The 69304-nt window shown below is 39.9% G+C and overlaps 2 protein-coding genes across 2 annotated transcripts; one reads left to right on the plus strand and one right to left on the minus strand.

Annotated features, from left to right (window-relative positions):
- Positions 1–31871: 31871 nt before the first annotated feature.
- Positions 31872–41429, minus strand: LOC149284009 (vacuolar protein sorting-associated protein 18 homolog). The gene is made up of 5 exons (XM_089497265.1): positions 41342–41429; positions 39943–40084; positions 38842–38933; positions 36589–38444; positions 31872–32600 (listed from the first exon to the last, which is right to left on the minus strand). The coding sequence occupies exons 1-5, from the start codon at positions 41427–41429 to the stop codon at positions 31872–31874; spliced, it is 2907 nt and encodes a 968-aa protein (XP_089353391.1).
- Positions 41430–48873: 7444 nt separating this feature from the next.
- On the plus strand, positions 48874–54190 carry LOC149284010 (rho-related GTP-binding protein RhoV-like). The gene is made up of 3 exons (XM_089497178.1): positions 48874–49102; positions 52870–52928; positions 53750–54190. The coding sequence occupies exons 1-3, from the start codon at positions 48874–48876 to the stop codon at positions 54188–54190; spliced, it is 729 nt and encodes a 242-aa protein (XP_089353304.1).
- The last annotated feature ends 15114 nt before the right edge of the window (positions 54191–69304 follow it).

Consider the following 69304-nt stretch of genomic DNA (forward strand, 5'->3'; position numbering starts at 1 on the left):
AAATCATCAGTAAAGTTTTGGCCATTATTCAGACGGGGTCTGCTACAATAAGAGCTTCACCTTCGCTGGTTCAGATACCTGCTGCTCAAGGTGGCAATAGTTAAAGGACTACAGCATATTGGAGATGAGATACTGTAAAAGAGTTCACTATGGAGATGGACACCAGAGCCAGCCTTAAGTGTTCTGGCACCCTGTGCGGACTACTCCTCTGGCGCCCCCCCGTCCCAAAAAATAGAAAGGAAAAAAGCTCCCCTCTCTGCCCCTTCTCACTATCTACCCCCTCTGCCCCTTCTCACTATCTACCCCCTCTCCCTACTTCTCATTATCCTTACTTACCTGCGGTGGGAGCGGGAGGCGTCTGTCTTTCCGCTCTGCCTCGGTTGCTTAAAACTTCATGAGCGACCGCTCGGTGCCCCTGCCCGGGACTTAAATTAAAACACCGGGTTTTTTTTACTTCAACATCCTCCGTGTTAAATAAAGTTAAAAAACAAAACAAAAAAACCCCGATGTTTTAATTTAAGTTCCGGGCAGGCGCCCCTGTTGCCATGGCGCCCTGTGCACAGGTCGCACACCTCTAATGGCGGCCCTGATGGACACTGAATATCAAGAATCTAAAAACCTGTCTCAGACAGAAAAAGAAGGTAAAAGGGAAAATAATATAAAGGACACAGTGAAACTTAAAGATAAAAATATATCTGAACTTCAGTGTTATGTACAAGACAGGGAAGAACTCCCTAGACAGTCGAAACGTATGCATATTATTACAGAAAAAATGGTGTAAGAAAGAAAGAAAGGCTAAATACTTTGTATGGAAAATAGATGTTCGTAAAGCAAGACATGACTTAAAATCAAACATCTGATAAGCAGCTCACTGAAAATGCCGACTCTGGAAAATAAAATTCACTGTATTATGAAAATCTTTAGTGAAATAAGGCAACATATCACACCTGTGTCTGATTTAAGACGTAAAATTGATGCATGTAAAGCTGTGACCAATGACATTGTCAAAATTGTGTTAGAAAGATTAACCATGTGAGACGATGAGTTTAATGTAGAAAGGGAAAGGAGCCGTCTGTGAACTTTCAGCTCATAGCTTTGTTTGCTCTATATATGATTCTAGTGCTTCACAAGCGTCAGCAGCTATTCTAGATCTTGTGCAGCAAGCAAACGAGCAGATGCTGTGGCAGAGCTAGCTGCGATAAAGACTGAATTTAAGATGATGCATTCAGAAAGACAACAAAAGGAGAAAATAACTAGCAACTCAAAAATAAGCTAGAAATTCAAGTTTGAATTAGAACGAATGCAGTTGGAAAAGGACTTCGAAGTTGCACGTGCCAGAGTAAAATCGAAAGGTCAGTTGAACTTGATACAAAATTAACATGAAAGTGAGAGAAACAAAGTCTCTCCTATAACACATCCACAATACAATGTTGTTCATTCAACAACTCTCAGTGAAGTATCTCACCTTGCTCAGAAGTCCAGGACAGCATTGCCATCAACAGGTTACCCTCACCTGAGCCTACAGTGTTCAACGGAGACCCAATTCAGTGTGTGAACTGGAAAGCATAATTTATGTCACTTATTGATAGAAAGGGCATCTCTGCAGCTGACAAACCTTATTTGAAAAGGTTATGTGAACTCAGCACACAGATGTCCTGAAACCTACAAAGATGCTTGGAACAAGCTTAACCAAAGATACAGGCAGCCCTTTATTATTCAAAGAGCATTATGGGAGAAGTTGTCAAAGTGGCCTAGATGCAGAAGGTTGAGAGCATTTCAGACTTCTCAAATGCATGCCTGCAAGCCATACCTCATGTTAAAGGCCTAGAAATATTAAACCACTGTGAAGAAAACCAAAAGCTGGTACAGAAACTTCCTGACTGGGCAGCCTCCAGGGGAAACCGCCGGGTCGTGACATCTATGATAGTACCTGTACAGAGGTCATCTGTTAAAAATCCATCTGATGAACAGCTTGTCTGTGCTTTGTTAGACGCTCAGAGTGTCTAACAAAGAAGAAATAAATAACATACTGTAACGATTGGATGAGGAGGACCCCGGATGGCGGAGTGAGCCAGGCAAACAGGAACCAGGAGTAGCCAGGAGAGCTGGAACCTAGAATCAGGTCTGGTAACCGGTAAAGCAGGAAGCCGAATCAAATCCAGAAGAGTAGTCACACAAGCCAAGTCAGTACAAACAATCAGAGAACAGGAGCCAAATCAGAAAACAGGAGCAAAGTCAGCAAGCCGGGTCAAACGAAGAAATAGTCAGAGCAAGTCGCACAAGAAAACCACATTATACACCAACCAAGGGTGACCCAGAAGAAGTCCAGGTTTAAATAGGGACAGGTGGAGGTGGAGGCTAAACTACAAAGTGCTAGATCCCAGACAAGTCATACTAGGTAAGAAAGATTAACCTTATGCATCAATGTATCATCAACAGATCATCCACAAAGGAGATACCAGCTTTGACGCCTGTGGATGCAATCCGTATACTAGAGTCAGACTTTAAGAAAGTCACAGCAGATGACCAGACAATCTCGCAAGATGATATTGCGGTCCTAGACAAACTCAAGGGCAGCGTAAAGAAAAATGTTTAAGGACATTATGAAATGCCCCTTTCATTTAAACAATGTCCATACTTACCTGACAACAGAGAACTTCTTAAAGTTAGACTGAATCATAAAACGAAAAACACAAGACAGACGGAGATCATTGAAAGAGGTGATGTAGAAACAGTGAATGAACAATAAATGGGTTAATCTCATCTAACTGGTTTTCTGGTTGCTCATTCTTGTGGAAAAGGGAAATACCAACCTCAAATGTTGTATTGGAACTCCAAGTAGGAGACCCAGAAGTAAGAAAAATTCAGACATTATAAACAAAGACCACAGCAAGTAAAGATCTTGTAGACCATTTGTCCAAATTTTCATCTTGGTCTAAGGCTGTCAAGGCTGTTGCACGCCTTCTGAGACGGATGAAGAAAGAAAACCAATTCACCTGTATTTGTAAGTGAACAAGAATGAAGATATGATATTTCAAATATATCAGAAAGAAATAGATGTTCTGAGTCAAGGAAAACCACAAGATCATCACGTAACAAAGTTGATAATTGCACAGGAAAGTGTAAAGCATCTCAGAAGACTGAGAAAATTTGTTGAAGTGAAGGGCAGAAGATGAGTGATCTCCCTACAGAACCTGTAGAGCCTTCTCCACCGTTTCTGTATTGCGGTCTGGATTGCTTTGGTCCTTTCATGACTAGAGAAGGAAGCAAACAGCACAAAAGGTATGGTCTGCTTCTAAATTACTTTTGTTCATTTGATTCATATATAAATGCTAGAAGATATGTCCACGGATGTGTTTATCAACAGTGTTCGGTGCTTTATTGCAATTCGAGGCACAGCACGGAAAATCCAATGTGCCAAGGTTACAATTTCGTGGGCGCAAAGAACTAACTTAGCATTACGGGAGCTTGACTCCAAGGCTCACTGCTCTTATTGCAGATAAACAGTGTGATTTTGTTTTGAATGCCCCTCATTCCAGTCATGCAGGTGGTGTACGGGAGCGTCAAATCAAAACTATACGGAGTGTTATTAACGCTACAGTTTCCTTCTCATCAAGCAGACTCAACGATGCTTTACTATGCACTTTGTTTTATGAAGCCATGGCTATAGTCAATAGTCGCCCCCTTGCAGTGAACAACCTGAATGACCCTAAGAACTATGAAATCCACCACAGCCCTGCCACCACCAAGAGAGTTCATAAGAGAAGATTTGTATGAGGAAAAAGAGATGGAGACAAATACAATTTTGCCTCTTTTTAAATCAATGGTAAGACCACACCTTGAATATGCTGTGCAATTTTGGGCACCTATTCTAAAAAACATATGATAGCATTGGAGAGGGTTCAGAAGCTGGCTACAAAATTTATAAAAGGAATGGAACACTTTAGTTATAAAGGGTTAACACATTTAAATCTGTTTAATTTAGAAAAATGGCACCTCAGAAAGGATATGATAGCATTACATAACAGCGGCATCGGCAGAGGGGGTTCCAGAGGGGGCCATGGGGCAGCCAGCCACCAACAGATGCCGGAAGCTCCATTACTGGCGTGGGAGTTGAGGGGATGAGTCTAGGGATCCCGCTACGAGTGAGCAATCTGCTACCTGTCCTCGCAGGGATGCCCAAGAGAGGAGACTTACCTTTCTTCCCAGCGTTGGTAGCAGGAGCACAGAGGGTGCAGCTAAGGCGCGGAAATTAAAATTATAGACTGATCAGGTCTTTGTCAGTGGGCAAACATACAAAATCAGCATAATTTTTTTCCTTCACTGTGTGCGTTAAGCAACATCTCCTGGATACAGTGAAATATAGTATAACAGTATACAGTATAACTCTTTCCACACACTAATTCTACTATCAGCCTTTGTCAAACTTTAGTAGTAGTAATTTATTTTTTTTACCGCTCTTGGTATATGTCACAGACAAACAACACCCCAATATGTGTTCAGCAACATCTCATGAGTACAGTGATACCACCCATGAATAAGTTCCTCTGGTTGTTTGGGGGCTAAAAGGTCACATTTGGGTGGTGCACATTATTTTCTCTCTTTTCATTTTGACATCTGATCAGTGCCCATCTCCTATTTGGGACATCTTTGAACCCAGCCAATTCAATTTAGCCAATCAAACGATACATTTTTAAACTACACACTCTGATTAGAAAACTGGGCTCCATTGACTTGCATGATATAATACAGTACCTGTAGTCAACCTGCAGGAGGAACCCAGGATTCTCTTGACGGTCTGGAGAGAACTAGCTCTATGACAGGGGCGTCCAACATGCGGAACCTCAAGGTGCGGCCCGCGTGAGATCGGCAGCCAGGATCACAAGAGCCCTGCTGCTTACTTGTGGGAGGGTCTATTCTCTGCTCCAGTCCTGCCTCTTCTGTGGGGAGAACGAGGGAGGCCACGCCCCCTGCTGAAGTCTGTGAGCGACATCGAGAGCTGTAGAGCAGGTAAGGGGGTGGGGTAGGTTGTGTGAATGAGTAAGTCTGATTAAGGGAATGATTCTGTGAATGAATGAATTTGTGTGTGTGTGATAGCATGGATGTGCTGGAACCTAGGCACGATGGGACTGTGATTGCTGTTAGCAATCGCACTCCTATCATGCCAAGTCAGCCAGTACATGCTGAAAGCTGGCTAGCTGCCCCCCTTGTGTATTGATGCTGCCAGCAGAATGGGGTCTGCACTTACAGCCACCCTGTACCAGCATGTATTGGCTGACTTGGGATGATAGGAGTGTGATTGCTAACAGCTAACAGCAATCACAGTCCCATCATGCCTAGGTTCCAGCATTCACTGGTTGCCTGGGTATAAAAAGAGTGTGTTTGCTGTTAGCAATCACACTCCTATCATGCCAAGTCATATTGTTGATTTTTTTTGTCCAATTGTGGTGTGTTACTTTTAATAAAAGTGTGGTTACACACTAAAATTGGACAAAAAATACAATGCCCAGCCAACCAGTACATGCTGGAATCTGGGTATGCCCGAGATTGCTGTTAATCATAATATATAATTTTTTTGTACAATTTTGGTGTGTAACTTACCTTTATTAAAAGTGTGTGAGGGGGTCACTTACAGTTTCGGCTAAGTGAACCCTGAATTTTTGGTTTTGGTCCAGAATTTTCATTTTAGTGTATCCCTAAAATAAATAGAACTATTTTATTTTTACTTATCGAGAATCCTGAATTTGTAGGCCCAGAAATCCGTGAGAGGAAAAGTAAAGGTTTTGTGTCATTTACTTTATTTTAATCTGCATATTTTATTAAAGCACAAAAACAGAGATCCAAATTCCACGTGTGAAGTGTAAATAACAATAATTAAATGAATACTCCCCAAGATTGCAGCTTCCAAAAACACTCTTCCTCAAGGTGTTCAACGATACAACAAAACAACCAAGGAGCGCATATACATGAGGAGAAAAACAAAAACAACACAAATAGTGTAATATGTATGTAAAAATGAAAAGTAAAAAAAGGGTGTAAGATCCACTCACAAACTTGCTGAATAAGTCAGGCTCATCAGTGTTCAATAGTAGCAGAATTTTTATATCTTCTAAAACTCTATAGAAATAGAAAAAAAAACAACACAAATGGTGCAGTATCTAAAACAAATCCGCAGAGAGGAAGGTCTGGATACACTTACAATTATTGCAGGCACAACTATATCGTAGTGTGCAAAAACGCATATAGAATGAAGTCCCAGATCCTCTGTATAAAATGCTCTTTGAACTTTCGAACTTTTCTCCTGAGGAAGCCAGTATAGCACTGGCGAAACGCGTCGAGAGAGAGCTGACATAACCCCGAGAGAGCATTTTATACAGAGGATCTGGGACTTCATTCTATATGCGTTTTTGCACACTACGATATAGTTGTGCCTGCAATAATTGTAAGTGTATCCAGACCTTCCTCTCTGCGGATTTGTTTTAGATACTGCACCATTTGTGGTTTTTTTTTTCTATTTCTATAGAGTTTTAGAAGATATAAAAATTCTGCTACTATTGAACCCTGATGAGCCTGACTTATTCAGCAAGTTTGTGAGTGGATCTTACACCCTTTTTTTACTTTTCATTTTTACATACATATTACACTATTTGTGTTGTTTTTGTTTTTCTCCTCATGTATATGCGCTCCTTGGTTGTTTTGTTATATTTTATTGAAGGCCATATTTTCTCTCAGTGAAAAATGAGTGCGGCCCTCGCACGTATACAATTCTGATGAAGTGGCCCACTGCAGAAAAAACTTGGGACACCCCTGCTCTATGAGAACACATCTACGGTCATAGATCATCAATTATGACTGCATATTAGTATGATAAATCATCAGTTTCATCAGGGATTGCCCCCGTTTTCGGAGATTCGTACGAATGTGCAAAACAGCCAATTTTCATTGAAAACCACGATCATAATTTTTTATATATATATATATATATATATATATATATATATATATATATATATATATATGTTGCTCCTCCAACAAAAAAAAAATCCTGAAAAATTGATTAGCTAGTTAACATTTTGAATGATGGAATAAGCATGCTTATTTGTTTGACAAATTAGCACATTGAGGTAAATCAAGGAATATTTGTTACATGAATACCTATTGATGGTTAAAAAGGCAGATGTGCTAAAACAGACTGTTTTTGAAAAGATGTATATGCCATCCAAATAGCAGATATAATTCTGCTGTGCTCATATGAGCGATTAAATATCCATCATCTGTAAGCTTAATATTGGTCCAGTGATCCTGGTAGGAGACATGTTTTACATATTTATTTTCTAAATCAATTTAGTATAAATGGCTTCATTTCAAGGCATCTCTCTGTGTTTTCTCCATCAGTAGATGGCTTCATACCACCAGGAGACAGTCATGCAATTCTGTGTTTTTGGAGATTAAGGGAGAGCCAGGTGCTGGCAAAATGTGATAAACCCATCACCACACCAAGACTAAGCCTAGGGGATACTAATGTGTACAAAGTATTGTGTTTAGAATAAATGGCCTGGAAACACAGCACTTACCAGGCTGTTGTACATGTGCAAATTACATAGGGAAAAATTAGAAATGTACTTTTTTTAAACATTTATACCTACTGAGTTTCAATTTGGCATTAGCACACAGAAAAGTAATACAGTTTATAGTTACACAGTCATATTAATACAGTCATATTGTTTCATCAACTTCAACAATTAATGTGCTTTACCTACAAGAATGCATTGACTAGGTTTAGTAACAAATGTCCTGTAAAGCAAATAAGAAAGTGTGCAGCATTAACTATTTCAGTTGTTGCAAAGAACCATATCCTATCACAAAACAAATTTCCAAGCATAGAAAAATGATATCTAGACCCATCTAGTGGTTGCAAATTCATAGCTGGAGATTTTGGAGAAGTAATGTTACATCAATGTATTTGACTCACTGTTGGTTTCCAAAACATTTGAAAACTCAGGACCGAAACCATGAGCATACAATACAACTTTTGTAATTAGCTTAAACATTATTTACTCCAGAACTGATTTTCTACATGCTGCATATGCTTAGGTCAATTGCTTGTTCACAGGGGCAGTCTGGCCAAAGTTCTTCAAAAACATTGAAAAAACACCAGTGATAAAAGGGGTACTCCCTACAACTATGTTATCTTTGGCTTTATGGGATTAAACCTCTCACAAATTACTAGTTTTAAAATCCTTTTTCCTGGGTTAATCTGATGCAAAAAAAATATGCAATGCAGCCCCACTGATTCAGCTCCATGGTAAGCAATATAGTCATCAGAAATGAGATAGGATTCACCAAACTTGGGGGATTTTGAAACATAGAGGGAAATGGGATAGAAGGGACACAATCTGAGGAGTGGAAAAAGGCTGGTCGATGTGAGTTGCCAAGAGTACAAATATACACTTTGGGTTTTATTTTGTTGCGTTATTATTTGCCAATTTATCAATGTGTATAGATATTTGCTTCCTTTCATCATACAAATACTAAAGCTGTAATAATGTGTTAATCAGCTGATGTTAGACAATGCAAGTTGTAGATGAGGCATACTAAGGAGGGGTACATCATACAAGCTCAGACCCAGGAAGGTATGTGGGACATGTATAAGTAGTATGCATTTTGTATTTACAAAGACCATTTATTGCAAATTACAAGATAAAAGGGCTGATATGTACTTGATTATATTTGGGGTTTTTATTAAGTCTTTTTTCTTTTCCATTTGGCTTTCTTGTCTTTATTCTTTGTAAAATCAGTAAAAAAAAATAATAGATGAGTCTTTGCATGCTAAAATTTTTTCTATGCTTCAAAGAAGTCAAATGATTCATGGCTTGAAAAATGCTTATCAAAAGGTACATGAATAAAATCTGGATTTACTCACAGAACAAGCCAAGAAAACTAATTAAAGTTTGGAGATGAATCTGAAACTTTTGAGAAGAGAGAACAAAAAGTCAAAAGAGTGAATCTTTATACTGGTATAAATCTTAGAGGAAAAGCATTAAATGGTAGACAGGAGATATGATACATTCAATGCCGTTTCTACATATTTTGAATTTATTTCTGTAGCTAACCTATCAACAATCTGGATCTCAAAAAACACAGAAAAACTGAAAGTGAAAGCTTTATTTTTTAATTTACTCAAAAACATAAGAAGTTATACATAACAAAGAAAAATACAAAACAAAATAATCAATATAAAACATTTTCACTGCACATTAGAGTAGACAGCAAACAGGAAAGATAAAAAGAAAAAAGGTATGTAATGCAGTGCAGTTGCTAGTTGGGAAGATATATACTTTCTATCTTGAATATTCTATGTTTCAGTTGGCAAGAAGCCAATTGAAACATAGGTGTACCAGGTTATTCCTTTCTCCGTCCTAAATTGTGTTTTTTAACTGTGAAATCCCCTATTTTGTTTCCATCCTTCGCAACTAACTTTTTTTTTTTACAGCTTCAAAACAGTGAATAATGAATACATATGTCAGGGGTGTTCAAGTTTTTCCTGCAACAGGCCACTTCATCAGAAATGTATATACCGTATGTTCATGGGCCGCACTCATTTTTCACTGAGAGAAAAAACGGCCTTTAATCCTTTACAATGCCTCTCACTGATTTCTGGGCCTAGAACGTTTTGTCCTCTGACGTGACTACAAATTCAGGAGGGCATTTTATCTCTGGATACATAAAAATTAAATAGTTCTATTTATTCTAGAGATGCACCAAAAAGAAAATTCTGGATCGAAACAAACAGAAAAATGACCCCCCCATCTTTAAAAAATAAATAAATAAAAAACACTTAAAAGTAACACACCAAAATTGTACAAACAAATTAAATAATATTAATATATATATATATATATATATATAAATATGATTGTTAAAAGCACACACAAATTCCAACATGTACTGGTTGCATAACTTCTGCAGTGAGCGCCATGGTGTTAGCGATCATGGCACATGTACTCGTTCATTCACAGATTCATTCCCTCCATCATGCATGCAACCCCACCCTCGTACCCGCACTGCAGATCTCTCACTCGCAGACTTATGCAGAGGTTGCTGCTTCTCACCGTGCAGCTCGCGAGCAGCTTCTCTTGTGCCGAACAGCGGAAGCAGGAATGGAGCGGAGTCATGTGATGAGACTGAGGCCTTGTGCTCCCACCGCATGACCTCTATAAGGTAAGTGAACTTCAAAGGGGGGAGAGGGGGTAGATAGTGAGAAGGGAGGGAGAGGGGTAGATATTGGGGTTGATAGAGAGAAGTGGGAGAGAATGTGTGGATGAATTGTGTGAATGAGTGAGAAAATTAAATAATATGTGGATGAATTGTGTGAATGTGTAGGAGTATGAGTGAGTATGAATAAATGAATTTGTGAGAATGCATTAATGAATGTGTAAATGATTTGTGTGAATGAGGAGGTGAGCTCAAGACTGGATCGGGGTGAATCGCTGGATGTCGTATATCTTGATTTTTCCAAAGCATTTGATACGGTGCCACATAAAAGGCTCGTACATAAAATGAGAATGCTTGGGCTGGGGGAGAATGTGTGTATGTGGGTAAGTAACTGGCTCAGTGATAGGAAACAGAGGGTGGTTATTAATGGTACATACTCTGAGTGGGTTACTGTTGCTAGTGGGGTACCACAGGGGTCAGTTTTGGGTCCTATTCTTTTTAATATAGTTATTAATGACCTTGTAGAGGGATTGCATAGTAAAGTATCAATCTTTGCAGACGATACTAAGCTCTGTAACGTGGTTAACACAATAGAGGACAGCGCACGATTACAAATGGATCTGCATAGGTTGGAGGCTTGGGCTGGGATGTGGCAGATGAGGTTCAACACAGATAAATGTAAGGTTATGCACATGGGGAAGAAAAATCCAGGCTGGGAATATGTATTAAATGGGAAAACACTGGGGACGACTGACATGGAAAAGGACTTAGGAGTTTTAGTTAACAGTAAATTTACCTGTAGCGACCAGTGTCAGGCAGCTGCTGCTAAGGCAAATAAAATCATGGGGTGCATCAAAAGGGGCATAGATGCCCACGACAAGGAAATAATTCTACCCCTGTACAAGTCACTAGTCAGACCACACATGGAATACTGTGTACAGTACTGGGCACCAGTGTACAAGAAAGATATAGTGGAGCTGGAGAGGGTTCAAAGACGGGCAACCAGAGTAATAAGGGGAATGGGAGGACTACAGTACCCAGAAAGATTATCAGAATTGGGGTTATTTAGTTTGGAAAAAAGACGGCTTAGGGGGGACTTAATAACTATGTATAAATATATAAGGGGACAGTACAGAGATCACTCCCAGGACCTATTTATACCCAGGACTGTATCTATAACAAGGGGACATCCTCTACGGCTGGAGGAAAGAAGGTTTCTACACCAGCACAGACGGGGGTTCTTTACAGTAAGAGCGGTGAGATTATGGAACTCTCTGCCAGAGGAAGTGGTGATGGTAAACTCAATAAAAGAGTTCAAAAGGAGCCTGGACGTGTTTCTTGAAAGCAATAATATTACAAGTTATGGATATTAGATTAATAGGGACAGAACGTTGATCCAGGGATTTATTCTGATTGCCATATTTGGAGTCGGGAAGGAATTTTCCCCCTGGTATGGGGCAATTGGCATCTGCTTCATAAGGGTTTTTTGCCTTCCTCTGGATCAACACAGTAGGGACACAATATGTATATAGGTTGAACTTGATGGACTTTGGTCTTTTTTCAACCTTATGAACTATGTTACTATGTTACTATGTTACTATGTTACTAATAAGAAAATTGTGTGAATGAATTATGTGCATGAAAGTGTGAATTAGTGAGAGACTGTAAAAGTGTTTGTGTGTATCAGATGTATAATTGATTTGTGGAAAGGTAAAGATGGTACAAGCAGAGTTTTTGAGCCTTGGGGACCAAGTTGGCACAGGCAGGGTGTTTGCGGGACAAAGATGGCAAATCTTATACGTGTAATTTGGGTGCTGGTCAGGATCTATGTGGAGAGTGTGGATGCCAGGGCTGGCTTTGGGGTGTGCGACGTGTGATCTATGCCAGTAATTTAGGGGTTTTATATATACCTTTAATACTGAGTTTCCAATTGATCTATACCTGCAAAGCTGGGTTTTTGTGTTATTCTGTTGATCCATATCTGCTATGCTATGTTTCTATTCAATATTGATGTATAAAAAACACAGGGTCTGTATGTCTTATTCAGTTGATCAATTCCTGCAACGCTGTTTCCCTGTGTTTATTAAATCACATGCTGAGTTTGCATGCGATTTCCAGTTTATCTATACCTGCAATTGGCTGCCAGTTCAGCTGTTATTTTGAAATCATATTTCAATCACAGTCTTTACTTCAAAGAGATAAGTACATGTTATGTAGTTAAAAATCCAAAGCAAGTGTCCCTCAGACTAAGAAGCAATCCCACCAATCTCACAGAGCTGGATAGTCCGACCAACAATCTCCGCTGACTTGTGCTCCCTTAGCCTGGGACAACTCACTCTTTCCCCAGTTTCCCAGTCACTAGTCGAGGCTCAGTGTAGGGTATAACCAAAATGAAGACTGATTTATTTTTCACACACATGGCTGGATATAGAAAGCAAATCACACATTAACATAACATTAAGATATTGGGATAAAAACCGCCCCATTAACCTGCCTCCCAGAGGCTATACGCTTCTCATTAAAATGATTCAGGGACCTGTTTCATAGCAAAGTCTATGAATGTTCTATGTATTAAAACTCAGTAGGTGGGAAGACCTACTTGTAGAAATTGTTTATTCAAGATTTCCCATGATGACTATGAACTCAGTCCTGGCACCTCATATTATTCAGAGTTTGTTTACACAGATTCAAAGAAAGGGGAAGTCATTATTACAAATCTGACACTTATATGTTGAATTATATTCTAGAGAGATAATTTCCCAAAACATTATTTATCACAAAAGTCAAATCAACCAGAAGTTCCCACAGGTGTTTTCATGGCAGCATCGTAAAACTAGGGAGCAAAGTATGATTTAACTGCTTTTGTTCCCAGACTAACTAGCTAGAGACAGGAGTCCCCCAGAGAGCCTGGAAACAGTATTGTTTATTTTTTATATTACACCACACTACATTAGGTTGTTTTAATATTATATATCTTACCAGCATATACAGTTTAGCCATCTATAAAAAGTCATGTAAATGCTGGAGACAATTCATGAAAAACATGATGAGTAGATATAAGTTTCTGGTATTGTCCCAGGTAGCAAAGGCTGATGCAAGGTCTTTTGCCACCTCCATCCCTTGTGCCCTTCCCATGGGGACAGGATGACATGCCTCCCATGTGTTAACAGTGCCCTTTGTCCTTTCCTTCACTGTGCTATACCTATTCCCCATGTAGTTCAGGTATAGATCACAAACGCCACAGACAAACACAGCATTCCATGTACAGATAAACTGAAAAATCATAACCAAACTCAGCAGTGAAGGTATAAAGCAAATAAACCCTAAACTGGATGCATTTCACAAGTTGCACACACCAAAGGCCCTAACTTTGATTACACACACAAGACTCGGTCAGCCCCCATAGTGCACAAATATGACTTGCACCCAGATACGGGACATGCCTAGATTGCACCCACAGGCTTTTCCCAGCACCCAGATTACACCCTCCTCGGGTCTCTTCTCAGTCAAGTAACTCTAGGTCAGACTAACCTTTATTCATTCCACACCGCTACTGTTCTCTATGTCCATCCTCCTCTTTCTCTTTTTCTATCACCTTTTTCCTATCTCTCTCCCATCTCTTTACTTATCTTTTTCTTTACCTCATCCTTTTTCATCCTCATCCTTTTCACCCCCGTTTATTTTGCCTCCTTTTTCTTTAGATCTTTCTTTTTCTCCCTACCTCACTTCTGTCTCTTCTATCTCATCTCTCCTTTTATTTCACTTCATATCTCCACTTTTGCTTTATCTCTCTCCTTTCTTCGAATCCCTCTTCTTTCTCCCCATTACTCACCATCTCTCTCCTTATTCATTATCAATACCCTTTTCCACATCCCTTTTCTTTCTCATTCTCTCCACTTTTCTTACTATCTCTCCCTTTTCTTCGCTTTCACAAAGGAGGTGCCCCATACTATCTGCTCTTTAAGCTGGCTGTCACACAGCTGTATCCATGAACCTGTCCAGCCACATCCTCACCCTGAGAGTTACCCAATGGGGAGAGCCCAAAGAGACAAACGGGGCAGGAGAAACACCAGGCAGAAGGAAGGCAGGGTTTATGCGATATAATAGTCTGAGTAGAAAAATGGCAATAACGTGGACAATCATAGTAGGGCTGGATATTCTAACTGAGGAGTCAGAGGAAAGCCAAAATTTGGTACACGTAGGAGGTAGTCTTAATAGCCAGGTCGATACTGGGAGAAGGTAGGTCGTACTAGCCGAGATCCAAAGACGTACAGGGAAGTCACAGCAAGCCAAAGTCGGTACACAGAAATTCACATTATAGGAAAGATTAGCCAATACTTCTGAACACAAATACCACACTAGGGTAAGTGATGGCAGGAATTCTGGACTTTAAATCAGGCACCACATGAAGCCACACCCCCAGAGTGGGACTCAGATTCGCCCTACAGTAATAAATAGGGACGTCCTCTGTCAGACCAAGTTTAATTTGCAGTTGACCAAAAGGTAAAATCATTCCTTGATCTAGAATATCTGAAAAACTAATATGTAATGGGTTTTTCAACTGTGGGCATTATATATATTAGTAGTTGGGCTAAAGGGCAACCTTGCTTAGTTCCATTCTTTATAGGAAACCATCTAGATTAAAGCATATGGCGCAACACTGTTGCACAAAGGAAAGAGTATTAGGCCATAATTTTTTCCTTAAATGGGCCTCCAATACTGAACTTCTCCAATGCTGCCTCCAGAAACCTGCAGTTGTCAAATCACTTCCTATAACAAATCCACTTTGGTCTTGATACATGTCTGGAATTACATGTTTTAATTTATCTGCAAGGATTCGTGAGTAAATTTTCGTGTCTAAATTGATAAGTGATATAGGCCTATAATTGAAGACGGAGGACGTCAACACATAGGGTATAAGCGGAAGGCCCAGAGATGGACAGCAACACCATAACATCAAGAAGCCGACTTTATGAAAACTGCACAAATTCTTTGTGCGAACAAGGTGTAAATTTAATGTATATGCCTAGTATAGGAGCAGATCGATATTCAAGCTGTGAAGATGTTAAAAAGTACAATCTGCCCCGAAACTATTAGGATTCTACAGATGTCCAACTACCCATGAAGGAAATTATGAATCCTCGTTGAGAACAGATAAGTGGTATCAGTTTGGATATAAGGAAGCCAAACGATGAGATATCTCTGAGATATATCTATATATTACGCAATTCTAAATTAAAAGGCTAAAAAAAACCAAAAACCTTTATTCTAAGGGCTTAAAAGGACATATATGCTCCACCTACATATCTGAGACATCTCGCACTTTGAGGGATGTTAGATACATGGCATACTAGGTAAATCATTTACAAGTTTTTTTGGTTTGTTTTTTAATACCGGTATTAACACCTGAAAGTTACTGTACCCACATGTACTGAATCCCCTTTTACTGAAATTACACTAGCGATGATTAAAGAAAGGATCTCTACCAGCGTTGATCAATCACAAATATAATTACTGATCAATTAACTAAATATAATGTTAACCAACAAATAAGTGGCACTGCAAAATAAAGCAATAATGTGAAATACTCCAATATCTATTGCAATATATTTAAATAGAATCAACAAATAAATGTAGGACATTCAAAGAACTATCCTTATGTCATGTGGCTAAGTATATGGATTGATAGACAAAATAAACCCCAAGCCTCTTTTCTTAAACCTGTGCTACATCCTCAGGTTTTCATTTTTTTTTTTTATCTCTCCCTCTCTGTGGTTATAATAAAGCAATAAGCAGATGAAAATCTGCTGAAAACGTCAATACCTATAGCAATACAGCCTATATAGGATGATATACGGCTTTTGGGGATATTTCATCCCAATATATAGGAAATATAACAATCCAAAATATAATATAGATAGAGGAAAGAAGGAAAAAAAGGTTTTATCTGTCCAACTATTAAAGCAACTACTGGAAAATCCTAATGTTTATAGAAATATAGCTTATACACAGCAATTGCTGAAAATGCTAAAACTCATCCTCCGTAACGTCATAACGTCTAATTTAAGTATGAAATTCTAGCAATACGAGATAAGATTTATAACCATATGTGTGTGGTATATACATCATCTGTCACACATTAAAAGGAACCTAGTAACAATATATAAATCACCGATATTTAGATATATGAGTAACGAATACTGCCTCTAACTGAGTGAAGAATAAGTAGTATAGAAACTAAACTCAGGAAACAAAGGGGAAAGAGAAGGAGAAAATATGGCAACTAAAATGAATATGGCTCTAACAAAAGTCTCCAATGACTTGCTCTCTGCCAAAGCAAAATGTCACTTCTCCATTGTAATACTATCGGATCTCTCTGCCGCTTTTGATATTGTTGATCACCACCTTCTTCTAGACTCACTTGCTTCTATAGGCATTCGAGATGCAGCTCTCTCCTGGATCTCCTCATATCTGTCTAACCGTTCCTTCTCTGTCAAGACATCATCATCCCTTCCACTTTCGGTTGGTTTCCCCCAAGGTTCAGTCCTTGGGCCTCTGCTGTTCTCTCTTTATACTTCATCTCTTGGCAAACTAATCAACTCATTTGGCCTCCAGTATCCTCTATATGCAGATGATACCCAAATCTACGTGTCTTCTCTTGATCTCTCTCCATCTCTCATGTCCCGTATTACCATTTGCTTGTCTGCTATTTCTTCATGGATGTCACAACCCTACCTGAAACTTAATCTTTCTAAAACTGAACTAATTATCTTCCCTCCTTCCACCTCTCTCCTTCTAACCAGGCCCGATGCCTTGGGGTCATCCTTGACTCTAACCTTTCCTTCATCCCTCACATTCAGACCCTCGCCAGATCCTGCCGCTTGCACATAAAAAAAATCTCTCGTATCCGCCCATTCCACACCCAAGAATCTCTGGTTCATTCACTTATTTCCCGTCTTTACTGCAACACTCTTTTGATTGGCATTCCACTGTCTCCCAATTACCTTTAGAATTAAATTTAAAATCCTGGTACTAACATATAAGGCCCTCCATAATACTGCTCCTCCATCTATCTCTGCCCTCATAAGCAAATCATCTCCTACTCTCTCCCTACATTCTTCCCATGGGCTAAGGCTCTCCTCCTCACTTATCACCTCTTCCTTTTCCCGTCTACAAGATTTCACTCGAGCTGCCCCATATCTCTGGAATCTATTCCACCGAACCTTCAGCATTCACCCTCCCTCCAAACATTCAAGAAACATCTCAAAACCCACTTCTTCAGAGAAGCCGCACCATCTTAGCTGCTAGAACTTCCTTGTCATTGATACAACCACCACACTACCTCTCACCCTTTCTCTGTGCCTTATGTTTGTTACCCCACTCCCTCAAGATTGTAAACTTGCAGGCAGGGCTCTCTCCACCTAATGTATCGGTTGTCTTAGTCTGTTAATTCTCGTTTTGTCATACCCCTTGAATATGGAAACAAAACGGGAAAAAGTTTTAATTTATAATGATGTGAGAATTATTCAAGACCCATCAAGATATACAAGAATACAAAGTATAAAATTAAGCGATGTGAAAGAAAATGTAACAAAAAATAATATTAAATTTATGTGGGGCTACCCATCAACAAGGAATATCTTTTGTGGCTTAAGTCTTCCTCCCAAACTTGAATTATGTAAACAAAAGAAATAGGTATGATATAAGGAGAAATAAAGGCATAAAATAAGTATAAAAGGGGAAAAAAAGGAAAATATGGAGAAAATTATTAAAAAAAAACCCCAAAAACAAACAATTATCTTTATTTACGGGAAATTTTGAATGTGTCCATATTAGGGCTGTACCGCTTTCTAGATATGACTGTGGTGTGTGTTTCAAAACCTCGGGAGGGGGGTATGAGCTTTACTCATTGACTGTGGTTAAAATATGCACAGTAAATTTTCAGGGTCTCAACTCCACTTTCAAGCGAAAAGTATTATTGGATATAATATTTAGAGATAAGTTAGATATCACAATGGTACACGAATCACATCGGGTTAAAAATCAAAGGAAATTAATCTTCAATAAAAAAAATAACGCACATTTTTTCATCAAGTTTTGATAAAAGGAAGAAAAAAAGAGGAGTGGTGATCTTGATTAGAGACACAATAGTATTTGATTTGATTCACCAAGAATAGGACACTAAAGGAAGGTATATAATATTGGTATGCAAAATTAACAATGCTGTATGCACTTTAATAAATATACATGCACCAAATGAAAATTCTTTAGTTTTTTTTTTTTTTTTACACAAAGTTATGAATATGATTGAAAGAGTGGGATAAGGGCATTCAATAATGGCAGGTGATTTTTAACTCTGTAAAGGATGTAGACCTTGATAAAAAAATAAATAGGTAAAAATTCTAACTCTAAACAAAAACAATATGCAAAGAAGAATGACCATTTTTGCAAAAAAAAAAAAAAAAAAATCTGGATAAAACATATTTCCCTAAGATAGAGAAGGAGGAAGAATGCACCCTTTAGTATGAATGAGATAAATCATATAATTGATACCCCTAAGAGAAATAAATCTACGAAACCAGATGGATTTCCATTTTTTTTTAATAAAATCTTTCAAGATCTGGTCCCATATTTAAAATAAATAAATTTCCATGTTTCAGCGAGGATGGGGAGGCAAGCACAGATGTGCATAACTGGGGTCAGTTTGGCAAATAAAAAGGAAATAAAAACAAAAATACATTTTTAATCTCTTCAAACCCCTTCAATTTTTGGTACCTCAAAGCCCAGAGCAATTTTGCCATTTTTGCGCTATGTCGGTTCAGAGATTATTCTCTTTTCCTGTGAATAGTGTACCCATGTAAACTATATATTGTTTTTTTCAAGGAGAGATAGAGCTTTCTTTTGATACCATAGTTGGATGATTAGTAGAAAATTTAGAATGAGAAATTTAGCAAAAACTAGAGAAAATTAGAAAAAAAAAATTTTTTTACATTTTCCCTCTGAATCCTCACAAAATTAGGTAAAGTGATGGAAAATCCCCTCCAAGTGTCACGTACAAGTAGTTAGGAGACACCGTGGTCAGGTAGGACTCCAGGACAGAACAGGTATAACAAGCCGAGGTCAGGATTCCGGAGAGCAGGATAGTCGTATAACAGAGCCGAGGTCAGGATTCAGGAAAACAGGATAAACGTGAACGTAGCCGAGGTCAGGAATCAGGAAATCAACGAAGTTAGACAAGCCAGGATCATACACAGGAATACGGAATCAGGAAACACTATCTGGGCACTAGCACAAGGCATAGACAACCAACAGAAGGCAAGGTCAGATAGAACTGAAGAGGTTTAAATAGAAACCACAGAGGAAGTTCAAATCTCCCGCCAAACCTCATGACGTCACTTCCAATGTCCGGGAATCACCACCATGATGAGTGTGGCGCAATCTCCCTTCATATATGCCTGCAGTTCGGGAGTTCACCACCAGAGGGCGCGCGAGTGCCGAAACCGGACGCCGTGTTCCAGGAGGTCTGCCTCTCCTGCGCGGCAGTCCTGTAGAAGACGGCGGAGGCGGCACTGTGTTGGAGGGAGGTCTCCCTCTCCTCCGTGCCGGCTCCGGTGGCCGCGTATTGGAGGGGGGTCTCCCTCTCCTCCGTGCCAGCTCCGGTGGCCGCGTATTGGAGGGGGGTCTCCCTCTCCTCCGTGGCGGCTCCGGAGGTCGTGCGTTGGAGGGGGGTCTCCCTCTCCTCCGTGCTGGCTCCGGTGGCCGCGTATTGGAGGGGGGTCTCCCTCTCCTCCGTGGCGGCAACGTGGGAGCCGGGGGCAGGTAAGTAACACCAAGTTTATCAATTCAGGTGTCCTGATTTCAGAAATACCTAATTTATATAGATTTTCCATACTTTCCCAGCACCAGGGAGCATACTATAAGGTGTACATTTTTTATAATTTTTGTATAATTTTTATGCCTATGGCTTAACGGGTTTGGGGGTTGTGAACGGGAGCAGGAGGGTTATACTGGATAGATGTTATGCTAGGGCAATGGGATGTAAGGTTTCATAATTTTTTTTTTTTATTATATTTTTTTTATATTTTATTTTTGTATTTTATATATATATATATATATATATATATATATATATATATATATTTATTTATTATTTTTTTTTTACACAAAATGGTTAGCGGTCCTCTTAGGGACCTCCTGAACATGCCAGTGATGTCACAATGACATCACAGCTCACATTATTATTTTTTTATTATTATTTATATTATTATTTTAATGATTTTTTTATTATTTTTTAAATGAATTAACAGCTTTTTTTTTTTTTCTTCGCTGTTTCAGGACGGGAGGGGGAGTGAGAGACATGGGGATATCGTGTCCTCCGACGACCTTCCGGGTTACGTCAGCAGTGACGCAACACGGAAGGGAACGCCTTGGCCGATTGGGCAGTCTGAAACATAACAGCTTTCCGGCTTTCATGCCGGAAGCTGTTACAGCAGATCGGACAGCAGAAAGCTGGCGATGCTGGCTTCTGCTGTCAGTGGGGAGTCCAGGCTGTCAAACGACAGCCTGATCTCCCGTGCAGCGGCAGGGATGTGTCCCCGACGGTGCAAGAAGGGCTGGACGTACCGGGACGTCCATAGGGGATTGAAGGGGTTAATTATAAAAAAAATCGTTTACATGTGAATATTTACTAGTATAGGGTTGTCTTATATTCAGGCTTTTTTTCCTAAATAAATATCCAAATTTTGTGGGGTCAGCTTATAATCGAGCAAATACGGTATATATAAAGTTTATTTTTATGAGCAAATCCTAAAATGAAAGCTATATCTGCACAAAAATCCTCACGTGGACGAGTTAAAATACTGGCATTTTGAATGCTCATGGGGTGTCTACTTTAAAAAAAAAAAAAAAAAAAAAAAAGGTATGTATAGGTTACACCTACCTTGCCTGCTGGGGTCCCACGGATTGCCTCCTCCGTGTAGCGCTCGCTGTGTCACACGCAGTGATGCTGCACGTCCACGATGTTTGCCTGATGAAACGCGCAATGGTGCTTTACGTCCGTGACACTCGCGTGATGTGCACGACGATGCTATATGTCTGAGACACTCGCATTATAACTTGCGCAATAATGCTACGCGTCTGCAACGCTCGCAATGACGTCATCCCTCGCTTCTTTTGTTTTATTGCTTCTATACTGTTTCCCCCCCCCTTGTTGCTATTTAAACCCTGAGTTCCACTTTTTCAGTGCCAGATTAAATAATTTTACTAAAGTTTACTCCGGGTATTTGCGTCTTCTCGTTTTTTGCTGTTTCTGTGTCTACCGACCTCAATCCTGTGCTGCCAGCCCTGACCTTGGAAACCCTCGACTTTGCATCTGTGCCACCTGCCCCGACCTCGGACTTCCTTATACGACTTTGGCCTGATAGAACACCACCACTTGTTGGTATTAATATACCAGCTCTCCATCATGGGTCCAGTTCTCCTGTTCTCACCAGGGCCCTGCATAACAATGATTTGACGGATAAATTGAATTGGCTGGGTTCGAAGATGTCCCAAATACGACATTGGTGCAGGATGACCATATTTGAAACAAAAATGGTTTTAAAATAGCAATATTTGATACAGTCCTAACCTCAACATCTGAGGGAAGGGATTTAAGCGTAATAATCATAGAGGACAATAAAGTAGGTAGACAATTTAATAGAGCAGCAGGAAATGTAAGCAGAATGCTTGGTTGTCTAGGAGAGGAATTAGCAGTGGAAAGAGGGCAGTGCTTATGCTGTTGTACAGCGCACTGGAATATTCTGTATAGTGCTGGAGACTGTATCTCAGGATATAGATATTCTGGAGAAGGACTACTAAAACAGTTCATGGATTACAGGATAAAATTTACCAGTAATATCTTAGCACATATAGCCTGGAAGAAAGATGTGATGGAGGATATGAGAAAAAAACATTTAAATACTTAAAGGGAATCAACATGATAAAGGAAGAGTTTATTTAAAATAATACTACATAAATAAGAGGACATTGTCTTAAGCTAGAGAGGCAAAGGTTTAAAAGTAACATCAGGAAATATTACTGTACTGAAAGGGTAGTGGATGCATGAAATGGCCTTCCAGGCCAGGGACTAAGGAAAGCATTCAGAAGTTGGGCAGACAAGATGTCAGGGGGTCAACTTCAATATCGGACAAATTTGTACAAATCCGAATGCACAAGTCTACTGGACATATTGTTTGATTAGAACATGAATAAGATTGAAGGATTGTAAGACACACCATGAACACACCCAAAGCCCTTACATAACTGCTCCAATTTTACTAGGAATCATTTTGTCTGATATAAATATAAATCATTTTTAATACAAGCTGCTCCATGTCAACATTTATTGAACTCCACATCCTTCAGAGGTTACTAACTATAATGCTTTGTGAGATACTTGAAGTGCAAACTTTGGAAAACAGCAACCAATAGGTTGTTTTTGGGCCATCTTATTGATTGTTGTGGTAAGACCACTTTTCAAACTTTGTACCAGAATCACTTTTTAAAACACACTTTTTAAGCCCCAATATTTGTTTCAATCCAAAAATCGTATTTGTTATCGCTACCTGAAAAGGAAAAACGATGCATATGCACAAGCCTGCAATTATCCTGTCATCTGCATTGAAGCGTACTGATTTTTCCCACCTGGGAGGTATCCTTAACATGTAACGTTAGAGCTTTTAACTTGATGCTTCCCAATGACTGATGAGCTATGGAAGTGCTGTGTGTGTGTATGTGTATATGTGTGTGTGTGTGTGTTTCTGGCAGCTAACAACTTATTCTAATATATAATTCCCCCCCTAGGTTAACAGTTTTCTCCCCTCTTGTAAAACTTGTAAAAGTTCTGTTTGCCCCCCCCCCCCATTAGGTGCTACATTGGTCATTACAAAAATGACACGTAAAGCCACATCTGTGCATGGATCCAGCAGCTTAATGTAGTTACCGGATGCCATAGTAACAAGTGTTTGTAAAATAAAGATCAGCTTGGAATTTTTTTTAAATGGGTTGATGACCTCTTGCGGATTCTTGTCTCCCGTGTATGAAGGTGGTGGGGACCGTGCTAAGCTCAAAATAACCTGTTACCCCCCCATAACAAGGAACCCACCAATCAAACACGCCACAACTTCTTGGACATAATCAGGCCACAGCTTTATTAAACCATAAACATAAGTTCTGTGCACTGTGTTAGCCTATATCTTTAATATGCACAACCTTTTATCAAACAACCAAAACAAAACACGATTAATAAATTACAAATAAATATAAACAAAACACATTCCAAGTAATAATAACTTGCCTAACACAGTACAACTAACATCGTCCTTGCTGGCCCATCCTGATTCCGGTTACCACCAACACAAGAAGAGGGAACTAACCTCTCCACTCGTCCAACAATACTGACAGCTCCCTCTGCTGCCCCAATCATGCTAACCACCAGCTGACTTTAAGCTCAGTGGGCACGAACAAGGTCATTGACCATACCGTACCAGAGGTCAGGGAGGATTGAGCCCAACTTGCCTTCCTTCACACCAGCACAATAACCATAACTTAGAAACACTATCTTACCGGCAAGGACACACCAACCCCGCTGTTTGACCCCTCAAATCAGTGGGGTTCCCTACACACCATAGCCAAGGCCTGCTCCACAGCTTCCTGCAACGCCAAATTAAAAAGATCGTAGCCAACTTCATTTAAATGCACCCCATGACTACAGAAAAGGTTGGCCACAAAAACTCTCTAAAACAAACCTAAAAATCCACCGGTTCTTCACATTTGAACTCTCCAACACCTGCTGCAAATAAATACGCCTGCCGCAAATAATTCCGTGCTATCACCTCCGATCACACAATCCGAGCCCCATATGATTTCCCCCTAGATGCACAACCAAAACCGACAGGGGACCCAACAACCTAGACAAATGAACCAACTGGTGAAGCTGCACCCAGCGTATTTCATGCTTCCCGAGCCAGCAAACCGTGGCTGTCAACGGAGAAAAACCCAGGCGTTCACAAACCTAAGTGCCAGCTACTTCTCAACCCAGAAAACATTGGAATGGCCCACAAGCCACACCTGAGGTAAAGCAGGTCCTGAAACAAAAAAACATCAATAAACAGCCTTTGGACGAACATACAGCTGACTGCCAGCGTCCGATATGCCACACTGACACAGCCGACAAGCCAACCCTAGCCGCCTCCATTGCTGCTGCTATCCTAAACCAATCCCACCCCCCCCGATACTCCCCACTCAGTGCCCCAACATCTCCAAAAAGACTTCTTAAAACACCCTGATGAACTGAAAAGAAGACAAGATCTGCCCATTCCAATGTACCAACAATGGGCCCGCTAACCTGGGGCGAACAACACAAAAACACCCTTGACGCTCACACCTGGGAAATAACTGTACCCTCAACCGCCCCTTAACCGAACCCATACTCTCTTAAACACCTTGGTCTTGGAACAACAAAACTTATTCTGCACACCTGGAATAACGTCCTCCTACATACCACCCCCAATTTGCATGGCCCCAATAGATGCCAACAAAAACCTCAAACAAAATAGACAAACCTCAAAGTCCGAGGTACAAACCGCTGCAAAACAACCGTACCAGCAGCTAAGCGGTTACAGGCCTCCTACGGTCGACCTTTTACCCCTCCTCCAACCCTTCATCACTTGCTGGATTGCAAATTCTTTAGAACAGTCCGGAATACCTGACAACTTTAACAGAAAACTAAGGCCTGAAAACCCAGATGATGATGATGAAGGAAAAACTCCTACTGTCTCCCACGTGCAAATCAGGGACAACAAACCCCACAGCCAACCTCAACAGTCGCAAAAACCTACACACTCTCGTTCAAACAACGCCCACTCATCCCATACTTGAGGGATATATGCCCCAGAAAAACCTCCGCATGTGCCATGGTCCCAACCATCCAAAAACCCCTTAAGAACCTGCAATAACTCCTCCATCCCTGGAGCACTGGGTAATAGGGAATTAGGAAATTCATTTTTAACACTTTTTATTGCTTTTTTTGCCCAGCTTCCAAGGGAGGTAATTTTCTAGACCACTGTCAAAGGGTTAAACTGTGTACTGTTTCGTGAAACAGTCTCTCCTCTCTGGAAAATGCAAACCTGACACTTGAAGATCCCATGCTAGGTTGGACATATGGGCAAGCATTAATGTAAACTTTTATCTTTTCCAGAAGTATCATATAGAAAACATGTCCTATCATCTTTCTCCAGACTGTCCCAAGATTCATACAGTGTTTTGTACTAAATTGCTCAGACTTGTTTCTTGTTCCTATCCATTTGTTCTACCTCTGACTTTAGTTACTAAAAGCCAAGCGTGTTTGGGGTCACTTATACAGTTTACATAAAAAGTAATTAGCAAAGGAAGCAAATGTTTGGCTGGATTGTTCTTGGGACAACTCATACTTTTTTTATTATTATCAATCCCATCTGTAATGAAGAATTTATTTTATAAGATTAGTTGTTCACTTAGTTGCAACCTTATATGCCTGCTGAAGTTTCTTAGTTTCCTGTTAACATTGATCTTACAGATATTTCCCCACAGTTTTTCCTCCTATATTGCTAGACAGTTCTATCAATAAACTACAACATGGATAGGCAAGTTGCTACATCCCTGCTTAAATATGATGCTATTGAGTATGAACACAAATATATAAATCATTTATAATTAATATATCTGTCCATAAAATATTCAGCCTAAATAACGTATTTTAAAAAAGGTAATGGAAATTGGGTGATTGGTAATTATTAATAAAGCCACATGATGAAGACAGGAAAATAGGGCATTTCTGTCACCCGCCTGCATCAACATAACCAGCAGCCACCACAACGGAGAGGGAGCCCCCACTCCGTCAGCCAGCAGGAGCCACCATGGAGGAGTGAGACCCCGCTCCATAAGCAGCCACGGAGGAGAGGGAGACCTCCATCTGCTTTCATTTGCACTCTGGTGGGGGGCATGTTTTCTATACCTATTGACTACGGTCATGACGCATACATTCTCTGAACAGGAAGTGACTTCAGGCTTTTCAAATATTTTGCACCAAAGCCCCAAATTGATGCCTAGTAACTCCCAATCCTTTATAGCTCCTTGGAAGACATCAGACCTTGCCCTCTGATCATCCTGTCTATGTTTATAGTGCCTATTCCTCAGTGCGCATTCTGATTACAGTCTCCAGTTTTTGACCTTGGCTTGATCTTGTTTAATCTGACCTCTGGACTCCTGACTTTGGCTTCTTCGTTGTTTCCCAATTTCTCTACTTCCTGACCTTGGCTCGTCCTTGACCTTGTTATAGCCCACTCCTTGTGGTCCTACCCAGCACCCGTGTGCAGGTGTACTTCATTGGTTGATGGAGGCCCCTGCAGGCGACCAACACAGTTGCTTGCACAGACTTTTAAAATCCTGGTGCCAAAGCTGCTGCGTAGTCCGTGTCGCGTTAACCCCATATTAACCCCTTCTACTAAACACGGAAAAAACTAAAGAAAAAAAATGAACATGAAAAACGTACACAAATATTCGTCGGAACCGAACACAGGAACGGACGAATATTCGCGGAATACGAAGATTTCCCCCCACGAAGTCCAAGTCTAGTATATATAGTACTAAAACTAATCTTACCAAATAAATGTCATCTCGTAGGGCAAAAAAAAACTACATTGTTCAATCTTTGTTCAACTTTCTAAAGCACCATCCTCCTACTATCAAAAGTTTTGCTATCACTACAACCAAATAATTAATGCAAGATTTAAGAGAACATTGGGCTTATTAATGGATGTTTTCTTGTTAGTTGAAAAAACTTACAATTGCCAGTAAGAATACACAGAATGGAAATAATGCCAGTACACAGAGAGAAGGCACACTAGAGCAATGTAATGTAATTAACAACACAACGGGGATTTTTTTTTTTTTTTTACTCTCTGTGGGAGCGTTACAAGGTGTGAATTTACTCTGGTTTGCCTGTGACGTGCACTGCAACACTTCCTTAATTATACTAGAATTTGTGCTTCCATTTCTGTTAATATGCGATTCACAAGCCAATTCTTGAAAACATACAGATCTTATTAAACAGGAATAATTATGATGAAATTGTTTAAAAGGAAAACTGTTAAACAATGCCATCTAGTGTTCCAAAGGACACATTTTCTACTTTACAACCCTGTAGCCTGTATCTGTATTGATACACACATCATAACCTCGTGTAGACTTCAGCCACAATGGCGTAGCCTCTGGTGACATCTCCAGAGAGAACGAAAATGAGAGTGTAAGTGAGTAAAAGTAAATGTTGGTGTCACCTATATTCATCCAAAAAAGGCAGGAACCCAATTTCTACAGTTGCCAACTTCCAGTCTTTTGAAACTACTACTGCCATCAGTGACTGTGTAAGGACACAGGCCAGGGAGTCAAGGAGTAACCCAGATGCAGGAGATCTGGTGGTCTCTGTCTGTAGCCCACGATGCATAGTGATGGGTAGGTAGGTACAGACAGACACACAGGGCTGGATGTATATAAAACAGTCTATAGGATTCGGCTTATGATTATAAAATATATATTATTTCTTCATGATTAATGCAATATATAATAATCTATTAAGATTTAGTGTACTCACCCTTTCATTTATAATATTGTAAGTATACTAGTAGATATCAGGCAGCTATGAAATATGATGGTTAACTGTGTTTGAGCTTTGTTTTTGTATAAAGTACGTGTCAGGAAGGGTGGCCACTACCGGCTGCAGGTAGGCATGATGGTAGGTATAATTATCACATGGGCCAAACTGACAGGGTGGAATTCTGACAGACTCGTTAAATAAGTCTGCTAGCGGCTTTGCCAGGTCACAAGTTTTTTCCATAATTTTGGGCGTATCCCTTTAGGTCCCATATATTTGTCTGTTTTTACTTTGGAGACTTCAAGTAGAACTAAAGTAGAATTACATTTAAAGTCCTTGTACTAATATATAAGGCTTCATAACACTGCTCCTCCATGCATTTCTGCTCACATAAAAAAAAAATATTCCCCTTTCTTCACATGGGCTAAGATTTTTCTTTCTTACTTATAATCTCTTCCTATTCCCATCTAAAAAGATTTCACTCTTGCTGCCCTATTCCTCTTGAACACACCCGAGCCTTCACCCTCCCTCCCAACATTGAAGACAAATCTCAAAACACACTTCTTCAGAGAAGCCGTGCCATCTCAGTAGCTAGAACTTGGCAATAACACTACCTCTCTCTCACGTTTATCCTTACTCCATTCCATCTAGATTGTAAGCTTGTGAGCAGGGCAGTCTATGCCTAACGTATCAGTTTGTCCGAGTCTGTCTATTCTAGTCTTGTCATATATCCTGAATATATGTATCGTCAGAAGAGCTGCCTTAATCGTTGTCGGTATATAAAGGATAATTATGGTTTGTGTCTTCATTCATACGCCAGGTACACGTTCCAGGTCAGCAAGGATGGAGCATCCATTCTCAAATATGAAACGTGAAAATTGAGGGCAAAAATAAGTTTTTGGGACTCATGCTTGCTGTGAGAAACTTCAAGTGAGGGTAAGTATAAGATCTCAAAGTAGTGTACTTTTGAAGCAAAATATAGTTTGTAGAGGCATTGTGGTGTCTGGGTATTAATCCCCAAATAACAGGGGGCACATTTTTGGTTTAAAAAATGAAATTTAAGACAGCTTTTTTAGTTGAAAAAATGGGGCTTGTTCTACAATAATAGCTTGGATGGCCATGTATAACAAAATCACAGCACTATGCAGGACCAGCTAAGTCCTTTTAGAAGCATTTGGCTCTAAGGGCCCACTTAAGCAGATTCGGAAACCACAGCTCACGTCAAAACCTCCAGACACCTCCTGTTTTACAGAATAGACCACAGCTCAATCACCCACTTAGTATATCAAATAGATCATGTTTAGATACCTTAAATTATATTTTATATATACATTGTTTTTTACCCTGCGTTCCTGCAGCTTTTACAGCGAACAGAACAGAAAGCACAAAAACTAACATACGAGAAAAGAATACACTTTAATTTGTAGTCACTATTTAGCTGTTATAAGATCAACCTGACTGTATACGTCCAAAGAATCACGTGGAACACAATTATTAAAGGTCAAATGAATGAAAACATTGTGCCGACAAGTCAAAACTACGAACTGGTACACCATCATTTTAGTTCAGCACGCGGAAATACTCAAAGTATCTCATTAGAAAGAGTAGTTATCTTTCCAGTAGTTAAATGGTATTTGGCTGGAAGAAACTGATGACATTGGATTCTAAATACATAGAAATTAATGACTTTTGACCCCCCTCTTTGCAGCTATAACACCTTCCACTCAGTCGGGAAGGCTTTCCACAAAATTATGGAGTGTTTGTCGGACTTTTTGCCTGTCCATCCAGTAGAGTATTTGTGAAGTCAGGCATTGATGTTGGACGAGAAGGCCTGGCTCGGAATCTCTGTTACAGTCCATCTCAAAAGTGTAATGGTCAGGTATGCCAATACTGTCGTCCATACGGTATATTTTATATGTAACTATAAACGGAGAAGTAAACAAAAACACATCCAGGTAGAAAAGGACAAAAAAAGTTTTCAGTGTACAATGGTCACAAAGCCACTGACCTCTCAATTGTATTTGAAAACAATTAGCAACCGAGCACTTGCCGTTTTACTTTGAATAAAATTAAGCTTTATTATGCAAGCTAAATTAGGGATGTTATAATTGGCAATATGTACATTTGGTGCAAATCAACCTCCACTGCAACCAATTTGACTTGCATGATTTAAATATTTACCCTATTTAAGTTCTTAATAGAAAAACATTAAAGCAATTAAATGCGCTGTCCCACCCTTTCAACATAAGCTGATCTATTATTTCATTCTTTCCACTTAACATTTAATCACATAAACCCATAATTTAAGAAGTGTTTTTCAGTGTCTAACACAACATATAGTGCCCTCCAATAATATTGGCATCCAGCAAAGAATGCTGTGAAAGATTGACATTGTTGCTTAACCCTTTAAACAAACTGCAAACACAGGTTTATCCAAAAGAAAGTTTAAAAATCCCAAATATGTTTGGCATAATCATTTGCACCCTTATGAATATGAGAAACAGATATGAAGTGTATCCCCTCTGATATGATACCTTTTTTAGTACACCTAAGTGACTAGGAACTGGAAATGCTCTACCATAGCTTCCTATTTCACAGGGGTGTAAATATTATTGGGCAACATATGCCAAATTCCCTTAGTCATTCCTCACAATGGGTAAGACCAAGGAATATAGCCGTGATGTGCAGCAAAAGGTTGTTGAGCTTCACAAAATAGGAAGTGATTAGAAGAAAATAGACAAAACCACCGAAAACGCCCCTTTTCACCACGAGTGCAATAAATTAAGACGTTCCAGTCAACTGGAAATGTTACGAATCAACCTAGAAGAGGACGTGTGTCTATATTGCCTCAACACACTATGAACATAGTTTGAGTGGCCAAAAAAATATGAGGATCACAGCTGGGGAATTGCTGAAGTTAGTTGCATCTTGGGGTCAGAAAGTCTACAAAATGACTGAGGTGTTTAGAAGGATTTCAAGAAAAACGGTCTTCGGTTTACCAGACATAAGTGGAACGTCCAATGGGTTCGGGTTATATGGTCAGATGAAACCAAAATAGACCTCTTTTGAAATAGGCACCAAAAGGAAGGGTTTGGCGCACACAGAGGTGTAGCCATATGGAAAAGTACCTCATGCCCGCGAGTAAATATTATGGTGGCTCTTCAATGTTTTGGGGCTGTTTTTTGCCAGAGGATCTGGGCATTTTGTTAGGATACACAGCCTTAGGGCAAAATAACAGATATTAAATGAATACCTGACCGGCTCTGCCAGAAAGCTTAAAGTGGGACATGGAAAGGTCCTACCATGGTCATCCCAGTCCCCTGACTTGATCCCCATAGAAAACCTGTGGGGTGCACTGAAAAGGAGAGTCCACCAGCGTCAACCTCAAAACGTGAAGGAGCTGGGGTGATTCTGTATAGAGGAATGGTCTCAGATCCCTTGCCATGTATTCTCCAACCTCATCAGGCATTATAGGCGAAGACTCAGAGCCGTTAGAGGCAAAAGGGAGGTAGCAAACAGTATTAACTAAGAGTGACACATATTTAACCTTTTTTTTTGGATAGACATGGGTTGTGGTTGCAATGGTTTGATAGCCATGAGATTTTTTTGCAAATTTTTGAATAAGAGATCGTTCTTTTCTCATATTTACCAAGGGTGCCAAAATTAGTGGATGACACTGAATTAGGTCTTGTAAAAATAAAGCATAGGTAAATATTTATTTGAAGGGTTTAGGCATTCAATAGCACTTGGAAATGTGGCATTTAATAACAAAATTGCACCTTTAACATGCAAGCATTCAAATGTCAGTAGGTAAAATTTGTTAATAAATGTATAATCAAAATTGGTGACTTGACAAACAGATTTTTTAACAGTATCCCATGAGACTTCAGTCCCTAGAAGTTTACATTTTATTAATGTAGAATTGGACATTGTTTTAGCCCTGGTCTTTAATTCTTGAAAACATTAATAGTAATTGTAGTTTTTACTCCTACAGCCAACTTAACATTTCCTCCTTATACTTTTGAGGGTCTATAAAAGGTTTGTCAATTGAACGTATTATGAGTTCACCACAGCAGGCACACTCTGCTGCGACAATATCATCAATGTCAGCCTTTATCTGTTCACTAGATTGCTGTCCTTTTCCCAGGCTTATTGAATCCTCATCTTTTGTGTGGGAGTGACTCTTCGAATGCTGAGCTGCAGTTACCATCTTCTTTTGTAGGTCATCCAGCTTGATCTGCTTATAGGCAGGGAGATTGGGTACAACCACCTGAATAAGGCAGTCATAGTGGAACATGTGCCCACAAAGGAAGAGATAAAATGGTTGATTTAACAATGGAAAGTCACAGACTGTGCATTTGTCTTGAGGATCTACTGAGCCATACTTGTTCCTCATCTCCTGCATGTCTTCCCGTATGCGTTTTGCACTCTGCGTGGCATCCTCCATCTCTCGCTTCAGCTCTTCAATATGCTGATTGTAGTCTTGCAGGGAACTACAGATTGCTTCTTTGAAATGGTCAATGGTCACAAAATCGGGAAAGAATGGCAAAATGTCCTCAATTTTAAGAAGGTTACAACTAGAAAGGCAAACCATGGCTTTCTTGACATCCTTTTCTTCCTGCACCACATGACGAGCTATTTTCAGCCACAATTTCTTCTTTAGCTCCTCATCCTCGGTCGGTAAATCTGCACATGACTTCGCTAAATCCACACTCACCTATGAATTAAATAAATAAAGTGTAATTCGAAAGATAAACATTTTAAACAAATACATTGGAAGAAGATTTTATTTTACTAAAATGTGAACCCTTAAGTAGACATTCGAGAAGGAAAAAAATTATTTTTTTTTTAACTAACAAATGATACAGGGTCCGTGCAGATGAATAAAAAGGCATTTTATTTCTGGTTTCTACCCATGAAGCAGAGAGACATTGAGCACTGCTAACAGCAATATTGACAGACATTGTAGTTGGGAAAATGCACGTGATTGGGTCCTTGAGTCATCGCATGCACAGAAGTGGATCCCAATGGCGGATCCCAATGGCGGATCCCAATGGCGGATCCCAATGGCGGATCCCAATGGCGGATCCTGCTGGTCTGTCTAGGTCACTGGGCAGCCAGCAGCAGTCCTGCAGTTAACCAGCAGCGGAGGGCATAATAATACATCCTCGGCCTGAAAGTCCAGTTTTGCAGGGGAAAAATCTTACATCCTTGAGCGATTAAATGAAAATTAAAGGATTTGAAGATGTACTCTACAGTGATGGCAACAGTAACTGGCCTTTGTTTGCGTTACCAGATAAATATTTCCTATGCTTTACATAAACTGGTATGGGCAGTTGGCTCTTAAAGTGGACTTCAAAAGGTTGGGACATGGTGACAATTTAAACATATACACATGTAAAAAAATGTCTACAGATTAAAATAAAGATAAAAATGTGTTCTTTATCCACCTGGGGTGGTTAACATAGGACCTATATATTAAGCAATCTTAACTTAGTTTGCATGATTATGCTGGACATTTCTCTCAAATATCTCCATAACAATTACACTGACTTGCAAAGAAAAAAAGACATATTCTACATAGATGATGCATTTATAAAAGCAAAGATACTAACAAAATCGCAAAAATGGGCAATTAGATTTCTATAAAAATACATCAACATTGGAACATGAATCTTGTAGGTTGGTTAGAGACAATCAGGAGAAGCCAGGTTGGCCCATTAATGCTATAAAACACTTGCTTACAAGAAAAAAAAAAAAAAAAAATGACTATGTGACAGCTGCTTTATAGCTTGCCTTAAAGAAAGTCCCCAATTGAGAGCATCTCAAATTTTAGAATGGCACAAGAGAGCTTATATTAGAGATGCTCCCAAGCAGGGACCCACTGGTATAAAACACTTTCAGCAAACGTGATCATCTCAAATAGGACAAGGTTTAAAAACTACCAAGTAAATATCCAAAAAACAGAAGGCATACAACCTTGAAAAATTAAGGAACTAATGAGAAGTTAGGGAAATATACAGTTTTTGATCTTTAAGGATTCTCTCAAGTAAATGGTGGCAGAAGACCGGCATAAAGCTTAAGTTTAAAATAAATTTAAGCCAGGTACTTAGTTTATCTGACATAGTTACATAAGGTTGAAAAAAAGACAAGTCCATCAACCCTTCTACCTAACCTTCCTAATTGATACAAAAGAAGGCAAGAAAACCCAAACTACGCTACTTTAAATTATGCCATCAGGCGGAAAAATTCCTTCTTGACTCCAAAAGGTAATCCTTGGAGCAAAAAGCTCTAAAATATTAATGCCTGTCATGCCTTTCAAAAAATAAAAAAGACCCCTTTTGAAGGCATCTAATGTATTTGATAACACCACCTCCCTTGGCAGTGAATTCCACACCTTTATTGTCCTCACTGTAAAGAAGCCCTTCCTTTGTCGTCTATGAAATCTCCGCTCTTCCAGTCTCGGAGGGTGACCTCTTGTTCTTTGTACATTTCTGTTAACGAACAGGTCACTGAAGAGTTCGTTATATTGGCCCTGCATATATTTATATCATGTTATCATATCCCCTCTAAGACGCAGTTTTTCTAGTGTATAAAATTTTTACTTTTTTTACTCTCTCTTCATAACTAATATCTTCTAATCCCCTTAATTTTGTAGCCCTCCTTTGCACTTTTTTTAGTTCCATAATGTCCTTTTTAAGTACAGTGCCCAGAATTGTACCATATATTCAAAGGTCTTACCATTGACCTGTAAAGAGGCGAGATGATGTCCTCCCATGAATGCGTTTTATGCATACCAAATTCTCATTGGCCCTTGCTTGCTGGCATTGCGCACTGTTGTCAGCTCTGTTATCTACTATTATTCCTAAATCCTTCTCATTGGCAGTTTTCCCCAGGAATATTCCATTCATAGTATAGGTTGCATTATTATTTTTACCATAATTTTGCATTTATCTATGTTGAACCTCATCTGCCACTTGCCTGCCCAGATTACCCTGCATAATTTGGTGTCATCAAACACCGTGATATTGCTCAATGCAGCTTGGGAGACCTTTTTAATTTGTTTATAAATGAAGAGGACCCAGGACAGACCCCTGAGGCACTCTACTTAATACCCGAGTACAGTCTGAGAAACATCCGTTCACAACAACTCTGCATTATATCTTTTAGCCAATTTTTGATCCAAGTCCAATATCTAAAAATTCACTTGGATCATAGATATCAATTTACTTGCTAGAATATGCTCTTCATGTATACTTTGAAAAGTCGAGGGAATATCAAGGAAAATCAACGGCCCTTACTAACAAAGTTTTTGACACATTACAGATCCTAGCGCAACTTTTGGAAGAACAGGAGGAAAGTTATCTGCAAGCAAAAAAAGAGGGACACGGATGGAGATATAGTGTTAATGGACAAGGAAAAATACCTAGAGATGTTCCATGAACATCTTAACACAGAAGTCTAGACTATTCTCCCCAGCGATCCCACCAAACAATACTTGGAATGATAGAGTGATCTTATTGGAATCTTTCGGTGAGGTATTATATATATTGAGTACAAACTTGTTTTACTAGTCTCACCCATAATAGCCACTTTTTACTGTTTACCTAAAATCTAAAAGAATTCCACCTGGACACCCTATTGTATCAGGCAATAATTCCATCTGTGAGATGGTCAGTACTTCACCCGTTGGTGGTACAGTTACCTTTTTATGCAAGAGACACCATACATGCTTTAAAAAAATGCTTAATTACTGAAATAAGGGTATCACCCAAAACCAAGTTGGCTAGTTTAGACATCGAGTTATTGTACAGTAACATTCCTCATATAACATCTTGCAATACCCTCCACAATTTGTGTCATTCATTGTGCAATTATAGGCTTTTGTGTTGAAGCACAACTATTTTCTATTCAATAGGAAATGTTAGGCATATTTTAGAAACAGCTCATCTGGAGATCGAACCAAGAACATTTCCAGGAGTTTGATGGACGGTTAAATAATAATGCCAACAACTTAAAATTGACTTAAGTGTTGGTCCGTGAGAGTTTAATATATTGGTTACTACCATTAATAAGACCCCAGAAGGATTAACGGTTACCTCTTGTAAGAAATCATTCTCTTGCTGTTATTCAGTTCTACACACATACACACTTTATGCCTGAATGCTAGGAATATATGTTCTCAAATATGTGATGTAGCCATTAGAGGGTCTTCTGTGGGATGCCAGCGTATCCTATGAGATTGCTAAAATTCACTTATTGCCTATTTATATATAATAAAGAACTTATACCCCAACTGTGAATGTACGACTGTACGAAAGGATTAGAGAATATGCTGTGAGACTTGAAGGCGTTTTCACATAAAGCAGTAAAATGCAATGGCAGATACGTGGAATTTGCTAGGCACAGAAATTGAACATAAATCAAACTGAAGAACAAACAGGGATATAAATATTAAAAAATTACACGAATCACAGTAATTATAGCCTACTGACTGAGGCAACTCTTAATTGCTTCTTCATTCTTGATAAATGATTGAGCTTGATTGACTTTTTGTTTTTTATCAACCTAAATTAACTACGTTACAGGAAGATTTTAGGGTCTTTATAATAAAAAAAATTCTAAATAAATGAACACACTTGAGATTCAGTGTACAATGCAGTTAATAACAGGTGTTTGTTCTTGGCTAAGGGATAAGAAAGTACCTTTAACGCTAGATCCACAGCTTCTTCATACATCTCCATTACCCGGTAGACATGGACACATGCATGGTGGTGTTCGTGCTCTGCGCAAAGTCGAAGTGCATACTTGAGGTCATAGTGAATTCTACTCGGGTTCGTGCCAGCCCTTTCTAGGTAGGAAAGAAGGGAATTTGGGCGGAATTGTGCATAAAGAGAAAGAAGATAATTATGAATAGCTTGTTCAGTTTCTTTGAGCTCTTCCACACAGAACTCCATGTATCTTATAGCTTCATTGATCTGTGTTCCAGCACTCTGGCTGTAGTTAACAAGCGCTGGAATGAGGTTTTTTGGATCTAATCTTTTTCCCATGGTGATCCAAGAGTCTACCACTTTCTCAGGAATATGCTGCATAAGTACAGGCGAAAACTTGTAAAAAAGTTTCTCATCTCTGTGCTTTGTTAAAACATTGAGGGCCTCATCATAATCATCATGCTGGCAATGATGCGAAACCACCCTCTCATAGTCTTGCATTAGCACGGCAAAGTAAACCATGTGTTCCGTATCCCCATGACTGGCTAACAGATCATGTATGGAGGCACGATTATTAAAGAGACATTCTTTGTTTCTCTGGCTGCTGAGGAAAGAACGGAACTCATCCCGAGTTTTCAGATATTGACTTTTTTTAGACGCATCATTTCCAAGCACTCCAAGACGATTCAAATATAGCTCTGTCAACCAAGTGGTCAGTAGAGTGACTTGTATTTTCTCAGACAGCTTCAAGTTAGCCAGTTTTCTGAGTAAAAACTCCATCAGCGCATCCTCTTGTTTGGCTTCAATAAATTTGAGAGCTATTTCTTCAAAGTAGTTTTGTGTGAGGGCATAACATTTGGCACTTTCTTTGTACTTCTTGTTCTGAAAGCAATGTTCAGCCTCTTTTGCAAGCACAATATCCATACAATCAGGCCGATCCCTGCAAAACTCTTTAGCCAGATCAAACTTTTCCATGTTCATGTACATTTTCCAGACATCCCTTGTTTCTCGTTCCACATGGTATCGGAATACCGCCCTTTCTGTATGAATCCAAATCTGGCCTAACATGGGGTCTTTCACCATCCTTCTTAGAGGGCCAAATTTCTCTGTAAAAATGTCTTCGAAAACAACCTGTCCATTTAACGTGCAAATAGCTTTTACCCGATCAGGCATCAGGAGTAGAAAGTGAAACTGAGTGAGAACAATAGACATCGGCTTCTCATTATTGGAAGAATATTCCCAAACCTGGACATCAGTTAATACCGAGTCCGGCCTAGAAAAATCTAAGTTGCCATAAAGAACTCCATTTCCCATCATCCAAGCAAAAGAACCCGGGAAGGAGCGAAGTTTCGGAGTATAGAAAGCTATTTCACTATAGCCAAGGCTTCCAGGGAACTCCTGGATGCTGGGAAGGTCATCCGCAGGTTGACTAAAAAGGGATGAAAATCCTTGTGGCTCAGTTCCCTCTGGTATTTTAGCAGCAAACTGGAAAAGTCTTTTTGCAGTGGTCGAAATGACACAAAAACGGTTTTCAAAGCCACGGTTAATTTCCAAACAGCAAACTGCAGCAGGTCCCATCTCTTCTTCCAGAGTGTGAATATGTCGAAAATATTGATCGGGATTTGTACTGAAAAGACCTCCTTCACTGGCCGATATTTCCGCCTCATAAATTTGTCCCTGTATTGTCCCCACTAGAATGGGGCCTGTGCTTGTTTCGTTGCCCAAAAACCTGTTCCATCCAACACATTCAATCAAGTGGCCCTTCCACCTAGAAAGAGCCCTCGCTTTTTGTGCATTGCGATTCAGATAAAGGCATTCGTTCGTGTTAAGAGCAATCAGGAGATGAGAACCTGCAAAATAAAATATAAATGCATCAATGCAACAGTGACTGTTCAATGCACACGTTTTGCTTTTAAACAGTAAGTTAACAAAATAGGAAGAGGCCAATTCTTGCATTTCCGAAGTGAGTTAACGGTTTCAGGGGAGTGGTTGCGGCTCCTTTACTGTATTATACCTTATGAAGGTCCAACCCCAGAAAGCTTCTTCATGGTATAATGTATAGCTAAGATCAATGAGCCTACCTGTGCAGCAGTTGCTAAAATTGATTAAAGTTCTGGCTAACCAAATTTCATGCATTTCCTGTGAGCATAGCTAATTTAAATCATTGGTCTTTAAATTAGCTTCTCTAATTAATACATTAGGATGACCTTTCGTATTCAGATCACAAACAGTCAACTCCCATCATACCTGTGGGATCCAAAAAGATTTTATGCACTCTGGTTTCATCTTTGCGCCCCAACTCTACTTGATTGGGTTGGTCTGCCTTCACCAAGTCTATTCTAGAAAAACAAAAGCAACAAAAATTAAACACACATGTGCAGAGGCCGCCATCTTGCTTTTGTGGCAAACCTAGACTGGGTTTCAAATAAAGCGTTGCAAATTGTTTAAGAAAGTCACCTTGATCTCATCTATGTGGTCCCAGAAAACGTGATGAAGTTGGGAAACGAAATTTTTTGTGTTTTTAGAATTTGTGTATTTGCTTTGTTGTCCATAGAAACCAAAAAAGCAGGAAGCAAAACGGAAGATGAACTAAAAGCTCTGACACACAGCTTAAATAAACGCAGAGTAGCTAAATAATATAGTTCAATTGCAGTCTTAGGATGTGGAGTATTGGGAAACTTTTTTTTATTTTATGCAAGGTCTGCTTATGAAATAAACCGTGGTGTTTCTAGCTATATGAATAAAAAAACGGTTATGCGTGCCATCCTGTATCAGTACAGAATATCCTAGTACAAGGTAACGTACTAACAACTTCGCTTCTCTCTGTAATAAGTTAAAGTATAGCTACCTTGACCCAAATATTACTAAATTATCCAAAAAATTGTATGCATAATATTTTTTTCCCCTACTTATTTAGATTAACCCCTTCACGACAAAGAATTGTCATGAGTTGAAGGACAACCCTTTTAAGCACATACATCTACAAAGTCCTTAATCTCTTGTCCTTTTTGGTGCTTTTGTAGGAGGTCATCTTTTTGTTGTTTGTTTAGGCAAAGTGAGAGGGCAGGATAGGAAGCGGTGGTACACTCAGGACACCCAACTGTTTAGTTGGGTGTCATCTACAAATATGTGGCCGACAGGGTCATCTGCATGCACATTGGATATTTATATATACATATTGCAAGCAAATGTTTGGATAAAAAGCTAAACTTAGCTGATTGATGTCTGCACTGATGCCTGGTCCTGTCCAATAAAGCTGTCCAGGACAGACATCTTCACGTGCAGCCCCTTGACTTAAGAGTTACACACACCACAGGAGAAGAAGGGATTTCAAACAACGCTGTTTACCTGAGAATTGTTTCTCTTCCCAAGCTCATGCATAGTTGGTTACTGCACACGACAAGGCTGTTAATGTTTTCCGGTGGTGTAAAATTGATCCTCTGCTTATTGAAGATAGGCGTTTCTTTTTCTAGACGAGCATTAATGTAGCCTAAAATAATAAAATGAACATTGATTACGGAAAACAGACATTGTTAAAGACTAGCTCACTTTTAAAACAACTGATACACATATATATATATATATATATATATATATATATATTACGGTATTCTGACACTTTAAGGACCACCTCTCGATTTCTCGAACCTCCCTTGAAGGTTGGTGAAAGTCATCAAGAGTTGTTAGGACCGACAACATATGTCAGTGAAGTGGCAGTATACTTCTGTCTTATACATGTTTAATATTCCAGTTTCCTTGTCATTCTGTTTATGAATTAAAACCTGCTTTAAGAACAGTGAAGGAAACGGTAAGGAGAACATTACACCCAAAGAAAGGGGTTATAAGAAAATATTACTACTGGAACAGGGTTAGCTAAAGCCCATCTAGTAGCTGTGGAGCTCCAAATCGCATAGACACCTGGAATATCCCACCCATTAAAATAACGTCCTACACATACAATACGTCTCTTAACTGAAATACGCTTATCTAGTAAATGTATGAATAACTCAATGGTACACGTGATACACACAAGTTTAAAAAAAACAACACAATCTACTATATTAACCCCTTCTGGGCAGTCCATAAACCCATTGTAAACAATGCATTTTGAGCCCATACATGTACGGGCTGGCTTTGTCATTAAGGGGTTAACACAACGGTCACAGTCTCGGCTCAATGCTCTCTAAAGTATGCAAAGCCTCCTGCACTTAAACTGTTTCATGCTCATTCCAAACGGGTACCGCAATATGAAATCATACACAAGATTTTTATATATATATATATATATATATATATATATATATATATATATATATATATTTATATATTTTTTTTTTAATCATTTCCACTTTTTTTATCAGCAGGCCTGATGAGTTATATAGAACATCTTTTTTAGATTACTAACACTATACTGAACATTTTGGGCATTAAAACAGTCTGCAGATCTGCAGCAGAGTATTCATTGTTTTTAATAAGCTTGGCTATAGTTTATCATCAGCAGTCAGCGTGAGCAATTGATCCTCAGCGGAACACAGTAGTCTTCACACCCTCATACAGACACCCCTGCTATGCAACATCGGTCATGCACCGCGACTCCTTAATTAAAACATTTCATTTTTTATTTTGGTTTTGTTATATTACACAAAATAACCCTTAGCGAATTTGTGACGAATACTGCCGTACGTCATGTCGCCTATCTTTGCTTTCGTAACGAAATGTTTCTAATTAATTGTCGGATAAGCCTCACCGGAGTGCCGTATGTCCGAGGTTCTGGCCGTGTTCGGAAAGTATGCCCGAGATAAGGAATCCTCATACTCTTCCAGGATGGAGGCCATGACCAACAACCCCGAAGCCCGACCATCAACCAAGCTGTCAGCTGATCTGCCTAACTTCCTGTCTACGCCTAAGTCACATGACATGACATTGCCTATTACGGCGCCTCTGGCGTCACGTGAGCCCTGGGTTGGTCAATTCGTTTTTACTGTCTCACTGACGTTCGGAACTGTTTGCCGAGTGCCGCTTACCCGCCTAATGGCATCGAGTGACGCCGAAGTGGGATCGTCGTAGTTGGCACATTTATTTTTCTAGTGTTGCGTATGAAAGGTAACAGGGTTGCCTAAATAAACGTAAATCACACAAGTGTGTTTTGTTAGAGAAGATATTTAGAGAATAAAACAGAACAGTTTGTGAGATCTGTCTTGCGTGTTCATAAGTTGCCATGTTCTGTACTACCCCTCGCCATAGCTCAACAAGATTATTAAAGGCGAGCCAATCGACAACAGGTACCAAATCTGATGTTTCAAGATCATTGGTGTGATCCCGGTAGAAGAAAGAAGGCAGAACCGCTCAGGCCCGCATCTCTGAGGGTGGTGGTACCCTGAAGCTGGTGGGAGGAGCCTATAGCCCTATATAAATATAACTGCTGCTCTCACTGTCACTGCAGACTGTGCTTGCATGGTGTGAAGCTGTCACCATCTCCCCTTATGTAGCAGGTTTCTTTCTGTGCCTCTCCCAGCTTCTGACTCCTGGCTTCCGCTTTGGATTAGCTGGTACCTGGACCCTCTAGACTTTTAGTCTTCTGCCCCGGTTTTGGCATTTGTGATTACCGTACTCTCGGTACTTGTGCTCACGCTGCATATTCTGCCTCCGTGCTAATTGTTTCCTTGACAGGCACATTCCCCGCAAAAGGATGAGGTGTGACTTCATGGTCCAACTGTAAAAATAAGGTCAAACCGCTTTGCACTCTCAGGTTTTGGGGATCTTCTGTGTCTGTGTAAGTCTGATATACAAGTATGTGGTAGCGATGTACTCAGGAGAAGAAAGTGAATCATATTTGGTGTTTTCTTTCTTGTCCCTTCCCAAAACATGTCTGAAGTGAAAAGGTAGAGCACAAACTCTTAAAAACACCCGTGTTCCTGCTAGATTTGTGGTTGCAGTGGGTCACATTAAAATGGTAAGTAGGGTGTCTGCAATCTTAAAAGGGTGTACTTTTAGGGAATGTTCACTGCTAGAAGAGCAGCAGTGCAGGAACTTGATTGTGACCACCAGAGAATACAGACGGCAGGAACACAAGGCTGAAAGAAGCTGGAACATTTAAACGTGCAGTTGGCTTGGTCAGTACATGGAGCTGAGGTCTGGGATAGGCGAGGACAGAATAACCAAATAACTAGACCGGTCAAACGCAAGAGACAGACCGGAATGTCAAACAAGCCAGGGTCGGAACCAAAAGATCAATAAATAAATTATACACAGCCAAATGTAAAAGACACTCACAGACACGGACATGGCATAACAATCAGGTTTAAATGGTCCTTCAACAGAATCTCCTGCCCAGGATTCAAAATGAAGACTTGGAATGCATAAGGGTCATGTCCCTTTAATGGGCTGTACGGATCCTGGAGAAGACGCTATTACGTACAACCACACGGGCTCACGTGCGACTGTTAAATTGCTGAAAAAGTTCATGCTGGTTCTGATAGAAAGGTGTCGGAACACAATACATTGCAGTTTGTTGCGTGTGGGGCTGCGTAGCCACAGACCAGTCAGGGTGTTCGTGCTGACACCTGTCCACTGTTGAAATCACCTACAATGGGCATGTGAGCATAGGAACTGGACCACGTTTTCTTTTACATCATGTGGGTGGCGGGAAGTGTTGCTTACCTGGTGTAAACATGGCACCAGGATGTCTCCATGGAGGCCCCACCTCACATGACTTAAATGATCTGCTACTAATCTCTTGGTGCCAAATAACAGCACATCTTCAGTGGCCTAGTGGCAGGGGAGGGCTGGCAGCCTAAGGCCTGGGGGGCAAGTCCAGTCAAGCGGCCCATTGGAGGCCCCTCCACTGGCGCCTAATGAAATTAAAGCGGCTGGCGTGCACACACCACGCCACCCAATGGCCGTGCCTCAGCTCTTCATTCCACCCCTTTTAAGATGTGGGACGAAGAGCTGAGGCATGGCCATTGGGCCTGACTGCCGCACGATGCAGGGGGGTACCTAGAGTATTTGGCACCTGTGGCAGATCCTGTATGTGGCACCCCCCCCCACACACACACACACACACACACACACACACTTTAAAACTGCAGAGTTTCTATAGTTAGGCAAACATTGACGGGGATACAGCATAACTGTTATCATTATATACTGAGGCACACATTGAGGGTGGTACAGCATAACTGCTATCATTATATACTTAGGGATTATGCTGTACCACCGTCAATGTGTGCCTATACATTGAGCCAGACACTGACAATACTGCAGTACAACGTCAGTGACTGGCTTAGTATATAGTATGGATGCGCCGGAATGAAAATTCTGGACCAAAACTGAAAATTCAGCATTCACTTGGCCAAAACCGAAAAAAAACAAACCAAAATACTTTATTAAAAGTAACACACCAAAATTAGACAAAAAAATAATAACACTATTAATATATATATATATATATATATATATAATTAATAGCAATCACAATCCTATCATGCCCAGGTTCTAGCATGTGCTGGCTGACTTAGTATGATAGGAGTGTGATTGCTGTTTGCAATCATATATATATATATATATATATATATATTTATAGTGTTATTGAATTTTTCTGTCCAATTTTGGTGTGTAATTTACTTTTAATAAAAAAGTGTTAACACACCAAAGTTGGACAAAAAAAATAACTGATAACAGCAATCACACTCCTATCATGCCTAGGCAGCCAGTACATGCTAGAATCTGGGCATGATAAGAATGTCCTTATGTCATGCTATCCCCCCACACTTACACATCCATGCTATCTGAAACTCTCATTCACAAACATTCAGCATAACACCCATCACTCTCAGACACTTACTAATCCGCTATTTTCCTACCTTTCCTCTGTCACTGTCACTTTTCCTCCTCCTCTTCGTCCTTCCGCCTCTTCTTCTTCTGTGTCCTGTCCTTCCGGTGCAGTGAGCGCGGAAGTCGGTGGGCGTGGCTTCAGTGTTGTGCGCCAGGATTTGACATCAAGTCCCGACGCACAGCCACAGTTGCCACGCGCATAATTTTTGGAGGCGTGCCAGCACCCCTCAGTGAGCGGCACCCCGGGCGGACTGCTCGCAGCCGCTTAGTTTTGAACTTTGCGGCTACCTTGAATGTTCGTCTGCCCGCCGGCCCGGAGTCCATGCCTCGACAGGTCAGGGCTGTTTTCGGACAAATGGGGGACCTACATGATATTAGGCAGGTGGTCATAATGTTATGGATGATCGGTATATATATATATACACACACACACACACACTATATGGACAAAAGTATATATATATATAGGTTAAGCTACAACAATAAAAAAAAAAAAAGTTATTTATGCCACCAGCCTGCCCCTCGCTTTAGTATTGATTTATGTAATGGCCCCAGCTGCTCCCCTTGTGTATTGATGCCATCAGCACAGATAAAATGCTGCCCTTCAATATGGGGGGTGTATATCTGACAAGTTGGTTCCTTTCATGAGTCTATACATTCCCCATACTGCAGGGCAGCATTTTATCTGGGCTGGTCTGTAAAAGTTGTACGTATCCTGGAAAACAAAGCCCCCAGCTTTAGTATTGATTTAGGTGATGCCCCCAGCCAGCAACCCCTTGTGAATTAATGTTCCCACACCCTTGCATATTGCCCCCCCCCCCATTTAGTATTATATCAGCCCTGGCACCCCGATCAGCCCTGTGGCATCCTATCTTTAAACAGCCTCCTTTCCCCCCACTTACACATCCATGCTATCACACACATATTCATTGATTTACTCATATACTCATTCACAGATACTCATCCATTCACGGATACCATTCCCTCATTCACAGATACTCATTCATTCTCGTTTTAGGGCGGCCTGGGGCACAATTTCTCCCCGGCCCAGCCCACCCATGCAAATAATCAAGATACTACAAATGGCGTTCATTGTGGCAATAGACCATAGGCTTGATGTGTTGTAAAAAAAAACAAAAAAACCCCATCAAACTCAAAAAGGTATTAAATCAAATATACTTTATTAAATCAAATATACTTTATTCTACAAAACTACACTCCTGGTCATGTAATAGAAAGATGGGCCCGGAACACACTTAACCCCTTCAGCCCTCAGGATTTTCATAACCAAAGGACCAAAATATTTTTGGTACATTTTTTACCATGTGTTTGTTAAAGCATGATTCCCATTTTCCATATTTGAGAAACCTGCACAAATTATAAATCATTTTGTTCAGGAAAAGTAGAGACTTCTTTTAAAATAGAAATACATAAAACATAAAATGATTAGCGAAAATACATAAAAAAACCCTATACTAATTTTTATTTTATTTTTTAAATGTACAACCTTGCTGAAGGTGTGTAAGCACCACAGCTGAACAATAAACCAATTTATATTCAGCAGCATCTCCTGATTACAGTCATGCCCCAGATATTGTTTTATGTAGCAGAGAGCCACATCCATGCTTTACATATTACCCTACATTACATTTTTACAAAAATACTAGTGACTTCATTTTTTTATTATTTTATTTATATTTCATTTTTCCCTTTTTTAATGTTTTTTTGTAAGAAGGAGAATCTATTTCCTCCTGATCTGATTGTATTGATTAGAATGTGATTAGGAAGCAGGGCTCCATAGCACTGCATTGCAGATTACAATAATTGTAATCAGCCAGCCCCCCTGTCTGTGTCAGTAGTGAAACCTACCCAAATGGATGCCCTATCTCAAGAGCGCCATTACACAGCAGCAGCACTGGCTCCAGCCATCAGGGCGCCAGAACACCTAAGGCCGGCTCTGGCTCCACTAAGCCCTGATCTCCTATCTCCCCTATAAACAGTATATTTAACTCATTTTTTCATCTTCCCACTCCAGTGGTCTCTTGCTTTATGTAGAAGTGTAATTACACTTCAAGCCATCTACCTGTAGAGGGCAGTATCCTCTAACCTCTCACTCCCCACCATGCTCATTCGGACTTCTTCCAACACTACTTATCAGGACACTTCATGTTTCTATCCAACACTACAGCCAAAGTCATTCAAGTATGAAGCCCACATGTTCTTGCTTTCTCTTTTACTAATTCTTATTTCTAGTAACAACTCTCCTAAACCTAGCCCTCTGCATACTTCTACCCCAACTCCATTAACCTTTCATATCATGTCTGCCATTAACACAACTTCCACTACCTGACACTCTTTCGCTATACCTTGTGTATTTCTACACACTATCTCCTCTAGATTATAAGATTTCAAGCAGGGCCCTCTGTGTCTTATACGGCAACTACCAGTGTTATGGCTTTATCATACCCTTTAATTTTATGTATTGTGACAAGCTCTGCATATTTGTTGGCGCTATATAAATACAAGATAATAATGATAATAGCATCCCAACATTTGAAAAGTTGAAAGAGGGACACGTTTTGTGTGGCTATGGCTGCACCATTACCAAGACTTTCTGTATTAATTTGTGACCCATTGATAACTACTTATGAAACTGCAGGACATTTAAGAGATATATAATTTATTTTATCAATGAATTTTATTTCAATGAACTAGAAATTTTAGAACATTAGGTCACAGTCCAAAACTAGATGGTCAACCTCTTAAATGTCATGTAATAAAGTTTTACTAAGCATTAGCTCGCCCCAATTCTTCCTAGGCAGTTGCTATGGCCAAATTTCACTAAATGTTGATGCTACATAGATACATGCAAATATATGCATGAATGTATAATCCTATACATCACAGACTATATTTAAGTGTATCCGTATAATTTACTGTCTAACAGGGATATTTTTTCCTAACTTAATCAAATTAGCTATTACGGTTTACTGTGACATTGTTCGCACTGACAAAACCAACTCAGGAATGTATCAAAAACATTAATAATAGATATACTGTCCACTCTCATTCATCAGCATTTAAACACACAAAAGGGGCATCCCACAGAGCAGGCAGCCTATGCCTTGTGTGACCCCGCACAGGAAGTGCTTCCTGCTCACACTCTAGACAGGAACCACTTAAAGTAGGAGAAGGTGGAATCTATTTTTCTCAGCTTTAACTTAATCTGCTTTTAGTCACACCTATAGAACGAAAGTGTATTGGCCCTGGAGTATGTTTGGCGTTTGTTCAGTTGTGCCTTTTTGCCTTGTGGTAAAGATGTATGAATGGTAATTCATTCGTATAATTTTGGCACAAGGACTTTTTTCTTTTTTTTACATATTGTGTAAATTGTTAATCATCCCAGCAGTATTTACAAGCATTCTTTGTGCCCCACCACATGTTCCCGCAAATAAAACATATTCAGGGTTAACTTTTTGATCACTTCTTTCAAATGTTAAATCCCAGCAGAAGTGGTAGAGGCTAATATAGTAAGAGAATTGAAATGCATGAGATAGGCATGAAGCTATCCTGAATCTTAGACTACTAGACCAAGGACTGATCAAGGGCTAAGTCTTTACATCAGTAAAAATGGGCAGACTAGATGGGATCTGTCATCAAATTCCTATATTTATGTGCATTCTTCTTTTGTGAGGCTGTCGGGAACAAAAAACATACAAGCTCAGCAACTCAATCTAAGAGCATTTCTGTATTTGGGCTTGTTAATTTGCTAAATGGCATGTGGGGCAGAATTTTACTAAACACAAAAATAATACTCTAAAGGAGGGCCTCAGATGTTTGAGAAAGGAAGAAAAAAAATTAGAATAAAAATATTCATGACGAACACAATGCAGAAAAGTTGAAAAAATATTAAACATTTTTAAAAGAAAAAAAAACAAAAAAAAAAAACAGCATTATTTTGCTGGGCCAGTATCTGTATCTCTTACTAATTATGAAGGCAGTTAAATATATCATTAAAAAACAGGTTGGTGGCAGACATGAAATTATTTCTAATATGAATGAATTTGTTGTTGTTTTTTAGGATGTGGTTTTGTGTACATGTTTTGTTTCAACATTGATTATTTCCAAAACACACCTTAAGCATATTACAGATCCCATCACAGAGCCTTGTGGGTGCATTTGCATTGTTGTCTGTGACAAAAGCAGTATCCGATTACAATACTGGGAGGGAAGGTATAAGTCCCAGTGACCGTGGGAGAGTCAAACCAGACTGAGAGCGGACTATGACTAATCAGCACCTGTTCTGATGAAGAACCGGGGTGTACTGGAGTTTTGAGAAATGCCTTCAAGTAAAGATTATTTGAGGTGCTAGTTACTTATGATTAAATCTGGAATTAACTGCCAGATTGCGAAAAGGGCACGGGACTGGCCCCTGAGAGGCTAAAAATGCCACCGCAGATGATGCTTGATTGCTCTGAAGGCAAAAGACTGAGTTCACCGCTTGGATCAGAGTCATCTGGGAAACATCCATCTTCCAGACCTTGCAGCCAGGAACTTGGCATTAAATGTGTCCTTGTGGGCGATGGGGCAGTTGGCAAGACAAGCCTGGTGATTAGCTACACTGTAAACGGTTACCCCACAGAATACCAACCGACAGCTTTGGACACGTTTTCAGGTAAGGGCATGTTATTTGGCTACTGATTGTCAGTAAACCTACTTGGTGTATAACCTTCAAACAACAAGCTCAGTAATGTTACTTTGTTTTGTAGATTAATGAAACACACAGCAGCACAATCTCGATAGCAGTGTGAATGTATTAAAGACATACTGGGGGGTTCTCACTTGATAAGTTTCACTCTCCAGGAGGGTCTGTTTCTGTAAAAGACAGGACTTTAATAAATTCACACTGCTATGGAGATGGTGCTGCCATGGTTTCATTCTTTTAGATGTTCTGTTGTGGTTTGTAGTCTCCACTAACGCTTGTATGGAGGACCGGTTTCAATTCCTTCTGCTCCCCGAGTAATCCCCATGGCTTGATTTGGTGTATGTGTAGCTAAATTTACATCTTAATTCCTGTTCTTGTTGTTCAAAAGTCTTATATAGTTTGTATGTGCTTTCTTTTAAACTTGGAAGTGTTTGCCTCGTGTACCATGGCTATTCTTGGAGTCCACAGAGATAAAACAATGGTGTGCTTTTGTTGGGGTGAGAACAGTCCCAAACATTTAGTAGGATAATAACAAAACTGTTTCAGATAATAAATTCAATAAATCACAAGCCTTTATAGGATAAACCTTTGTAACTAAGTAATCTTATTACATATTCTTTAACAGTGTTAGGATGGCTCCCAGATAGTTGGGAGGATGTGACTTTTAGGTGTCAAGCTTTGGTGGAGAAGTGTGACTAAGGGGTGGAAGTGTGATTGGGGGTTGTCTATATATCTGACAACAATACAATTATCTAGGAAAGCATAATTGCATTTGTATAACTTGAATATACCCTACTGAGTTGGCAGAGCATGTAGAAAAAGTAAGCACAACTTCACAGTCTTTTTTTTTTTATTTTTTTCTCCAGATTGTCTATGATCACCATTGCTTGATTGAATTAGAGTTTTTATATTCTTAGCATTGGTTTTCTTTCTTTTGGCCCAAAGTTTACAATTAATTTAGGGTTAACCTTGTCCCACCTATGTTCTTGCAGTGTAACTTTGATGTTAAAAACCGATCACAATCCATAATCCTGTGGTTACTATAAATATAATATATTGAACAAACGTTGGCATCAATGTTATTTTTCCTAACAATAATATGTTCCCTATGAGATCTGCTATTTAAGGTAACAGAGTTTTTGATGTATGGTCACATTTTTTTGTGTATACATAAATTGTATGGCTATACTGTACTGACAAATCTTTAAATTATTAAGGAAATTATTCAGTTCTGACCATATTTAATGTAGAAAAGTCTGTAGGTTACTTAATCTTAAGAGGAAGTGTCACTGTCCCCAGGTTTAAGCACAACTTATTTTATTTCTGAAATCTACAATTGTTCTGAAGATTTTATCAATACAATTTATTTAAAAATAAGGGACTGTTTAAATGCAAATGAGTGATCTGTCACAAAACCAACATATGTAATCACTACCCCTGGGAAAAGTGGTAGACCATTTTTACTCCAGCAAATGTACCAGTAAATTTGTGGGACTGAAACACAGCTCTTATACACCCAATGCATAACCATAGGGGATCCATTGCATTTAAGCATATTCTGCCATAAATTGCCCTGCTAATTATGACAAACACCCCAATATAGCAAATATTGTTAAGTGTCTGCTATACTTTGTATCTTTTAAGTATACATCAAACAACATGTTATTTTAACACTTAAAACATCCGCAGGTACACACAGAGATATAGGGTTAATTTCGGAAACTAACTTGGCAGCCAGTGTATGGCAAGTATCGGTTGAAGATACCTTCCTGTTTAACAGGCTTATCTAGTTCTGTCAACCCTGGAGGTTGTGATTTCCTTTTTCTTTACACTTACCAGGCATGAGAAGCGATGCAGTAAATTTTGTGCTTAGAAATCACACCCCACAGTCTCTCTAATGATAATACGTGCAGAAAAGTATTCCCATATTCTCTATGTGGTTTAAATTCTCTTTACGAGACGTTATCCGCTTTAAACATGTTATAAATTCACAAATAGTACATTTTATATAAGTGGACTATTTTGAGTTAAGCACTTAGCAGTCTACAAGGCGCCCATTAAAAAAAAAATAGATACAAATAATCAAAGATGAAAGTTAGGTAACCTGCCATGCTTCGCCGCTTACTCCTAGTAATTTTAGAAATATGTGCATTTAAGAAACCCAAATTTGATATATTTTCAATTAAATGATAACAGAGAACAATTGTATTGTATTGGAAAATTGAGACCATAAACCTATACATTGCTTATCCTTGTTCTGCCGTAGTTTAGATACAAGCAGTTTCACGAGAAGGTACGGTTTTTAAATCCCATTAGTAATGTCTATTCTTATTCTGATTACCTATTGTCTGGTTTTGTGGACAATTACAATATCACCGTTTCTCTCTTTTGGGTATTAACAGTTTTACATTCTTCTGTGACTCTCAGTGGGGTGTTTGTCACCCTGTTGTTTCTTAGCTTTTGTTTAGCTTTCCCGTGCCCTCAAGACGGTTTGAACTTTATTTAGTATAAATAAACATAACACAGTAAGTTAGTAAGTAAGTTTGAACCAAGTAGGCTATTCCCCAATTTTATACAATATAGGCCCTTGTTTTATCTATCCACCGAGCTTTGTTTACTTATTATAATGTGTAAACATAATCACTTCTATATATGCAATGTTTTGTAAAAAAAAAAATGTTTTTGATTGTTTTGGGGTTATAATGCATAACTACTTGTAATGTCTCCAGTCACTAACACTGTTATCAATAATAGTTTAGAGTCCGATAGACCAAGCTAGACTATTTAGAGTAGAGTGAATTCATTAATGAGTAAATTGTGGGGAGGGGGAAAAGCCTGTGAAAAGAACAAAATTGGGGCAATCAGATATGATATTTATTTTTTTTCTAACCAGCATCTTAGTTTATACTCCCGCAATGTAAACACGTTACTAATGTACGCACCTTTATGCGTCAAACAGACATGTTATAAACTACAATAAATATACCAATATCACTTGATGCTCTCTTTATACTCAAAATGTAGGTGGTTCATAGGGATTTGTCTTAAACAATACAAGGAACACTCCCCAAATACACTGTCTTTCTCTGTTATATTTAGGATTAGGTGCTTCTATTCATTCTATTCAGAATGTCACATAATATATTGATAGTTAAGTTCTATTTAACCTGTAGTCAGTCTGTTTGAAATATGAACTTTACATTGTATGCCTTGTAATCTAACGTTAGCCAAATGTTAAACCAAATACAAGTGGCAGGCTTGCTGTCCTTTGGTCATTTCATTCAGCTAACTGATGTGATAAGATTGTCATGGGCCAGGAAGGTTATCCTTGAACATAAAAATGGATAGGACAATGACATTTGTTTGTGGGTGTAATTCTTAAGTTGGATAAAATGGTACTTTTTCCTTTTAATGCGATCTTTTTCAAGCTGGTCTACTAAAAATCATGTGGCCTGGGTTTGTTCCTAAAAACCAAAGTTGCAACCAAAAAGCATATTAAAGGAGGCTGTTGCTTGTTGAAAAAGTAGTCCATATTTATTACTGGGCAAAAGTGGCTTCTACATAGGAGTCATCTTAGGAGTCCATCCACAAATCCCCCTTTCCCTCTGTCTTTCAATGCCTTGTCAGACCCCATAGTGACTGGGTGTCATCAGATGCATAGGAAGTAAAGAGAAAGTAAATGAGGTTAAGACATTCAACCACCACTACTTTTGATGTTTTGTGGTTTTGTTTTTCAGTTCAAGTATTGGTGGACGGAGCGCCTGTAAAAATCCAGCTGTGCGACACTGCGGGGCAGGTATGAGAACATTTCAACGCTTCTTCTTTTTGACTGATCGGATTAGGTTTAAATACAGAGTAGCAGTGTCTTCTATGAATTGCAAAATTATTAGAAATAGTTTTTCTTAAAAATATACTTACCCACAATGCATTTTCTTCACGTCATTCAACACTTAATGTAGATTGTAAATACAGATGAAAGGTGACTTTTATAGTGAAACAGCTGGACAAGGTGCAAAGGATCAGTAATTAGCCACCCATTTGTGTTTTAAAGGATAAATGAAGTGTGATCAGTCCAGGATCTTTCCTTAAATACGACACATCATTTTATTTCAGTTGGCCTTTTTAGAGTTTTACTCATGATTTAGTAACTTGGTTAGGTTATTGACTTTTAGCTAGAAGAGTGATAATCGACTTATTTTAGTATTGGAAATCCTGTTTCTTTAATTGAGGCTGTTAGATGCCTTTTTCAGAATCCTAAGGTTTTTTTTATGACAGCGTTCAACGAAAGGGCAAACCAACTGATGACATTTTTTAATGTCTTTCCCTGATCCTGTGTTTTGTGGGACCCCGTTGTCACATTGCTGAATGGGCTGGTTACAAAGAAGATCTTTGATCTCCTCAACCGGTCCTTTTACACTATGGAGGCTGTCCCAGCCCCAACCCTTTTAATTTGAAGGTCTGCCTTCTATGACATACAGTATAAATGCCTTAGAAAATCTAAGTAGACCATATCTACAGCTCTGGCCAGATCTTAAGTATATGAGTATGTGTTTACTTTCTGCCCGTGTAATATGAGTTTCAATTGCTGTACAGTAATTATGTCTGTGTCTTATGCAGGAGGATTTTGACCATCTTCGTTCCCTGTGTTACCCCGACACCGATGTTTTCCTGGTATGTTTCAGCGTGGTAAATCCAAGCTCCTTTCAGAATGTTACAGAGAAATGGATTCCTGAAATCCGCGCACACCATCCTCACACTCCGGTGGTACTGGTTGGAACGCAGACGGATCTTAGAGATGATGTGAATGTACTGATCAAGCTGAGCCATTGCCACGTTAGACCAGTTAGTGAATCTCAAGCAGTGGGAGTCGCACAAAAAATTCGAGCTCAGACTTACATAGAATGTTCTGCTTTGACTCAGAAGAACCTCAAAGAGGTATTTGACACTGCTATTCTTAGTGCCATTGAACACAAGGCAAGACTGGAGAAAAAGCTGACCACAAAGGGATTTAAAAGACTTTCAAAGTGTCGGTGGAAGAAATACTTCTGTTTTGTCTGAACTTGCTTAAGAGAAGATATATACTGGGCACCCCATTCTGTAATCGGACTTAAAAAAAATTGGATTATATTAATGGCCTGGAAGAAGATCACCAAACAATGTTTTATTTAGGCCAGCATCCTACTGTTGACACGTTGTATTCTACAATGACTATTAAATGATTCTGTGTTTAGGAGTGTAAGTGTACAGTGTCACTCAGTCAAGTGGATTAAAAAAAAGTATTTGGCGTACAATAGCAAAATCCATTTATCAACTTCATCCAATATACAGAATACGTGTAGGTCATCTGGAGTTTACTCAGATTGATAAAGAATAGAAAATAGTCTGAATGCCTCTGGAATCTTAATTAAATAATACAACATAATGTTGTGAGCAAAAGCATCTATTAATTAGTTTGGGTTTAATAAACATAGTTCTATTGTCATAAGCATTACTTACTGTTTTGATAAAATTAGCATGCAAAATACTGTGCAACAGTCATGAATGTCAGGTGAAACTATATTTGTGTGAAGGTATTTAAAGCTGATGTTGTAAGGTGAACAATTTTAACTATAGGTTTGTAATGACCAGAAATGTTTTTTTTTGCCAACTACTCGAGAAAAAAATAAATATATTTTTTGAATGATGGATATGTGTAGTAGGTGTCTAGGTGAGGTTGTTTGTAGAGATTAGAACAATCAACATGTCAAATAAAACAGGCAAGTGGAAGATAAAGGAAATTAGAAATGCCTTAAATAGGAAAATCATTTTGATGGCTGCAATGCATGTTACCAGTGATATTCCTATTAGGGAATAGTGAGCCATTGATCAATCAGCCTTGATATATGTGAACGAAAAGAGTAATACAGAGAACTTTATACACGTCCATTAACGTTTGTCACTCTCAGCACTTATTCACTATGTTGGTAAGCTGAAGGAGTACACCTCTGTGAAACAGGTTTCCATAGAAAAGTTATAGAATTAGCCACTTTGTGTTCTAATCTTCCCAAGCAGTCTATTGACTTTAAACTAGTAAACTCACTTTTCTGGTTCTGTGATGTGTCCTCTAGCAATTTGTGACAGATACAATATTCTAGAACTGGATGGTTTTGAAAGGTTTGCCCTATCCCAAAAATTGAGCTGTAAGCCCGTAACCCACTTGGTTAGATAAACATAGGGACTTGTTTCCAGGTTTCTTGTTTCTACTTATGCACATATGTATATATGTATAAATGTAATTGAAGAGAGAAATGTATATAATGGAATTCTGCTTGTAATATATGTAAATAAAACCATTGATTTTCTAGAGTTAGGTCGGTATGTTACACATTCATTTCTTTCTGCTTTTTATGTCAATGGAGAACTAAATGAGCCACATGGATCACATATTACATGAGCACAATTTTCACTAGTGGATATCTTTCGTACGGAGTAATCCACTCAATATCCAGACTGTAGGCAAACAAGTGGGCCTTGGTACATATCTTTGCAACTCAGAATTTATATAAAATAGGATAATAAAGAATGGATACCAGGAGGGCTGGGGGATAACTAAGTGGCTGTCAGGGTTTTGGCCTACATGTACTGGTTATTCTTCCTCCTCATGGCTTTCTGTTTGTTGACCACACATCCTTGCCCGACCTGTGAGTGTGTTCCTCCTGCGCTTGATTCCTGTGTATAATCCGGCCCCCCTCTGACATTCCCTGTTATGCACCATTGCTCTAAGGCCACGGGTCACCCTGGTACACATTAAATGATTTGGGGCATGACCCATCAATTTTGGAAGCCCAACTTTGTGGCATTTGTACTCAGATTTCACAAACTATGGACAAACCTGGAGATAGCCGGGTGAGCACTGCTTCTCCGGGTGGCTGGAGCGGGGTCTTGACGCCCCGCTTCCCGCCCATTTTTCTTTTAGATGGGGGTGTTTCCTGCTGACGCCAGTGTGCAGTCCTGGCCACGTCCCGCAAGGGAAGGTTCCCAGGTATGGCGATGGACAACAAGTCTATATCAGCCTTATTTCTGAGGATGAACATAATAATAGGTGTGCAAAAAGCTTAAGAGTATTGTCTCTGTTTAATCATTTCACATCACTTTACCGGAATCTATTGTCTTGCATAAAATGTAATATAAGCTCATACTGGAAGCCTTTCTATAGATTGCGAAACAGATCATTTCATCAAAGGTTGAGTCTGAAGAAAAAAACCCCCATCTCTTATAAAATTATCTATGGGAAACAAACAAACTTCCTTTTAAACTATTAAGAACTCTGTGTCTGCCTCACCCATAATTAAGTCATGGGAATGAGAACTGTGCTCAGTAGTTGACTTGTGGTTACGGCTGGCAACAGGCCAGATGTGACAGTTCTCTGCAGGTGCAAAGATACATGTTTCAATCAAGAGGCAACGACAGAAACTGCAGGTTAATCGAGAATAGAAAGAAACTGCTAGGTCTAGCTAAATGTATAGACAATTATACTACATTTAAACTGATTGATAGCAATTCTTTTATATAGTAATAATTTAGCTAAGCTTAGGGAAGCAAAGCGCTTTATGCGTCAAAGCACACACACTGAAGAGTAAATTGCCGGGTTAACAAAAAAGGGTGATAAAACCATTTTTTAGATACATAAGTGACAGGGGAAAACATAAACCAGGAATAATTAAACTAAAGATAAATTAAGGGAATTGTGTAAAAAGCCAGCTGACTGCTTAAATAAATACTTCTATTCTTTTTTTTTTTTTTTTTTTTTTTTTTTTTTTTTTACACAGGAAGATGATGTGAGGGACCCTTGTTAGCTAAGAGACGTGGGGTGACATGTGACAAAGGAAGAATTTCTACTTAAACTTAAAAAAAACAAAACAAAAAAAAAAAAACAGACAATGGGATCTGATGGGATACACCCAAAATTTTTAAAAAGAGCTTCGAGATGTCCTGGCAAAACCACTTGAAGTCATTAATGATGGTAATAGTTCCAGAAGACTGGACGTTGGCAACCGTACTACCACTGCACAAAAAAGGTAGTAGGGAAGAGTCGGCTGAATATCTGGAAGTAAATGGTTTGCATGATCAGAAACAGCATGGGTTTACTACAGTAAGATATTGTCAATCTAACAGTCAATTTTTTGACTGGTTAACTAAGACAATAGACCAGGGAGGAGCTGTTGATATAGCCAGTGGGGCAAGGGGGGCAATTGCCCCCCTAGGTTATTCCTTGCCCCCCCCGCCGAATTTGGAACCACATGTCCCAGTAGGGTGACCACAGGTCCCGGATTCCCCGGGACAGTCCCGGAATGGGACTACCCGCTGTGCTTGCGTGTTAATGTGTTGATCTATGCTTGCTATAGGCGACAGGGGCTAATATTAATATAAATGGGCAGCAGGTTCTAATATTAATACATATATATCGGCAGCAGGGTCTACTATTAAAGAAACTGCCAGTTAAGCTGTTATTTTGAAATCATATTTCAATTTCAAGTGATAAGTGCTTATTATGTAGTTAAAAATGCATGTCTAACACATATATGTGATGTGGCCATCACATAAATCAATAATAAAGGGAGGGGCTCGCTGGGGGCATTAATACAAATAGTGCTGGCTGGAGGCAATCATACAAGGGTGTGGGGGCACCACATTAATCTATACTAAAAGGGTGCTGGCTGAGGCATCAATACACAAGGGGCATCAACAACAACAACGCAGTGTGGAAATTTCATCCTGGTGTAGATGTCAGTGTCATAGACTGTGGTTATCAGTGTGGCAGAGCCTGTCCTAGAGTGTGTTTGGGTGTTGTTGTGACAGAGCCTTTTCTGTTGCGTGTGTCTGGATGTTGGTGTGGCCGAGCCTGTCTCGGTGTGTGTGTTTGGTAGTTGGTATGGCAGAGCCATAATATGTATTGCCAGGGGCGTAACTAGACGCCTCAGGGCCCGGGTGCGAGAATCTGTTAAGGGCCCCCTCACCCCCCCAAAAAAACATGATTTTTACCCAACAATTTTTTTTCAACAAATTCAACAAATTTAATTTACATATTGAATCATATCTGTAAAAAAATCAAAGAAAAAGGGGCGCATGTACAAAGGGCATAATCCAGGGGTGTCCAAGTTTTTTCTGCAGTGGGCCACTTCATCAGAATTGTATATGTGCGCGGGCCGCACTCATTTTTCACTGTGACAAAAAATATGGCCTTTAATAAAATATGCAGATTAAAATAAAGTAAAATGACACAAAACCTTTACTCTTCCTCTCACTGATTTCTGGGCCTTGAAAGTTTTGCAACTACAAATTCAGGATTCCCTAGATTTATTCTAGGGATGAACTAAAATGAAAATTCTGGACCAAAACATTCAGGGTTCACTTAGCCAAAACCGAAAATGACCCCCACCTTTAAAAATAATAAAAACTCACATGTTTAATAAAAGTAGGTAACACACAATTGGACAAAATTAGCAATATGACGTGGCATGATAGGAGTGTGATTGCTAACAGCAATCACACTCCTATCATACCCAGGCAACCAGTAAATGCTGGTACCTAGGCATGATGGGACTGTGCTCGCTGTTAGCAATCACACTCCTATCATGCCAAGTCAGCCAGTACATGCTGGTACAGGGTGGCTGTAAGTGATGTGCAGACCCCATACTGCTGGCAGCATCACTACACAAGGGGGGCAGCTAGCTAGGTTTCAGCATGTACTGGCTGACTTGGCATGATAGGAGTGTGATTGCCAACAGCAATCACAGTCCCATCATGCCTAGGTTCCAGCACTTACACATCCATCCAGTAAATGCTGGAACCTAGGCATGATGGGACTGTGATTGCTGTTAGCAATCACACTCCTATCATGCCAAGTCAGCCAGTACATGCTGGTACAGGTTGGCTGTAAGTGCAGACCCCATACTGCTGGCAGCATCACTACACAAGGGGGGCAGCTGGCCAGGTTTCAGCATGTACTGGCTGACTTGGCATGATAGGAGTGTGATTGCTAACAGCAATCACAGTCCCATCATGCCTAGGTTCCAGCACTTACACATCCATGCTATCACACACACATCACACACACACACGCTCATAATCATTCATTCACAGATTCATTCCCTCAATCACACACACTCATTCAAACACCCTCCCCACCCCCTTACCTGCACTGCAGCGCCTCGATGCAGCTCACAGACTTCAGCTGGGGGCGCGGCCTCCCTCTGCCTTCTCTGCTAAAGCACAGAGGAAGTAGGATGTCACGTGAACTCCGCTTCCTCTGTGCAGTCCAGAAGACCCTCCCACAAGTAAGTAGTAGGGCTTGAGGTGCGGCTCGCGTAAGATCGGTTGCCCTGGCTGCCGATCTTACGCGGGCTGCACCTCGAGGTCTCGCGGGCCGCATTTGGCCCGCGGGCCGCATGTTGGACACCCCTGCCTTATTTAAAAAAAAAAAAAAAAAAAACGGAAAAAAGATTTCGGGCGGCCCCTTGGCTTGGGCCCCCCTGCTGCCGGGGCCCGGTCGCAGTCGCGACCCCTGCGACCCCGGTAGTTCCGCCACTGTGTATTGCTTGTAGGAAAGAAGAGAGGGGGATGCTATAGAAACATTTCAACACTTCAATTGATTTAACAAAGTACAGGAGACAAGCTTATTTGAAAGGAGGAGCAATGTTAGAACAAGAGGTCATGGCCAGAGGCTTAGATGTAACATAAGGAAGTTCTACTTTACTCAGAAGGTAGTAGACACATGTAACAGTCTCCCAGCAGCAGTGGTGGAGGCTAAGACCGAAAGGAAATTTAAATAAGCATGGGACATACATGAAGCTTTTTTCACTATAGGACCTGACCAAAGACTGATAGGGGTTTAAAAACCCCTTACATAAGGAAAAATGGGCAGACTAGATAGGCGGCATGGTTCTTATCTGCCGTCAAATTCTATGTTTCTATGTAACTTAGAAGGACATAGTACTTCTAAGGTTTGATTACCTACATCATGTATTTCCCTATAGTACATGGGCATATATGCACTTATAAATCCTGGGAGAAAGTAACAGAATATGTTACACAAACAACAGGAGCAATAGGGTATTTTTAATGAACATGTGTGCTCTTGTCTCCCAAAAAGATCGCCAAAAAGTCCTCCCAGCATCCCTATTCAGCCATATCACAACATTACATTAAATGTATTCATATAGTGCCAGCAGTTCCGTAGCACTTTACAATCAGACGCAGTAGGATAAACTTAAAATCACAAACCATAACAAATTGGTACAAAAGTAGAAGAGGGTCATGCTCTTATGAGCTTACAATCTATTTTACAACCCCCTGAAACTTCCTGCAAAAGCCAAGGCAGCTTTTTCTTCTGAATCTTTTGGGCTCATTCTAGTCAATTATAATACAATTTTGACCATTACTGAACAAGGCTAGTTGTCATTGAACACAGCTATACCTAACTGGATTGAGCTTCTTGTTCTAAGTACAACTATTACCAACAACCAGTGCCAGGTTGTTTAGTATTCCAAGATGTAAAACAATCAGCATGTTTTCATGTAAGTACTGCTGTTTAGTGCATTGTTATTAAAATCTAAAAACTGCCAGCTCTTGTAGTCAAATTATAAGCAAAACAGTGATGTATTCTAGACTAACTAGGACAGTAGGTCCAGAGGTCCAACAGTCCCCCTACTATACAAGTGGGGGACAGCCCATCCTCTTCGTCGTTTTGTCCCTCCGTTGCACTACTGTTTAATAGGCCAGTTACACTGCTCTCCCTAAAAGGCCCATTTACACCAAGCTGGGACGGCCCTCATAGGATGCATTACAAGGTCCTGTTCAAATTTAAGTCATGGGGTGCTATGACATATGATTTCATATCCCACAACTCCACAATGAGGACAACAGCCATGTAGGAAGTGTTGTTTAAAGGTATGTCTGTGGGTAGCATAGGTGTCGCTACGGGGGGGGGGGCAATTACTCCCCTAGGTTATTCCTTCCCCATTTCTCCAAATTTGGAACACCACCCTGTGGAATTTGCAACCAGACACTGAGGGCGCCATTGAACTGAGAGGTGTAAGCGGATCGCGCTCTCTCTGCACTTATGTGGAAGTCGTGACGCGTTGTTAGTGTAGCAATGCAAAATCTCTCAGATCTAGACTGAAAGAAGCGTTGGGCTAGTAAGAGGCATTGCCACATCAGAAGTATATTGTGTCTCAATCCAGAGAGAATTTATAATCTAAACATCTACAGGTAAAAGTACATCCAGTAGAGTATAATTCCTGTATTGAGCTGTTGCCATATCTCTGATGCTGTACAGATCTCAGTTTGAGTATTTCATGTACCCATGGGTTCCGTTATAGTAAAAAATGGCTGCATGCTGCTTGATTAAATGCATATTAGTGTTTAATATTTAATTACGTTATCACACTGTATGGCCATATACTTTATAAGATAATACAGACATCACTTTTTTACAATAGGAATTATTTTGTTGTACATTAATTTTGCCTTTCATGGATTATAAAATTTGTTAGCACCATTTTTTTTATTGATTGTTTTGTGAACTATAAAGAAAAACTTTCAAGAGTGATCCTCTCTTTCTCAGGTTTAAAGCAATACCTGAGAAAGAGCTTGTCTTTTAAGATTTATGTTAGTCCAATAACAAAACTGTGCTATTTTGTCATCTTGTCTACTAAATTAATACAGCTAAAAACAATCTACATTACTACATTAAAAAAGGCATTGCTTTGTACCTGAGGAAGAGAGAAAAACTCTTGAACGCTCGTCTTTTATATATTATGTTAGTCCTATAACAACGGTATCATTCCATTCAGCATTACTTTGGTATTTGGGCATCTTATTGATATATTATTGATTTCAGTGGTATAATTTAGTGGTGGTAATTATTGTGGCCCCCCTTCCCAGTTTGTGGTATATTATGTGCCCTCCCCCTATACAGTGAAGGAAAAAAGTATTTGATCCCCTGCTGATTTTGTACATTTGCCCACTGACAAAGACATGATCAATCTATAATTTTAATGGTAGGTTTATTTAAACAGTGAGAGACAGAACAACAAAAAATCCAGAATAAACAAATTTCAAATAAGTTATTTTACTGAATAAATTGTAAATCAATTTATAAGTATTTGATCCCAGCAAGATGTGTGGCTCCCAGGTGTCTTTTTACAAGTAACAAGCTGAGATTAGGCTCACTCACTCTCTTAAAGGGAGTGCTCCTAACCTCAGCTTGTTACCTGTATAAAAGACACTTGTCGACAGAAGCAATTAATCAGATTCCAAACTCTCCACCATGGCCAAGACCAAAGAGCTGTCCAATGATGTCAGGGACAAGATTTTAAACCTACACCAGGCTGGAATGGGCTACAAAACCATCACCATACAGCTTGGTCAGAAGGTGACAACAGGTGCGATTATTCATAAATGGAAGAAACACAAAATAACTCAATCTCCCTCGGTCTGGGGCTCCATGCAAGATCTCACCTCATGGAGTTTCAATGATCATGAGAACGGTGAGTAATCAGCCTAGAACTACACGGGAGGATCATGTCAATGTCTTAAGGCAGCTGGAACCATAGTCCGTGAAGAACTGAAGTCCTGCAGCGCCCAAAAGGACCCCTTGCTAAAGAAAGCACATGTACAGGCCTGTCTAACGTTTGCCAATGAACATCTGAATGATTCAGACGAGAACTGGGTGAAAGTGTTGTGGTTAGATGAGATCAAAAGCAAGGTATTTGGCATTAACTCAACTCGTTGTGTTTGGAGGAGGAGGAACACCATCCACACTGTCAAACATGGAGGTGGAAACATTATGCTTTGGGGGTGTTTTTCTGCCAAGGTGACAGGACAACTTCTCCGCATCAAAGGGATGATAAATGGGGCGATGTACCACCAAATCTTGGATGAGAACCTCCTTCCCTCAGCCAGCGCATTGAAAATGGGTCATGGATGAGTATTCCAGCATGACAATGACCCAAAACACACGGCCAAGGCAACAAAGGAGTGACTCAAGAAGAAGCACATTAACATCCTGAAGTCACCTCCAGACCTTAGTCCCATAGAAAATCTGCGAAGGGAGCTGAAGGTTCGGGTTGCCAAACATCAACCTCGAAACCTTAATGATTTGGGGATGATCTGCAAAGAGGGGTGGGACAAAAGCAGTTTGTGTATATTTAAACCCATTTTATGGTAGAGTGGTATTATATCATTTTCTTCACATATTGCCTCTGACAAGATATTGAATTAAGACAAAAACAGGGGCAAAGTGAAATATTTGGGGGCAGCTGAAACATCACTCAAAACTAATAGTACAAAGTATGAGTCAGGAGTGTGTTTATTTTTCAGGATTCTCTAATTATCAACTGTAAATCTGCTGGATGCCCGAGGCACACTTATGACATCTTCAAGTTACATCCCTTCATGGGAATATATACAAAAGGAGGTTCCAAAAGACTCACCCTGCTCTTAAAGTACTTCAGGCTTTCCCAATCAAAGCTCCACACAATGGAAAATAACGTTTAACTTCTACCCACTATAAGCAGGAACTACAGCAGCCAAACTCAACTGAATACATTCATTTCTAAAAAAATATAATGGACATTTTTGTTTTAACTACTTTAATGCACATCCAAGCCTTAAAAAGTACAAACACATCTAGAGACAAGAGAGTTGTATAGGGATAGCTTCAGATAAAACTGCAAAGGGAGTTATGGCCATAATATGAATAGTAGGAAGAAAGAATAATGAATAATAAGCCTTAATAGAATCTCCATGACACAAGGGGGGTGGGAAGAGATGTTACAGTAATGCACAACGACATACACAGTATTCCAAATACATGAGAAGGTGTGAAAGAATATATATCCTACACTGTTCAAGACTAATTAGTAGAATGAAAGGTTTGTCTTTCTGACGGTATGCTGCTAAGGCATCTAGTTCCTGCATTTGTACGGTTCTTGCTTGAAAGTGAATCATAGCATATTGACGATTTGTTATTGATTTGAATAAGATGTTGATGCTGAAAGGTACATTTTTCAGTGCTCTTACAAATGTAAATTATAGGAAATTTGCACAGTGTGTATTTAGTGGCATGTGCAAGTGGAGAACTTAATTAAAAGCTCTGGCACTTCCGAGCCGGTTCTGAATCACATGCATTTATAAAATATTTCCCAAGACATATACCTAGGCATCTTGGGGAGCATCTACTGTGTCTTCTGCCCTAGGCCCACATAAATAGCCAGTTGGGGATATCAGCGATAACAGCATCTATAGCAGGCTTACATCTTATCCCAAAACTCAGCAGAGAGGAGAGTTGCTTCAAAAGCATGTCATGGTGGGAAAAGGATGCTGCACTGGGTCAAGTGCAGCATGCAATATGAAGAATAAAAATGAAAAGACAGCCCCTTACATGATATAGGGCATAAATTAATGTTGAACTCCACGTCGGAAGGATGCTGCTATATGGATTGGATATACAGGCATGGTGAATAGAAGTGTAATCTCCAACGTAAAATCAGAATTTTTACTTGTTGTTATTGAATATTTTTTGCTCACCTTCCGGTTTTCTGTCTTCTAAATAAACTGCCTTTAGTGAATCCATATCCAAGAACACCACAGACCCAACTTACTATTTTATGCCTTATATCATGCAAGGGGCTGTCTTTTCATTTATATCCTCCATATTTATTTACTTACTACACTATATAGTATTTATGCTTTGTTTTTTTCATATATTTGGATCCGTTTGAGTTCCTTTAAAGCACTTCAAAGATTTGTTGTGTATGTATTTATTTCTACTTATTCACACATTGGATTTATTCCTACATGGATGCGGTTATTTATTGTTTCTTTTTATTCCTTGTGTACTTCTGTATGTGAGCGTGGATGTGTAATTGTGTATGTGAGCATGGATGTGTGAGCATGGATGTGTAATTGTGTAAGAGGGATTAGATGGAGTGTGTGTTGTAAGTATGAGTAAGTGTGCATAACTTGTGTAAATGTGTTTACATATGTTATATTTTGCAAGGGGGGGGCAAGAGGCAGAAAAAAGGCACAGACCAGTTGTGTGGGGGCATAGTTACGCCCCTGTTCATTACCGTATTTGCTCGATTATGAGAAGTCCCTGATTATAAGATGACCCCCCAAAAAAGCAGAGGTTGTCTGCGTGCATTGTGCAGACGTCAACTGGCTGCCAGAGAGAAGGATCCAGGTCCCCTGCAGCCCTGCGAGGGATCCTCCTCTCTGTGAAACCGGTGAATGTCTGCGCAATGCGTGTAGACAACCTCTGCTGCTACTGGCCGGTACTTCCACTGGGGCTTCTATGGTGGAGCACCGGAAGATCATGTCACGCTGGAGCTCCGTCATAGAAGCCCCAGAAAAAGTGCCAGCAGCAGCGGAGAACGTCTGCGCACATCGCACAGATGTTCACCGGCTGTCAGAGAAGAGGATCCAGGTCGTCCAGGTCAGCGCTTGAAGTCTGATTATAAGATAACCTTGAATATAAGAGGAGGGCTATTGTTCAGAGCGTTTTCTCTGAAAAAATCCTCGTCTGGATGGTCTCAGTCCGCCCCTGCATGTATACTAGGATCACATGACTGATACATTGATGCTAATGGAAGGTTAGGTGATAATCCGCCTTTAGCTTCCTTCCTGAACTTCTTGAGTAAACAATTTTATACGCACTAATTTTACATGCCCTATGCCAGTGGACAAATGCACTACATTCGTTAATACAATTACTACTACACTACTCAGGCAAAGAACAGTGCAATCACAGTGAGGTTTGTTTAACAGCTATAGTGTCACTGTTTCGCTGGACTATTAAGGAAGGTCGTCCCCGCAGAAGTTCTTCCGCCCAAACTACCGCTACTGAGAGGGGAATTCCCGGCAGCAGCAGTCCAGGACTTAGATGATCCCAACAGTGGACAACCTCCCACCAGCTGGAGATAGACTCTGAGCGGCAGCAGCCGCGGCAAGGCACAGCACGAGACAGGAGCACAAAGCAGGATAGTCGGACGAGCCAGGGGTCTGATACACGGAGCGGGTAGTCGGACGAGCCAGGGGTCTGATACACGGAGCAGGTAGTCAGACGAGCCAGGGGTCTGATACACGGAGCAGGTAGTCGGACGAGCCAGGGGTCAAAACCAGAGATAACAAGCAAAGGTACCGAATCGTGGAGCAAGGGAGAGTCAGGCAAGCCGAAGGTCAAAAACAGGAACAAGATGCACGAGCTAGATACACGAACTGAAGACCACAACAGGGTGCTTGTGAAAGGCACAGCCGGTTTTTAAAACTGGCGCCATTCCACAAGCCCCTCCCAGACCAGGACCAAAACCACGCCCCCCAGCCGTCCATCAATCCTCCTGCAACGTGCAGCGTGCCCGGGAGGCGGACCGACGACCGGAGGACGGGTAAGTATACTGGCTCCGGGAACTACTGTTCCCGGGGCCGAAGCCTCCCCGTGTCCTACTACCTCGGGCGGAGGGTCGTCCGCTGTCCGGGAGGATGTTTTCCCGGGACCCGCGGACAACCCTTCGCCCGCTACTAGTGCCGCGGGCGGAGGACCGACCGCCGTCCCGAACGGCCGGCGTACGGGACCCGCGGCCAGACCTCCTCCCGGCGGCGTCCGGAGCCGGGACAGAGACACTCCCGGCTGCGTCCGGAGCCGGGACGGAGACACTCCCGGCTGCGTCCGGAGCCGGGACAGTGACATATAGAATATACTGTTAGTCATTTCCAAGGTGTAAAAACAGCAAAGTAAGAAAATCTGTGAGAATAGTGGCAAGTCAAAAAATAACATGAGAAAGGGGAGGGAATAAGCATGTAAAAAGCCATGGGAAACTCATTTATCAGCACACTCTGTTGTGTCTCATAACTAGTTTGACTTGTTTGTCTCATCCACTTCACAAAATGAGCTCAAAGCAAAGTTACAAGGGATTAAGTCACAAGCTGAATAGCTCCGTGATGTCATCTCCAGGGAGGTTACTGTGGTTGGACAGCTATGACACATGTAATTACTCTTAATGCATCCTGTAGACCGCAGTGACCTGCCGTATGTCAGAAACATTTGTGTTAACCCTACTTATACAAGTTTGTTGTAAATATACAGAACTGTGCAACATCTCAAAAATAGACATGCTAATAGTCAGCTTTTATCATTTAACAATATTCAAAGTGTGTGAACAGAAGAAAAATATAAATTAAATCAATATATGATGTGACCTTCCTTTGTCTTCACAATAACATCAAATCATCTAGGTACACTTGCACACAATTTTTTAAAGGAACCAGACAGGTATGTTGCTCCAAATATTTTGGAGAACGAACCACAGTTCTTCTGTGGATTTAGACATCCTTAGTTGCTTCTCTCTCTTCATGTAATTCCAGACAAGCTCTATGATGTTGAGATCAGGGCTTAAATGTATGACTCCTTGTTCTTCTTTATGTTGAAGATAGTTCTAAATGACTTTGGCTGTATGTTTGGAGACGTTATCACGCTCCCTGATGGTCTTGCATAAAGGATAAGTATCTGCCTATACTAATTCTGACCAAATCCCCAACTCAAATTGAAGAGATACAGCCCCAAACTTGCAAGGAACCTTCAACATGCTACACTGTTGCTTGCAAACACTCAGTCTTGTCCCACTTTTTGGCCTCAAGACTGCCGTGAAGACCACTTCTGACCAGACTTAGCTGAACAGTAGATGGGTGTACCAGGGTACAGATGTTTTTTTACCAATATGAGTCTTTCATCTGCTGCATTGTTTCCTAAGCTGACCACTGTGTCTGTGTTTAGTCCTGACAATTTAATGTCAAAAAGTATACAACATGGCTTCAGCAACCTTACCTTGCTAGTGAATTTGGCTGTTTGTCACTCAATTGTATTCCTTCTACACAGCTGTTTCAGTTAATGATTGTGTTTCAACCTACATATTACATTAATGACCATTCTATTTTTGTATAATTATTTAATCATGCACCCAACTACATGCCTACAAAATCCCTGATTTTGTGCAAGTGTTTTCTTCTCTTCACTCACTTTGCATTTAGTTAAATGATAAAAAAAAAAAAAAGCATTCTTTCAGCATTTTTTCCACACCTGCCTAAAATGTTTGTATGGTACTGTATCTACAAAATTCTGGTGACAGATACACAGAATCTTTTCCTTTTTGGCATCCAATAAAAAGATTAGGAAACTATTATAGTTAAGAATTTAAGAAATTATTTTAGTTTAAACAGTTTTCTGCTTATTGAAAACATTCTATTTTCTAGTGAAAATCTAAAATGTTGTAGATAAGTGTCAACAGCAGAAATGGCTGAAGAAATTGAATTTTGAAAGGCTTGAACTCTAATTGCCACAAAGAATTATAGGAAAGCTCAGTCAAACAAAGCCGATAAGAGAAGTGATTGTCTTCTTAATACAATGTGTAAATATTGTTTTGAACTTTGGTTAGTTCTTTCAGTTTGATTGTTAAACTAAGGAGTTTAAGAAATTGAGTTTTTTCCCCCCAATTTCTTACAAAGGGTCCTCCAAAAATAAGATCTACATTTTGAGCAAATATCTGTATAACTTATACATGTATCATTATTATTAGTTGTTTTATATAGCGCCATCATCATACCTGGGAAATTCTCGGCTCCGGCTACCCGGAGCCTTCTCTTTCGGGACACTGCCTGGACTGCACACCGACGCATGATTTCCTGTGCTTTTTGCCCACCAACACTTCTGTGTTGCTTAGGAATTCCAGCTAAAGTTGTTCAGCTGCATCTGTAGTTTACGTAAATACCCAACATGCCCAGTGGCAAGTTACAGGGATGTTTGTGCAGGTAGTGTGCCTATGGTTGGTTGCAGCACCCCACCCACCAGATAATAGATGTTTTTCTGTGGCCTTTGCTTGGCGCTAGTTTCGGGGATTGTGGGGGGGGGGATGCTTGCCGGTTAGGTGTATGACATTTTCATCTTCCATGGTTTAAAAAACGGAGGGCTGCTTAAGAAGGATGTCTTTCGGTGCACATAACTGTTAGTTAGGGCAAGTAAGTGTGTGGATGCAGCAACAAGTGTAAGCCAGGATGTTTGTGTGTAAAAGGGGAAGTGTGAATGTGTGTGCAAATGCAGGAGTGTGGGCAGTGTATTTGCGTGTATTTTGACAGTCTATC

The sequence above is a fragment of the Sceloporus occidentalis genome, unplaced genomic scaffold (assembly GCF_023333645.1).
Source record: "Sceloporus occidentalis isolate IW3139 unplaced genomic scaffold, rSceOcc1.0.p SCAF_100, whole genome shotgun sequence".
In the NCBI taxonomy this organism is placed as follows: Eukaryota; Metazoa; Chordata; class Lepidosauria; order Squamata; family Phrynosomatidae; genus Sceloporus; species Sceloporus occidentalis.

Coding starts and splice junctions, on each gene's coding strand:
- LOC149284010 (XM_089497178.1), top strand. CDS start 48,874: ATGCCACCGCAGATGATGCTTGATTGCTCTGAAGGCAAAAGACTGAGT. Junction 49,103..52,869: donor AGCTTTGGACACGTTTTCAG/GTAAGGGCATGT, acceptor TTTGTTTTTCAG/TTCAAGTATTGGTGGACGGA. Junction 52,929..53,749: donor TGTGCGACACTGCGGGGCAG/GTATGAGAACAT, acceptor TGTCTTATGCAG/GAGGATTTTGACCATCTTCG.
- LOC149284009 (XM_089497265.1), bottom strand. CDS start 41,429: ATGGCCTCCATCCTGGAAGAGTATGAGGATTCCTTATCTCGGGCATAC. Junction 40,085..41,341: donor CTCGGACATACGGCACTCCG/GTGAGGCTTATC, acceptor TTATTATTTTAG/GCTACATTAATGCTCGTCTA. Junction 38,445..38,841: donor AATCTTTTTGGATCCCACAG/GTATGATGGGAG, acceptor TTTATTTTGCAG/GTTCTCATCTCCTGATTGCT.